Source organism: Nicotiana tabacum, chromosome 12, assembly GCF_000715075.1.
Source record: "Nicotiana tabacum cultivar K326 chromosome 12, ASM71507v2, whole genome shotgun sequence".
Lineage (NCBI taxonomy): Eukaryota > Viridiplantae > Streptophyta > Magnoliopsida > Solanales > Solanaceae > Nicotiana > Nicotiana tabacum.
This window is the reverse complement of record NC_134091.1, coordinates 4558370-4630458: the sequence shown is the minus strand read 5'-3', so window position 1 is coordinate 4630458 and position 72089 is coordinate 4558370. Positions and strand designations below refer to the sequence as shown.

General features: G+C 38.3%; 4 protein-coding genes across 4 annotated transcripts; 3 read left to right on the top strand and 1 right to left on the bottom strand.

Moving 5' to 3' along the window:
* Positions 1-20156: 20156 nt before the first annotated feature.
* On the bottom strand, positions 20157-23227 carry LOC107828700 (uncharacterized). Its single transcript, XM_016656065.2, has 3 exons — positions 22914-23227; positions 21039-21507; positions 20157-20947 (listed from the first exon to the last, which is right to left on the bottom strand). Exons 1-3 carry the CDS (start codon positions 22995-22997, stop codon positions 20424-20426), a joined length of 1077 nt encoding a protein of 358 aa, XP_016511551.2. The 5' UTR covers positions 22998-23227; the 3' UTR covers positions 20157-20423.
* A 1738-nt stretch (positions 23228-24965) lies between these two features.
* On the top strand, positions 24966-29882 carry LOC107828701 (uncharacterized). Its single transcript, XM_016656066.2, has 6 exons — positions 24966-25368; positions 26302-26436; positions 27695-27773; positions 27971-28065; positions 29059-29226; positions 29325-29882. The coding sequence occupies exons 1-6, from the start codon at positions 25056-25058 to the stop codon at positions 29483-29485; spliced, it is 951 nt and encodes a 316-aa protein (XP_016511552.1). The 5' UTR covers positions 24966-25055; the 3' UTR covers positions 29486-29882.
* Positions 29883-31011: 1129 nt separating this feature from the next.
* LOC107827556 (protein FREE1) lies at positions 31012-45133 on the top strand. The gene is made up of 10 exons (XM_075226053.1): positions 31012-31874; positions 32876-32962; positions 34409-34540; positions 38870-39001; positions 39765-39830; positions 43082-43192; positions 43517-43609; positions 43945-43978; positions 44664-44731; positions 44826-45133. The coding sequence occupies exons 1-10, from the start codon at positions 31116-31118 to the stop codon at positions 44901-44903; spliced, it is 1560 nt and encodes a 519-aa protein (XP_075082154.1). The 5' UTR covers positions 31012-31115; the 3' UTR covers positions 44904-45133.
* Positions 45134-52150: 7017 nt separating this feature from the next.
* Positions 52151-57120, top strand: LOC107795401 (GDSL esterase/lipase EXL3). Its single transcript, XM_016618034.2, has 5 exons — positions 52151-52566; positions 54607-54737; positions 54893-55123; positions 56209-56464; positions 56696-57120. Exons 1-5 carry the CDS (start codon positions 52329-52331, stop codon positions 56884-56886), a joined length of 1047 nt encoding a protein of 348 aa, XP_016473520.1. The 5' UTR covers positions 52151-52328; the 3' UTR covers positions 56887-57120.
* The last annotated feature ends 14969 nt before the right edge of the window (positions 57121-72089 follow it).

Here is a 72089-nt window from a genome sequence, read left to right as displayed (position 1 = left end):
TGCAAAGACAAAGGGTAGATACCCTACTCAAGGCTATCCAAGCAGCTGAATGCCTTGGGGACTATCAAGTGGAAGCTCGAAAGGATATGTCTCAGCCGCCTACCCGAGCGGGATTCAAAGGGGGGCAACCTAGCAATAGTGGCCCTAGCAGAAGTGGGGGAGATCGGAGTGCAATCAAATCTAAGGCTCCCTTCTCAGATAGCAATAGTGTTGCGTCAAACAACAATGACCAGGGGAGAAAGCCTCATTCAGGATGCCGTCATTGCAGCGGACCACATTGGAATAATGAGTGTCCACTTGCACAAATGAACGCCCATCAAGCCTTTGATGATGGGACAGATGACGACGAGGCAGACTAGACCGAACCAGTAGGTGCCTTAAATGCAATTGTTGGCTCCTTTTCTGAGGCCTTAGCGGGAACCAGTGCTGGCATCTGTAAGAAGAAGGACCCCTGCCCAAGCACCAAGAAAGGGAGAAAGAAGGCGGATAATAGAAATCCTCCTAAACAAGAGAGGACATTAATGTTCGTTGATATGAAGGTAAATGGCAAACCCATTTGGGCGATAATAGACACGGGTGCTACCCACAACTACTTAGCCTCGACTCAGGTGGAGCACCTTGGTCTAGTTGTAGAGAAGGGCAGAGGTAGTGTCAAGGCTATCAACTCACCTCCTCAGCCAGTGGGTGGGATAGCCAAAAAGGTACCAGTGAAGTTGGCCCTTACGAAGGAAAATTCAACCTGCGCGTGGTGATCATAAATGACTTCAAGTTGATAGTTGGATTGGAATTCTTGAGGCAAACCAACACCATGCCTGTACCGTATGCTGACATGTTACTGATTATGGGAGCAAATGGGACCAAGCCCTGCATTATCCCGTGCATGCCCATGAAGATGGCCATTAAGAACATCTCGGCCTTGCAGTTGAAGAAAGGGGTCAAAAGACATGAACCTACGTTCCTGGAAACCCTCTGTATTGAAGATGTAGAACGCTCTACGAGTCCCATTCCCGAGCCCGTGAAGGAGCTACTACTGGAGTTTGAAGATGTCATGCCACAAGACATGCCAAAGCGACTACCGCCTAGGCGCACTGTGGACCATGAAATTGAGCTGGTGCCAGGCGCGAAGCCACCCGCCCGGGTGCCTTACAGAATGTCACAACCCGAACTCACCGAGCTTCAGAGACAATTGACGAAAATGCTAGACACAGGGATCATCGTTCCCTCAAAATCCCCATACGGGTCCCCTATGCTATTCCAAAAGAAACATGATGGCAACCTGCAACTCTGTGTGGACAATCGGGCTCTAAACAAAATCACGATGAAGAACAAGTACCTTATTCCACTAATGGAAGACTTGTTCGATAGACTGGGTGGTGCGACGGTAGTAACCAAGATAGACCTGAAGACAGGTTATTGGAAAGTTTGGATTGCAGAGGGTGATGAACACAAGATGACTTATATGACAATATATGGGTCGTACGACTTCCTGGTTATGCCATTCGGCTTGACTAATGCCCCAGCTACATTTTGCACCTTGATGAACCAAGTCTTTCGAGAGTACATTGATGAATTTGTGGTGGTCTACTGTGATGACATTGTGGTATATAGCCAAACATCGGAGGAACACCTGAACCACTTGCGGAAAGTCCTAGCTCGATTGTGGGAGCATGAATTATATGCGAAGCTATCTAAGTGCTCCTTTGCTCAAAAGCAAATTGACTTCCTCGGACATGTCATCGAGGAAGGGCGGATCAAGATGGACCAACAGAAGATTCAGGCAATCACAGATTGGTCGTCGCCTAAGGATATCCACGCCTTGAGGGCGTTCCTTGGTCTATGCAATTTCTATCGGTGATTTCTGAAAAACTACTCCCTCATTACAATACCATTGACAGAACTCCTTAAGAAGGTCACGCCTTGGGAATGGGGACCCAGGCGAGCGGAGGCCTTCAACGCATTGAAAGCGACTATGTCTAGTAGCCCCGTCTTGGCCCTCCCTGAGCTGGCCAAGCCATTTGAAGTACAAACAGATGCATCCGACTATGCCCTCGGCGGAGTCTTGCTACAAGAAGGGCATCCTGTAGCGTACAAGAGTCGGAATATGAAGGATGCAGAGCGACGCTATGACGCCTATGAGAAAGAATTATTGGTTGTGGTCCACTGCTTACTCCTTTGGAGGCACTATCTGTTGGGGACCCCGTTCGTGGTCAAGACAGACAACATAGCTGTTAGCCATTTCATGACCCAGCCGAAGTTGAATGGTCGACAAGCTAGGTGGCAGGAACTCCTAGCTGAATTCCACTTCAACCTGGAGTACCGAAGTGGGAAGACCAATCATGTTGCTGATGCACTCAGTTGGATAGCTGATCTAGCATCGGTGTGCGTAGCCACCCTAAGGGTGAGCGAAGTAGCCACCTCCATCAAGGACCGGCTATAGGATCTACTCATCAAGGATCCTGCTGCATAGTATTTGGTTGATTTGGTAGGACAGGGAAAGACTCGCCAATTCTACATGGAAGATAGTTTCCTGAAAGTGAAAGGGAACCAACTTTATGTTCCTAAAGGAGGAGATATGTGAAGGACTCTTCTGGCGGAATGTCATGATACTCTATGGGTCGGCCATCCCGATGAGGAACGCACCATAGCGTTACTTCGCCGTGCATATTATTGGCCTGAAATGGCCGATGACGTCGCTCAGTATGTGAAGACTTGTCTAGTTTGCCAGAAGAATAAGTCGAACCGCTTGACACAAGCAGGACTCTTGGAACCACTAGTTGTCCCAAAGAGACCTTGGGAACGCGTTTCCTTGGATTTCATCACCGGATTGCCCAAGGTCGGAGATCTCACAACTATCTTGGTTGTGGTAGATCGGTTTTCCAAGTACGCTACCTTTATTTCTGCCCCACAATATATATTAGCAGAAGATACAACTCGACTCTTCTTCTCTCATGTCGTCAAATATTGGGGCATGCCCCAAGACATTGTTAGTGATCGCGACTCACGTTTCACTAGCAACTTTTGGACCCTACTCTTTAAGTGCCTTGGGTCAAAGCTGAGTCACAGCTCAAGTTTTCATCCGCAATCTGATGGCCAGATAGAGCGGTTCAATAGTATGTTGGAGGAATATCTCCGCCACTTTGTAACTGGATCGTAGAAAAATTGGGTGAAGCTTTTGGATGCTGCTCAACTGTGTTTCAATTCACAAAAGAGCTCTAGCACAAACAAAAGCGCTTTTGAAATTGTTACCGGACAACAACCGCTACTCCCACACACAATCAATGCACCAAATATGTCTAAATCTCCTCGAGTTGCTAGCTTCTCAAAAGAGTGGAAACGAAATTTGGAGATAGTGCGGAGCTATCTTGTCAAGGATCAAAAGTGGATGAAGAGGCATGCTGATCAGAATCGTCGCTTTATTGAATACCAAGTAGGAGACAAAGTGATGGTCAAAATTCCAAAGCGGTACTTATTTGCGGGGGTCCATGACCCTCGCCTATTGCAAAAATACATTGGACCCTTGTCCATTTAAAGGCGCATTGGGAAAGCTGCATACTGGGTGTATACCCCAGCTTGGTGGAAAATTTATCCTGTCTTCCATGTCAGTCTCCTGAAACCTTTTCGGGAAGACACGGAGGATCCTTAACGGAGCCAGCTCACAATACCCAGTATTCGAGGTCCCAATTCAATCGGAAAAAGGCGTGTTGAAGCTATCCTTGATAATAGAGTGATTCATGCCTCAAGGAAAGATCACCAAGAGTGCTTGGTGAAATGGCAGGGTTGTGATACAGAGGAGAACACTTGGGAGAGGGGAACAAACCTCAAAGCTTACAAGAGCCTAGTTGAAGATTATCTTGCAAGTAAGGCGCCGAGGACGTCACAAACTCAGGTGGGGGAGAATGTCATGGGCGGCTTTCCAGCCATGTGTCACGACCCAAACCGGAGGGCCATGACTAGCACCCGACCATACTTGCCGAGCACCAACGTACATTTCATCTAATCTTCTTTATTAGCTTTTAGGGCTGACGAGATCAATATAAATGGTAGACATGGATCATGGACAACCAACCATAAAATATGATGGCATGAACATACATAACATGGGATGACCAGACAATCAAGAAACTATATATATATATATATATGGTACGAGCTACCATGCTACCATGAAAGACTATACAACAAAAACCAGCCGACAAGGCATACTAAACTATACATGAGTCGACACCTATCTATGAGCCTCTAAAGGAAAATAAATGCTGCAATATAGCCGGAACAGGGCCCCGACATACCCATAATGTCTATAACAAAAAATGCATACCAAGACCGCGACAAGTCCGGAGAAGGGATCTTGCCAATCACCGCTGAACTGGACAACCTACTGTGGTGGGGGAGCTGCACCTGCCTGTCTATCAGGACCTGCAACACGACATGCAGCGTCCACAAACAAAAGAACGTCAGTACGAATAAAATACTGAGTATGTAAGGCAGGGAACCATAAATATGAACAGTAATGTAAGCAGGGATAGAGAATATACAACCTGGAACATCTGAGTACCTTTGAAGGCTACTGACATGCAATGCATGATACATATGTATGTATACATAAACTTTTAAAACATGCGCCTCTGTGGGCATCATCATCATATCGTACCCGGCCATAATAGGCTCGGTAAAAATGTACCCGGCCATTATAAGGCTCGGTAGAATCGTACCCGGCTCATGGAATCACATTCTAAACCTTTCAGAGTGACGTAAGGTCGGTATCCTCTGTACATGTTATTAGGACCAACTCTTCATTACGAACCTTATAAGAATAAGAAAGTACCAACAACATTGATAACATAAGAATAAGAGAAGCAACATTAATATCAATCGTTCCATAAGAGGGAAAGTAATGTAAGTACTGCTAGCTTCTAAGAGTAGAGTATCTTTGGAAGCTCGTTCATTACATTATGTACAATCGGAGTTGTGCAAAAGAAGAAAAGGGATATCCTCACATACCTTGTATATACTGCCCCAATCACAAGCTATGCAATTGTCACAACTCCTTAGTCTACAATAAGAGAAACGATACTATCGTTATCATTTAAACGTCAAAACTATTATGTATCGACCACAACCTATTTTACGTTGAAACAGACAGCACCTCCCCTATATATATGACTTCACACCATTCAAAACAATCACCAAACAGCCTAAACAACATCAATAATAAACATATTGAGCCTCTCAAAATAGTCCACGCACAACCTAATTACATCATACATTTAACGACCACCGTAGTCGTGTCAAACGGCCCGGAAATGTTACGAATAACTATCAGTCCACAACCCTACATATATATGGTGTTCCTCCACACCCTTCCGCCTCCAAAACTCCACAAAATAGTAGTAAAACACGCAGCCCAATAGCAACACAAAACAGTCCGCTACAAGTGAATAACTCAAACTCACGGCTTCCGATCACCGTCCTGTGAGTTCTTACATGTATAGAACGAATTACCATGAATTCATAGCAGAGAAAAATGTATGAAAGATGGCAGTAACTTACCTTACTTGTTGGATAACTCAGCCCTTCCCTTGGTTCTTCAAACTCTAGGTTTTACCTTCAAATAGAACTTGAAAGAGAGGGAAAATCGATTAGGGTTTGTGTGGGATTTTTGGGGAGGAGTTGCAGGGGTTAACTTTGGTTTTGAGGGTCTGAAATATGGATGAAATAACTAAGTTCATAACCCCTTAAAATTCCTCTCTTGGCCGACTTAGGTCTTTTAATTTTGTCCTATCATTTTGGCAAGTAGGTGATGCACCTACTTGTCATCTACCAATCTGCGCAGGCTTGCGAAAATATGAATATCTCTATACTCCGAGATCGTATTTACAAACGATTTAATGAGTTGGAAACTAGACTCATAGATATTTAATTTGTGGGTAGATCACCCCGTAATTCATTGTAAATTGGGAGAAAAGCTTAGAAACATTTGACCTACTGTTTAAGTAAAAGTATGAACCTAAGTTGCGACAACGTTTGTCGACTTTTGTTTCACAACTCGGTTGACTTCAAGACTTATAATACGGATATTATATGATTCAAATACCTTAATACATGACCTCTTGAGTGTATTAAGAACCTTTAGGTTTACTTGAAAATACGAGTTACAACATCCTTGATTCGTTTAACTTCTAATACTTGTTAATCACCCTTATACACCCTTGTATCACTTAAGACCAGTAGGATTAACTTCTTATCATCTCAAAGGTAATTCCTTATTGGATTTATGTTAACTAATATATGTCATGAACTAACGCATGTGGATATGGGTTGTAACACCCTTCCCCCCTTAGGAACATTCGTCCTCGAATGTAAGGGTTCATGGGGAGTTTAAATCATCGTGGATTCCGGTCAAGTTTCTCCCATAAATAGAGGACAAACTTGCAAGCGATTAACTAAATGTATGGCCTTACAAGAGTATGAAAAGCATTATGGACATGTACATTATCTGCATATCGCCATTTTGTATTAAGGAAGAGTATTGCTTACCTCATAGAGTCATTTTACCTTCCAATGTATCATGTGTTCCACTAGCATCTTTGTTATCTTCATTCTGGAATAGGTAAGGGTATTTAAACTTCATCTCCTCTTCTGCTTCCCATGTTATTTCTTCCATATCCTTGTTCCTCCACAATACTTTGACTGAAGCTACATATTTTGTTCTCAACTTGCGGACTTGTCGATCTAATATAGCCACTGGCACTTCTTCATATGATAGGTCCTCTGTAACCTATAGATCTTTGATAGGGATGACTCGAGAAGGGTCTCTAATACATTTCCTCAACATAGATACATGGAATATCGGGTGGACAAATTCCAATTCGGATGGCAATTCTAACTCATAAGCAACCTGTCTAATCCGTCGAAGAATTTTATACGGCCCAATATACCTTGGACTCAGCTTACCTTTCTTCCCAAAACGCATAATACCCTTCATTGGTGAGATCCTCAGGAAAACCCAATCACCAACCTCAAACTCCAGATCACGACGTCGGACATCGGAATAAGATTTTTGCCTTCTTTGTGCCGTCCTCAATCGCTCCTGTATCACTTTCACTTTCTCAATAGCTTGGTGAATCAAACCTGGCCCATATAATTCTGTTTTACCTATTTCGAACCATCCAACTGGTGATCTACATCTTCTCCCGTATAGTGCCTCGTATGGGGCCATTTTAATAATGGAATGGTAGCTATTATAATAGGCGAATTCTATGAGTGGAAGATGGTCATCCCAATTTCCCTTAAAATCTAGAACACATGCTCGTAGCATATCTTCCAGTGTCTGAATGGTACGTTCAGCCTGTCCGTCAGTCTGTAGATGAAATGCAGTGCTGAGATTCACTTGTGTGCCTAAACCCTTCTGAAAAGACCTCCAAAAGTTAGCTGTAAATTGAGCTCCTCAGTCTGATATAATATATACCGGCACACCATAAAGCCTAACAATCTCCTTGATATACAACTTCACATAATCTTCAGCCGTGTAAGTTGTCTTAACTGGTAGAAAATGGGCACATTTTGTAAGTCGATCAATTATCACCCAGATGGAGTCAAACTTATGATAAGTGCGAGGTAATCCAATAATGAAGTCCATATTAATCACCTCCCATTTCCAGGTCGGAATCTCTATATTCTGAAGCAATCCACCGAGTTTCTGATGTTCTATCTTTACTTGTTGACAATTGGGACACTGGGCTACAAATTCTGCAATAGACTTCTTCATGTTATTCCACCAATATTGCTCCTTTACATCATGATACATTTTTGTCGAGCCGGGATGGATGGAATATCGGGATTGATGAATCTCGTTCATAATCTTCTCTCGCAACCCTGCCACATTAGGCACACATAATCGGCCCTGGTATCTCAGTGCCCCATCTCTTCCGATCTCAAAAGCCATACTTTTACACTGCTGAATGCTCTCTCTTAATCGTACTAAGATAGGATCTTTATATTGCCGTGCTTTTACCTCAGCTACCAAAGATGATTCTGATATATTCTATACAGTAACACCTCCGTCATTAGAGTCTAACAATCTGATTCTTATATTGGCTAGCTGATGAAGCTCTTTAGTCAACCCCCTTCTACCTGCCTAAATATGTACTAAGCTTCCCATTGATTTACGGCTGAGAGCATCTGCCACAACATTGGTTTTACCGGGATGATACAATATCTCGATGTCGTAGTCTTTCAGTAATTCAAGCCATCTACACTGCCTCAAATTCAACTCTTTCTGCTTGAAGATGTATTGTAAACTCCTGGGATCTGTGTAGATGTCAACATGGATGCCGTATAAGTAGTGTCGCCATATCTTCAAAGCATATATTACTGCAGCCAATTCCAAATCATGGGTTGGATAATTCTTTTCATGCTTCTTCAATTGTCTTGATGCATAAGCAATCACCTTCCCATGCTGCATCAATACGCACCCCAAACCTATACCTGAGGCATCACAATATACCACATAACCTTCTGTTCCTTCAGTGAGAGTGAGCACTGGTGCGGATGTCAATCGATTCTTCAGCTCCTGAAAACTACGTTCACAAGTGTCAGACCACTAGAACTTGGTAGCTTTCTATGTTAACTTAGTCAATGGTGATGATATAGAGGAAAACCCTTTCACAAACCGCCTATAATATCCTGCTAGCCCTAGGAAGCTGCGGACTTCTGATGGTGTTGTAGGTCTCGGCCAATTCTTTACTGCATCGATCTTCTGAGTGTCGACACTAATACCCTCGTCAGATATCACATGGCCAAGGAACGCTACTGAGTTCAGCCAAAATTCACATTTGGAGAGCTTAGCATATAACTTACGATCCTGAAGTGTCTGTAATACTATCTACAAGTGGCCCGATGTTCCGTCTCCGAACAAGAATATACTAGAATGTCATCAATGAATACAATCACGAACACATCAAGATAGGGCCTAAATATAGTATTCATGAGATCTATAAAAGCTGCTGGGGCATTTGTTAGCCCGAACGACATCACCAAGAACTCAAAGTGCCCGTATCTTGTCCGGAAGGCCATCTTTGGAATATCCTTCTCCTTAACCCTCACCTGATGGTACCCTGAACGTAAATCAATCATGGAGAAATACTTGGTACCCTGGAGTTGGTCAAACAGGTCATCAATTCTTGGAAGTGGATACTTGTTCTTTATAGTAAACTTATTCAACTGTCGATAGTCGATACACATCTGTAACGACCCATCTTTCTTCCGCACGAATAGGACTGGTGCACCCCAAGGTGAAGTGCTAGGCCTAATGAAGCCCTTATCCAGTAAGTCCTTCAACTGCACCTTCAACTCTCGCAACTCTGCCGGGGCTATTCTGTATGGAGGGATAGAGATCGGTTGAGTGTCAGGCAACACATCAATGCTAAACTCAATCTCCCTTTCAGGAGGAAGGCCTGGGAGTTCATCTGGGAAAACATCTGGGAATTCGTTGACCATGGGGATTGATTGTAAAGTAGGCGGTTTTGCCTCCGCATCCCTAACGCGAACGAAATGATAAATGTAACCTTTTGAGATCATTTTCCTTGCCTTAAGATAGGAAATAAACCTACCTTTTGGTGTAGCAATATTCCCTTTCCATTCAATGATGGGTTCACCAGGAAATTGAAACCTAACCATCTTTGTACGACAGTCAACATTTGCATGGCATGAGGCCAACCAGTCCATTCCCATTATCACATCAAAATCAACCAGTTCTAACTCAAATAAATTTGCCGAGGTTTGACGACTACAAATCATCACAGTGCAACCTCTATATACCCTTCTAGCAATCACAAAATCTCCTATCGGAGTAGATACCGCAAGGGGTTTACTTATCAATTCAGGTTCAATGCCAAACTTATTAACCACAAAGGGTGTAACATATGATAATGTAGATCCCAGATCAATCAACGCATATACATCATAAGAAAACATAGATAATATACCTGTAACAACATCTGGAGATGACTCGAGATCCTGTTGACCTACTAGAGCATAGGTTCGATTTTGACCACCACTCGAACTCGGCACTACACCTCTACCTCTACCACGACCTGTTGACTGCTAAAAACCTCGTGTTGGAGGTCGAACTGATGAGGAAGAAGCAGACACAGATCCAGTCGGCTGAGCCATACCATCACCTCCCCTGTTAGGACAATCCCGCATCATATGGCCAAGCTGTCCGCAAGAATAACATGCATCAGAACCTCAACGGCACAGTCTAAAGTGGGACTTGCCGCACTGATCACAACGTGGTGTTGTGGGTCTCGTCTAACTAGTATCCCTGTGATGTTGCGAGCCTGATGCCTACGAACTCTGACCTGGATCAGAATGGGTAAATCGATCATATCGAGGCCTCTGAAACTGTGGGGGAGCACTAGCTACAGGTGGCGCCAAACTCCTCGAAGACTGGGGCCTGACGCTGCCTCTGAAATCATTAGAATACCTTGCAAATCTTGCCCTCTTATGCTGGCCCCTATCCTGCTCCCTATCTACCCTCTGTTGGCGCTTACGATCCTCTAGGGTCTGGGCATAAACCTGAATACGGGAAATATCCATGCCCTCCACCAAGGAGGCTGTCATGCACTCATTTATCAGATGTGGTCCCAATTCGTTCACGAACAAATGCACCCTATCACTCATCTCGGCCACCATATGGGGAACATACCTTGCTAAAGAATCAAACTGCATACTGTACTCTCGTACACTCATATTACCTTGTCTAAGGTTCAAGAACTTATCAACTCTAGCTCGTCGTATCTCAACTGGCAAGTAGTGACAAAGAAAGGCCTCAGAAAATTCCTTCCACACAGCTGGAGGAGCATTCGAACCACTGGATCTCTGCCAACTATCATACCAGAGAACCGCTAAATCCCGTAGCCGATAAGAAGCCAACTCTACTGCCTCTGTATCACTAACATGCATAACCCGCAGTGTACGATGAACCTGGTCAATAAAAGTCTAAGGGTCCTCCTTGGGGTCTGATCCGGTAAATACCGGAGGGTCTAAATTAATAAAATCACGAACTCTCGTACTAACTGGTTTATCAGTAGCACCTGTATTCTACCTCTGAGCCTGAGCAGCTACCAAGCTATTCAATAACTGCAAAGCACTCCACATATCCTGGTCTGTAGTTCCAGACGGAGGAACTGGAGGTGCTGGGTGCCTCCTAATATCCTCTGGAGGAGACGGGGTAGATGAGGTATAAGACGACATCTCACTCTGAGCCTCACTTTGGCCTGCTCTGGCTTGGGGCACCTGACTGGTACCCTCTCCCGCAGCTGTATCAAGCTGTCTACTAATTGTTTGCTTCCTAGTCGAAGGCATCGCTAAAAGAAAACAAGGTGAATATTAGAGACGAACACTTACGACTCAACTCTACGCACGATCTAGATTCAGGAAGAAGGTAACAACCCTAGATGTCATGTAGCCTCCTGATTATAAATTTGGCGCGCTACACATCCATAATCAAGACTCTACTAGACACGGATCATAGACAATCCCTAGGACAGACTTGCTCTGATACCAAATTTGTCACGACCCAAACTGAAGGGCCATGACTAGCACCCGACCATACTTGTCGAGCACCAACGTATATTTCAACTAACCTTCTTTATTATCTTTTAAGGCTGACGAGATCAATATAAATGATAGACATGGATCATGGACAACCAACCATAGAATATGATGGCATGAACGTACATAACATGGGATGACCAGACAATCAAGAAACTATATATATATGGTACGAGCTACCACGCTACCATGAAAGACTATACAACAAAAACCAGCCGACAAGGCATACTAAACTATACATGAGTCGACACCTGTCTATGAGCCTCTAAAGGAACATAAGTGCTGCAATATAGCCAGAACTGGGCCCCGACATACCCATAATATCTATAACAAAAAATGCATACCAAGACCGCGGCAAGTCCGGAGAAGGGATCTCGCCAATCACTGTTGAACTAGACAGCCTACTGTGGTGGGGGAGCTGCACCTGCCTGTCTATCAGGACCTGCAACACGACATGCAGCGCCCACAAACAAAAGGACGTCAGTACGAATAAAGTACTGAGTATGTAAGGCAGGGAACCATAAATATGAACATTAATGTAAGCAGGGATAGAGAATGTGCAACCTGGAACATCTGAGTACCTCTGAGGGCTACTGACATGCAATGCATGATACATATGTATGTATACATAAACTTTTAAAACATACGCCTCTGTGGGCATCATCATCATCATATCGTACCCGACCATAATAGGCTCGGTAAAAATGTACCCGGCCATTATAAGGCTCGGTAGAATCGTACCCGGCCATGTGGAGCTCGGTAAAACCCAACCGATCAGTGGTTGCACAATATGTGCCGTACCCGGCCGATTATAGCGCGGCTCGGTAGAGTAAAATAGATACATATACATAATGCATGCTCGACTCATGAAATCACATTCTAAACCTTTCGGAGTGACGTAAGGTCGGTATCCTCTGTACACGTTATTAGGACCAACTCTTCATTACGAACCTTATAAGAATCAGGAAGTACCAACAACATTGATAACATAAGAATAAGAGAAGCAACATTAACATCAATCGTTCCATAAGAGGGAAAGCAATGTAAGTACTGCTAGCTTCTAAGAGTAGAGTATCTTTGGAATCTCGTTCATTACATTATGAACAATCGGAGTCGTGCAAAAGAAGAAAAGGGATAGCCTCACATACCTTGTATATACTTCCCCAATCACAAGCTATGCAATTGTCACAACTCCTTAGTCTACAATAAGAGAAACGATACTATCGTTATCATTTAAGCGTCATAACTATTATGTATCGACCACAACCTATTTTACGTTGAAACGGACAGCACCTCCCCTATATATATGACTTCACACCATTCAAAACAATCACCAAACAGCCCAAACAACATCAATAATAATCATATTGAGCCTCCCAAAACAATCCATGCACAACCTAATTACATCATACATACGACGACCACCGTAGTCGTGTCAAACGACCCGGAAATGTTACGAATAACTATCAGCCCACAACCCTACATATATATAGTGTTCCTCCACACCCTTACACCTCCAAAACTCCATAAAATAGTAGTAAAACATGCAGCCCAATAGCAACACAAACAATCCACAAAACAGTCTGCTACAAGTGAATAACTCGAACTCACGGCTTCCGATCACCGTCCCGTGAGTTCTTACATGTATAGAACGAATTACCATGAATTCACAGTAGAGAAAAATGTATGAAAGATGGCAGTAACTTACCTTACTTGTTGGATAACTCATCCCTTCCCTTGGTTCTTCAAACTCTAGGTTTTACCTTCAAATAGAACTTGAAAGAGAAGGAAAATCGATTAGGGTTTGTATGGGATTTTTGGGGAGGAGTTGCAGGGGTTAACTTTGGTTTTGAGGGTCTGAAATATGGATGAAATAACTGAGTTCATAACCCCTTAAAATTCCTCTCTTGGCCGACTTAGGTCTTTTAATTTTGTCCTATCATTTTAGCAAGTAGGTGATGCACCTACTTGTCATCTACCAATCTGCGCAGGCTTGCGAAAATATGAATATCTCTATACTCCGAGATCGTATTGACAAACGGTTTAATGCGTTGGAAACTAAACTCATAGATCTTTAATTTTTTGGGTAGATCACCCGTAATTCCTTCTAAATTGGGAGAAAAGCTTAGAAATATTTGACCTAATGTTTAAGTAAAAGTATGAACCTAAGTTGCGACAACGTTTGTCGACTTTTGTTTCACAACTCGGTTGACTTCAAGACTTATAATACGGATATTATATGATTCAAATACCTTAATACGTAATCTCTTGGGTGTATTAAGAACCTCTAGGTTTACCTGAAAATACGAGTTACAACATCCTTGATTCGTTTAACTTCTAATACTTGTTAATCACCCTTATACACCATTGTATCACTTAAGACCAATAGGATTAACTTCTTATCATCTCAAAGGTAATTCCTTCTTGGATTTATGTTAACTAATATATAACATGAACTAACGCGTGTGGATATGGGTTGTAACACCCTTCCCCCCTGTCCCCCTGGGCGCGCCCCGTGGTGTCCTAGCAAGCCTCCCAATGCCTAGCACAACGGATCGCCCCATGTAAATTCAGGTCTTGTGCAAACTAATTTGAAACTTTAATCCATTTCATAGTTCCCAACTTGGATTAATTCTAGGTCCCTCCTTAGACCCTAGACCACATCCAACACACCTCCTATATTTACTATCATAATCATCTAAGTTATTATAATATAAAATCTCTTGTGGAAGGTAAAATCGAAATTAAGAGACCCACGATGACTTATAGGATATTTGAGCGATCTTACATACATGCTTGATAAAAGGGTGCTTAAGATCAACCCTAAGCACCCAATTATTAAGGAGCTTCGGCCGAGAGTAGCAAAGGATTCAAAGGCATATTTATAGGATGTCAATGCAAAGGAGATAGCAATGATTATGTACGGAATAGATTTACTAGAGAATGACTGGGAGCTTACTGACTTAGATAGCACTAATTCCCATCTGTACAACTTGGTTCAAAGTGTTATGTATATTAGAAAAATATGCAAGCAGCAAGAAGTTTCAAAAATAGGATTGAAAAACTGTCTCTAAAATTTTATTAATCATAGGGCTTTAAATAGCCAAATAAATAAAGTAGTAGACTCCCTCTACAACTAAATTACTAAACTCTTACTATAATTAAAATTCTGAATCTTCTAGCAGACTCCTCCTAAAACTAAACAACTAATTATTCTAGAAAAGAGTAGCAGTAACAGATGCAAAATCCAACACTCCTCCTTGCTTCTGTTGCTGCAGTCTAAAGAAGATCATCCTCAATTCCTTTTTCTGCTATTAGTGCTTGTACATGGGCATCTTTGAACTTGCACACTTTGTAACATGACCTTTTTGTTTGCAATTTTCACAAAATGCATCAAGTCTCCACCAATAAGGATAATCGACTTTTTCTTTTTGGTGTTTCGCATAAAAAATACCCTCAGTAACTTTGTCTTGTCTGAAAGGCCCTTCTTTGCTCTTGTGATTGAAGAGCACTTATTAATTCTTCAACAAAGATGGTAGAGAGATCTTTAGACTCTTTCAGAGAGGAAATTTTGGATTCAAATCTTTCGGGAATTGTCACAAGAATTTTTTTAACTACCTTGTCATCTTTGAAATCCTCGCCAAGTAACTTGATTCTATTGACAATTAAAGAAATTCGGTCAGAATACTTAGCGATGGTCCCATCATCTTGCATTCTAAAGATTCAAAATCTCTTTTCAAATTTAAAATCTGATTTTGTCTACCTCATTCACTTCCTTGATACTCAAGTTTGAGTGTTTCCTAAGCTTCTTTTGTTGTCCCACAAGCAATGATTTTAGAGAAGATTGAATCTGCAACTGAATTTTGAATTATAGTTTTGACTTTGTATTTTTTAGTTTTCTCATCTGAATGAGCTTTGATTTGGGCAAGGGTAGGATTTGCAGGAAGTGGTTGTATAAGTCTGTCTTCCATTACAACTTCCCACATATCATAAGCTTCAAGATAAAATTTCATCTTTACTGACCAAATCTGATAGTTTTCACCAGTGAAAGTTTGTGGGATATTCAAAGAGAGACCGTTGCTTGCCATTGTTAAAAATTTGGTTAAAAATCGGTATGAGTAAAAATGTGTATGGTTTAAAAGTGGTTGAAATTGGTTGTTTTTCAGCGAATTCAGAGATCCATCAAGATCAATGGAGGCTTTGATACCACTTTATAGATTTTAGAAAAATATGCAAGCAGTAAGAAGGTTGAAAAATATGATTGAAAAACTGTCTCTAAAATGTTATTAATCATAGGGCTTTAAATAGCCAAATAAATAAAATAGTAGACTCCTCTTACAACTAAATTACTAACTCTTACTATAATTAAAATTTTGAATCTTCTAGCAGACTACTCTTAAAACTAAACAATAATTATTCTAGAAAATAGTATCAGTAATAGATGCAAAATCCAACACAAAGTACTTTATAAAGTTACACTACAATAATAAAGGAAGAAGTAGAAGGTGGAAGAGTTGGAGATATTCTGCCTTGGAAGATTTCACATTTAAGCTTAACTTCAAACCAAAGATCAAAGAGTTAGAGCAGGTGTAAATATTACTCAAAATTGGATTAGTAGTTGGCTCATTCTGTTTTTAATTCTTGAGTTTTTTTTTCCCTTTTGGCTTTCTTTAGTATGAATTGTGATAAAGCATCCTGGTGACCTATATATGCTTGCTATCTTAGGGGATTTTACTTTACTATTATTTTCTTTTGGTTCTCGTTTTTTTGTAACATTTTAATCTTTTAATTTCTTCTAATTTTGAGTTTCATAAATTTCAAACTATGAGATAAATTTTGAGTTTGAAGATTGTTTGCAATTAACTTTCATGTAAATATACTTCTAAATATATAACTTTTATACAGAGTCGTAGGACATTTAAGTCACTTTAACAAAACAAGTAGTTATCAACACCATTTTACCAAACACATGCATCAATTGTTTATTATCAGCTTCTGCACATTTTTAAACAAGTAACTGCTTCAATTATAAATTCAGCTTTGACACCTTAAATTTAATCCAAATATATAACTAATTATTTATAAAATTATTTTTAACGCCTAAAGCTTTTCAGTACTTGAGACAACAACTACTTTTAATCAGCTAACAAAAAACACTTTTTTTTTGCGATTTGAGATCCCTTCCTACAATCTATGAAGGCTATAAACTCCAACCAAAATCTAGGACACTACGAAGAACTTCACATTCACCTATCCCATTTTTACCCAACAAGGAAGATATGATATTATGACCTTTGGTGAAAAAAGAACACCTTAGAATCCGTCCAACCCGCTCAGGGTTGGGCTGGTTATTGACCCGCTCATTTATTGAATTCAATCCATCTTGATCCAACCGATCTCAACCATTTAAAGTTGGATTGAGTTTTAACCCAACTTGATCCCATGAGTAACTTTGCCAAAATATCTTAGAAATAAATTTGTTTTGTTTGTTTGTTATGTTATATATGACCATAACAAAAGGAAAAAAAAGTCTTATTTAGTTCATAAGAAAACAACATATATTAATTAAAGATTGATAAGAGTTGGACGGGTTGGGCTATAATAAATTTTAGCGTATTTTGACTCAACCCATCTTAGCCCAAGAAACTTTTGGACTGGCCATTTGATCTGCCCAATTATTGACTCAACCCGTATTGGCCCGTCCAAAATCGGTCCAACCCGTCAATTTGACACCTCTACGTATGACTATATTGCAACTAAAAGAACTCCATGATCTTTGTTGCTCTAGAAAGCTATTTAAAATTAAAAGCACTTGAAGTTGCACAATGACAGTAGGATACATGATGCAAATGGACAAGGATATATATTAAATATTAAGTTAGAGCAAGCATTTCAGTGATGACCACAGCATGTGAAAATGGAACTTGTAAACTAGATAGAATCTTTTTCTTCAGAGGATGGCAACAAACATCCGTAGAAGAATTTTGCTATGCATCTACCTATGTTTAGGGATGGCAATGGGGCGGTACGGGTGCGGAGCGGTGCGGGTTTGAACCTAAGCGAGGCGAGGCGGGTTTGTGACAGTGCGGGTGCGGTGCGGGTTGAATTCTTTTATTAACAAAAACTTGCGGGTGCGGGTTGACGTGGGTATGACTGCGGGTTTGGCCAAGAAACATATACTGATTCAAAATTTTACACTGACGCTGCTTATAACAGTCTATTAGTATTGTACTATATGTTATTTTAGTTATTAGATTACATGGTTTCTCACCTTTATAAATAAAATGGACTCAGAGCTATTTGTACCTTCCGTTTCTTGATGATTTGGGGATTGAAGTTTGAACTTTCAAACGACTCATTGCAACAGGAAGTTAAAACAACCTAGCTTATAGCAATTGTAATTAAAAAAAAGACAAAAACTTAAACAGAAAACTCATTAATTTAGAAAAGTCTTCCTAAATTGTAGTGAAAAGAAAAAGATAAACCAAGACTTGATATGGTAACAACTGCAAGATACTGTCACTTTGATTTTGTTAGGGGTGCTTGTATAGGATTTGGGTTTAAATTAAATTAATACTATCTTATCAAAATTGAAAAAGAAGTTTATGAATCTTAATTTTTACTATCAAATTCATTCAAAAAAGAAAAAAAAAAATTAAGCGTTGGCGGGCGGGGTGGGGCAGGACGGGTTAAAATCTTCGCAGGTGTATGCGGGTTTGTCCCATGACCGCACCGCACCATACTGTTTGACATCTCTACCTATGTTGTTGAATTGGTCACAAGTTTTATCTGAATTAGTAACTCCATTATACCTATCTTATTGGTTCACACGTTTAGCCTGATTGACTAATTCTTCCGTTGTTCAATTGGTTGCAAGTTTAGTCTAAGCTTTGGATTTATCTTCATTCTATTTATTTTATTAAAGAATTAATACCCTAAAATTCTCTTAAACTATCATATTTTTATCGTTTTCCTACTTAAACTATTTGGTGTCCCCAAGACCTTCCTGAACTATATTGCCCTTCGTATTAAAATATCCTCATTGCTGACCTGGCATGACGTGTAAACTCGCTTAGGAGCACGTGACAGCTGAAAAAAGCCATCAAAAAGCCTCTAAAAATGCCGCGAGGGAGTTTTAATATGAAGGGCAATATAATTCAGGGGGATTTTTAGGACACCGAATAGTTTGAGTCGGAAACTGACAAAAACATGATAGTTTACGAGGATTTGGTATTAACTCTTTATTAAATTATTCACAACTTTAGTCTGCAAGGCTAATCTTACGATATTAGGACCAAATGCATAAACTTTTAGTTTTTGCAAACAAATTTATTCTCGTTCACAAGCTTAATCGATGGGTTAAACTTAGATTTACACATTCCTTTCAAATACTACCAACTTCAATTCATGAAGAGGAGGAGGAGAGCGGAGATGGACGCGGTGATGTTTAAAGAGTGTGGTCCATTACCTCTGAATCAATTTTATTTGAAGTGTATTCCATCGTCTAAGTTTCAACTTGAGATAGAGAATTTGGAGTTACATAACTAATACTATAAGGAAAATTTAATTGAAATAAAGTTCTCACGGGCAAAACTCCTACCTTTTCAAGTGAAATTTATGTCCAAATACAATTGACACATTCAGATAACTTCAAATACATTCTTTTTCTTTTCAATTTCAACCAAAAATTGTATGCCTACTTAAAACTGGAATAATTTCACTAACATTTGATGACCCGTATGCAACGTAAAAACATGCCCGTAAATGATACATGTTACTTTATTTAACTATAATTATTGGTATTTAACCATAGTTAACTACCACATTTTATACACATGATCGCAAATAATTAATATAAAATACTTAATATATTGGTATTTTCCTTCATGCTCTTAATAGTATCGACGGGTATTCTTTGGGTGCTTTCTTTGACACTAACCACAATATCACAATAGCCATCACTATTCACTGGCTATTATGGCATGACAATTTTCCCAATAGCCATCACTATTCGCTGCAGCTATCCCAGCAGTATCAATTTTTCCTTCTGCTGCAACCTACCAAGAAGAATTTGTTTTGATCCTTACCAGTTCTTCCTTTTGCTGTTATTTTTCTTTTTGTTGCCCCAAAAAGTCTCGTGGCTCAAACATTTTTTAGAAGGAAACTAGAACTACAGCTAGAGGAAGGCCACCAATTACTTAATGTAAATTATCTTAAGTTCCAGAATTACCCAGTGAATTTAATCAAAATAGATTAATGTTTTGCTAGTTCAACCACTTCGTAGTTTCGAAGCTACGCTTTGGGGAAATAAATGATTGAAGAAACAATGACGTATAATTTCGGAATAGAGCCAGAATTAGAAGACGCGAAATAGACCAGACAGATTTTTTAGAAAAATCCAAGTCATTGAAACTCAGAAGAAATTAAATAGTTTACTTTGATTGTAGCATTGACCGTTCACGTATAAGGTAATTTTCCACTTCGCTAGGTTCACTATAAATAAGCAGCGTTCCATACCAAGCACAAAATCGTCCTCACCATTAATAAATGTGTCCATATTTTCTTTTCTTTTTTTAACTTCATTTACAAATGCTCTGTAGTAAAAGCCAGTGAGTACATAAAATGAGACAACCAGCACAAAGAACTCTAAGAAAGTGATGTAACTCGCTGAAGAAAGTAAAAAGAATTAAAGTTGTTATGTGTGCCTAAATTCCAGGCTAAACCACAGCTGCTTCCCAGAGAAGAGCTACAAAATTCCCTGGGCAGTATATCGAGCTAAAACCTAACTATACACAGTTAGAAATGACTCAAAAGGGAACTGTGAAGGGCAATGCATACAACTCAGCATCATGAATGTATTGCGCCCGTGGCCATAATGCAGAGCTTCCACATGTTGAATCATTGCTGACTTCTTTGCTGACTGCACTTTTTTCTCCAACTCGAGTATGCTTAGGTTTTCTTTGAAACAGCCATGCTTCATCGTCAACGTCAAGATGCTCAGTTTGAAGACTTGGTGGAAGCCAGTTCTCTATCAAATTCCTGTACTGAAATTCTATGCTGTTCTCATGCGCTTTGGAGCATGATGCAGTTGCCGCCTTGTCTACAGCAACACAGTCTCTCCACCCAGACGTGGATGGACTTGGCTCTAAAACTGATGGGGACGGACAACCTTGATTGTTGGTTGCTTTCAGCAAAGGATTGGCTCTCTCTACACTTGTCCTGACTGTAACTTCTACATCTTTTTGGGCTGGTTTTCGCAACTGCTTCTCCTTGGCAGTTGATGTCTTACCTTGCCCATCCTTTTTAGACAACCGAATGCGGATAATGCTACCTATTGTCAAACAAAGAAACAAAAACATAAGCAACAGAAACAACAGAATACCAAACTAATAAGTATGGTAATAACATTAAAATATACTCACCGTGTGCCTGTATGTTGCCATGTGAAGGTGAGGCAGGCCTCTTCCTTTTATTGCTATTCTGGGTGCTGTCAGATGAGCAGCTGGAATTCTGTGAGCACACAGCCTGTCCATGTTCCTCAGTGAGATTGCTCCTCTCCAACTGTTCAGCTTCGTCTTCTAGACATTTAAACAAGTACATTCCTTTGGACTCATGAGTGGCTTTGTCAAATCCAGGATTACTTGACTCCTTCTTTGCCTTCTTCTCTTCTCTTCTCTTCTGTTTCTTTTCTTTCTTTTCCCTCTCCAACTGTTCAGCTTCGTCTTCTAGACATTTAAACAAGTACATTCCTTTGGACTCATGAGTGGCTTTGTCAAATCCAGGATTACTTGACTCCTTCTTTGCCTTCTTCTCTTCTCTTCTCTTTTCTTTCTTTTCCCTCTTCTTCTCCTTCTTCTTTTCTGCTTTAGCTATCTCCCTCTCCCTTTGGAGCTTTAGAGCACCAGAGGATAACAAGTTCAGAATAGAGGGAGAGAGAAGATGAATACAGCATGACCACGAGGATATTGCACAATTAAGATCTCACTGATCTTTTATTACATCAAAGAGGCATGTGTGGAGTAACAAACATGTGTTGGGTTCACAACATAGACTTGAATCAATATGACAGAATACAGTAACGCAGCACTCAGTCAGCTAGTTCAATTTATCACACAACCTGGCCTATGGCCTTGCATTGAGTTGCTTAAAAAGTTCTAAAGAAGTCCAATCATACAACACTCTAGCAAAGGGATAAGAGGGATGAGGCTAACCCCCACTCTGCTAAAAAGCACCAAAGCATGGAGAAATTAAAGAATAACATGTTCACGAACACCACATACACAAGCACTTAGCATTGTGGACTTAACTCAACAAAAGGGTACACTTTTATTGTGGACTTAGCATTTATCATTCCTATGATTGAAGGTGCTTAAACAATCATTTGAAATGTGCAGTTAAATGTAGACTAATGTGCAGTATTCATGCTTTATTAAGTGGTCATGTCAAAGTAATGAAAAATTACAGGGAATACCTAAAAACAACAACCAAGTAGCTCATGAGTTGTTTCATAGATGACAATCTCACTTAAACTTAATTTGATGGAAACAAATAGAAGTCTAAGCAGGAAAGAGGCCTAATAACACTTCTACGGGAGCTGGACCCAAATGGATATTTTTGAAATTTACAGTTAGGATAGTTGTTTTTTTAATTTGGTTGTGAAAATTTGTGCGCATTCCCCCAAAAAATGATTTTAAAAGAGTACCTCAAAAGTAGTTTTACCCAAAAATCTTCCCAAAGGATCTTCTGAAAATTCCATCAAAAAATCCCATTTTAAATTAGTTATAAAAACATATTGCAGCCCCCATTAGTATAATCTATAGTCACAGAAAATCTCCTATTTCACCACTCCATCAAATATCAAATCTGCAATAACCTGGTCTTATTACAGGATTACTCTAATTTCTCCCTCAAACAATGCACTAAACCCTAAAGTGTCCCTACACTTTTCCAACTTTCATCCTTGATCCATGGGCAGGAGATACACTATCAGCGGGCATCGAATTATCTGGATTTCCTATGATATATGTCGTAATATTAATCATATCCTTAAAACTAATCCAATTATAACCAGGTTAAACTGGGACATATACATTATTTACAACAATGAAACCCTAAATCGAAGTTCATAGATATGCACAACCCAATGAAACAACATTATTTCCTAGGAGATTCACATGGTATAGAATCAGATTTAAACAAGCCCTCATATGCTGGATTATTTCTAGCATCACGACGAAAAAATCAGCCAGGGACAAGAGCATAAACACATAAATCAAGTGCTCTTTGTTTCAACAAACCTTAATCGATTCGATCAAGGCTTCATTATTGGCTGCTGTATTCAGCGAATAGCCAGGTGGTGGGTATGGGAAGCACCGAGACATCCTCAATACACACAGAAGTACAACCCCTTTTCGATTTCAGATCTGAAATTCCCCCTCCTCTCTTTCACGAAAACACAAAAACAAATCGTAAAAATAGATGAGTAGCGTTTAGATCTTGGATCGATTTGGCGCGATACAATAGAAAAAATTGATTGAATCGCAAAAAAATCGAAGTTCTTCTGGAAACCCTAGAGCCGACACAGACGAAATTATCGAGAGAGGCGGAGATGAATAATAGGCCTAAGGTACCTCATAAGGGGGTATTTATAGGCAGATGAGTGGCCGACTTAAAGCGCGTTTTTATTTTACCTTATTGCCCTTTTTTTTTTTTTACGGTACTAATATCCTTTTCCTTAGCATAGACGGATGGCATCACTTAAGGCCCATTTCGTATTGGAAAGCAAGTATAGACCAATTAGAATTAGAAAAACAAGTTAGAAACAGTTTTAAATTGGTAATAATTTTATGTATTTTGTCCCTAAAATTACATGATATTTACAAATTTTTAAGCTAGAACTAAGAGACAAGAGGGGTTGCTCTGATGGTAATCAACCTCCACTTCCAACCGAGAGGTTGTGAGTTCGAGTCTCCCCAAGAGCAAGGTGAGAAGTTCTTGGAGGGAAGGATGCCGAGTTTCTATTTGGAAACAGCCTCTCTACCCCAGGGTAGGGGTAAGGTCTGCGTACACACTACCCTCCCCAGACCCCACTAAGTGGAATTACACTGGATTGTTGTTGTTGTTGTTGTTGTTGTTGTTGTTAAGCTAGAACTAAGAAAAATTTGGCTAGTGATTTGAATTTAATATGTTGTAAAATTTTAAATATTAATCCGTTCTAATGTCTTATTCATGATTCTTTATTATTACATGTTGTGTCATTCGTACATGTTACCTTAATGTATTGTTGTTACTATTGTTTGTTACTTGTTGCCTTATCTCCTCCGTGTCTTGAGTCGAGGGTCAATCGGAAACAGTCTCCCTATCTTTATAAGGCAAGGTTAAAGTCTGCATACACATTACCCTTCTCATATCCCATTTATAGGAATATACTGGGTTCGTTGTTGTTGTTGTTGTTGTTGTAATCAGTTCTAGTGTCTGGCTCTCGATATATCTATTTTTTAATACTCCCTCTGTTCCAATTTATGTGAACCTGTTTGACTAGACACGAAATTTAAGAAAAAATGAAGATTTTTGGAATTTGTGGTCCTAAACAAGTCTAAAAGGGTCCAGAGTATTTATGTGGTTATAAAAGCTTCTCATTAAGGGTATAATTGTAAGTTTAAGCTAAATTATTACCAAGTTTAGAAAGGAGTCATTCTTTTTGGAACAGACCAAAAAGGAAATAGGTTCACATAAACTGGAACAGAGAGAGTAGCACTTAAGTCGATTTTAAATCCAAACAAATAACATGTAAGTATATCTCCAATTTGGTATGTGTAATGAATAAAATATAGCAAAGCAAATATGTCTAATATTTTTTTACTCGAAGAACATATTAAATTGTTGCGAACAGAATGAAATGGATGCGCTTTGGAAGAAGGATTTATTATCTGTTATCGAGTCCTCCTATGGGAAATAACAAAAGCATCTCAATACTCAAAAATTTCATATTTGAAGTGAGTTTTAAAGAAATCGTTCGAATTTTAGCAAAAGCGGCTCATATATATGTAATTTGGTATATGCAAGGAATAAAATATAGCAACGCTCATTTGCTCTTGTGTACAAACAAATTAATTCATGTGGAAAATAATATTTTTCCAATAAACCAAACAAAAAGGAATTTTTTTTTCCCTTTTCCTTTCGATTCTTTTCCATTTTTCCAGCCAGTTTCCAAATTCCCATGGCTAGTTGGCTAGTTGCAAACAGTCAATTATGCAAAAAGGGTTAGTTGGGCCAACATTTTACCCGAACCGACTGCTCTGGAACCCAATTTTACCCGCTCACGTGGCAAAGGTTGAAACCCCTAGTAAACCCAAAATCGAGTTGTTTACAAGTTGCCACAAAGGCCCATAGAATAAAGTTACATTTTCCATAGATTTTCCGAATTTCAGATCGCCGGAATGAGGAGGATTAGTGGAATCGCCGCCATATGCCGGGCCATGGACGGTGCTGCTGCCGTGTCAGTTCCGCAGTACAGGACGTCTACTGTGGCTCGGTACAGCGCGAGCAGCAGCAAATACTCTGTCAGGTCTAATTGGTATCAACCTACTAGAACCGCCGCTCACGCTGTCGCCGGATCAGTGCTTTTCTCGGTGGCGGCTACCACCTTGACCGAGGAAGTCCACGCTAAAGAAGCAGTGCCTCCGGAATTACGCCCTAAGGATATTGTTCTTTATCAGTATGAAGCTTGTCCATTTTGCAACAAGGTTAAAGGTATTCACTTTTTTCGCTATTTCTGTCTTATCGATGTTTATTTTATGTTTAATACTTATTTTTGCTGATGCGCCTCAGTAAGAAAGAAAAAGCCATTTTTGTAAGAAAATCAAGTCTAGTGTAGGTAGCCTATTATATTCATCTGTGGTCTGTTAATTAGAGGATAGCTTGGAGATAGTTCATTGAGGATTAGATAATTATTCTATAGGATACTAGATTCTTAAAGTCTTCATAAACAATATACTCTCTCTGTTTCAATTTAACTTGCCACGTAGTTTAACAAAGAAAGGAAGGCTTTTGAAATTTGTTGTCTTAAAGATTCAATAACATTTGTGTGATTATAAAATCTTCTCATTAAGGGCAAGTTGAAAAGTTCAAAGTTAAATATGTCAATTTTTTTTTTGGAATGGATTAATAAGAAAATATTGTTATATAAACTGGAATGCAGAATATAGAAATATGTCAATTTTTTGGAATGGACTAATAAGAAAATATTGTCATGTAAACTGGAATGGAAGGAGTATCAAGTATCTTTTATTTCCACTAACATGGTGCTGTTGCCAAAGCATGCTTCACCTCATTAAACTATTTGATGTATTCTTGTACTTTTGTACAATTGCTAACAACTTCTGATAACAAAGAAATCCCCAAGGTCAATGGCGCATGGTTCGAAACTCGGTGGATTATGGGTAGTGAGCCTGCAAATCTAATCTACCCTTCTCCACTTAAGAGGCTTCTGTGTGCGGCATTGTATCAAATGTTTTCTTAAGGTTTATTTATTCGTTTTGACAATGTATATCTCTGAATAGTCGTAATGCATGCTGGTTAACGTTTATGATTCCATCACTGCTTTCTTCATCCCCCCATTAATTATCAATTTATCATTATCTGGTACGCGCCATAGTCCTTCACCCTGGAACTTTTCTTTTTCAGCATTCCTTGACTACTATGACATCGCGTACAAGATCATTGAGGTCAACCCCATCAGCAAAAAAGAAATCAAGTGGTCTGATTACCAGAAAGTCCCTATTGTGATAGTTGATGGTGAAACTCTGCTGGACTCATCAGGTATCTGATGTCCTAGAATAAATACACTTTTTTAAAGTAAATACATTCTCCCTGTGTGATGGCTGTAAATTATTTATGATAATTATGTTATGGTTTAGTTTCTAAACACTGGAAGGGAGCCTTGGAGCAAATGATAAAGTTGTCTCCGTGTGACCTATAGGTCACGGGTTCGAGGCAGGGAAGCAGCCACTAATGCTTGCATTAGGGTAGACTATCTATGTGACACCCTTTGGATGTGGCCCTTTCCTGGACCCTGCGTGAACGTGAGATATTTTGTGCACCAGACTGCCCTTTTTAGTTTCTATACACTGTTGATTGTAAAATGCATCTCAACCTATCCAACGTCTAAGCTCAATTGTGAAGTAAGCATTCGGAGTGACTATAAGATAACTATATATATGGATGACAATTTTGCATCGAAGATGGATTGAAATGGATTCTAGGACACCTCGGGGGTGTAAGAGTGTGCCACCTGGACTTAAGGGCAAGTTCTACGGAGTGGTGGTTAGACCGGCTATGTTGTATGGGGTTGAGTGTTGGCCCGTCAAGAAGTCTCATGTCCAGAAGATGGAAGTAGCTGAGATGAGGATGTTGAGATGGATGTGTGGACTGTGGTCATACTAGGAAGGACAAGATCAGGAATGAAGTTATTAGGGACAAGGTAGGAGTGGCATCTGTGGAGGACAAGTTGCGGGAGTCGAGGCTGAGATGGTTCAGGCATGTGAAGAGGAGAGACATAGATGCTCCGGTTAGGAGGTGTGAGAGGTTGTCCATTGCGGGTTTGAGGAAGGGTAGGGGCAGGCCTAAGAAGTATTGGGGAGAGGTAGTTAGGCAGGACATGTCATTGCTCCAGCTTACCGCGGATGTGACTCACGATAGAAAGACGTGGAGGTCGAGGATTAGGGTTGAAGGTTTACAATTAGTAGTGTGTTCCTCCTAGGCTTACCAGTAGTACTAGGACTATTTTTGTGTTATCTTATTCATGATTCTTTACTATTACATATTGTGTCATTCGTGCACGTTACCTTAATGTATTGTTGTTACTATTATTTACTACTTGTTGCCTTATCTCCATTGTGCCTTGAGCCGAGGGTCCATCGGAAACAGCCTCCATATCTTTATAAGGTAGGGGTAAGGTCTGCGTACACACTACCCTCCCTAGACCCCATTTATGGGATTACATTGGGTTCGTTGTTATTGTTTTTTTTTTTATGGTTATGTCTAAACATATTTCTTTTGCCCTTTTGGTGGATTATAGATATTATTGATAAATTATTCGAGAAGGTTCGTCCTGTTGATTCTACCTCGGATGCTGATGAAGAAAGCAAATGGCGCAAGTATGCACTTCTCTTTCTATTTATGATAGTTTTATGACTGTGTCGTAGCATTTTCCTGTTGAGATAAGTGATATTTGGTAATAAGATTATCGAGTCTGTAAGTGACATAGGAAATTAGCCGTTGTTTCCTGATTAAGCTTTTGCTTTTTGTTACGTAAGAGGGTCTTATCCACTAATCGTTATTCTTGCAAATGTAGGTGGGTGGATAATCACTTGGTGCATGTCTTAGCACCCAACATATATCGAACTACCTCAGAAGCTCTAGAATCATTCGAGTACATCACTAGTCATGGTAAGATTTGATTGCGGTGACCACATGTCAAGATGTTTCGGGAAGAAATTTTTACTTTTTGGTGCTTTTCCTTCTTTCATACTAGTAGCTTTAACTCAAGATGTCGTGTTTTACTTAATTCTATACATTTGGCAGTAAAACTATGATGCATGCGAGTATTTAATTAGTGTTGAAAAATTCTTGTTTCTCTTTTGGTGTTTTACCCATCTTAAAAGATTTCAGTTAGTTAAGTTTGGGATAGAGAATTAAAGTTGATGTCGGTAATACTTTGCTTCTTATTAGCTAGTCTTGATGTTGTCCCGTGGCTCGCCTTTGAGCATCTGTTCTTCTGTTACAACTGGAACAGTGATTACATATGTTGTATTACTTCGTGCACTGCAAACTTGGTCTGAAGAATTAAAGATGGAAATCTGTGAAATAGAATGCTGCTGTTTCAAGATATGTATACGAAGTCACGTCCTCTATAAATATGACCAAAGCAAAACACTCCCCAGTTTGTATTTGAAAGTAAAAATATGTGATGAAGCAAATGTATACTGCTCAGTGCTCGGTGTGTTACTAGTCGTGGCTGTTCTCTGTAGTTGAATTTGTCTTGCTCATAGTTTTCTCCCTTGCTCCCTGTGTTTTATTGATTCTTATGTATTTAAGCTAGGCTTGATATTGTATCAGAACCTGAATCGTAATGGAGATGAGAAAGAGTGGAATTTATTAGCGGTGCTTATACTGAGAGTTTAACAGTTCTTTGCTTGATACCCAAGGGAGGTTCAATTCTCAACTCCTCATAAATAATATTTCAGCTTGTACACACTAGCTAATAATAAATGGTGGAGTTTTTGTAGGCTGCATTTTGATCTCTGTTTAGCATAGTCCGGTTGCAGGTCTTATTCTATGTTGTGTACCTTTATGCGAGTTGAAGCCGTGGGTGTCTTTTAGAGCAATTTTTCCCGTGGTTTACCTGTTGCACCAGTCTAATCTTATTTATGCTATGGACAGGTAATTTCGGCTTTACGGAAAGATTTACCGTCAAGTATGGTGGTGCTGCATCCATGTATTTTGTTTCAAAGAGATTGAAGAAGAAGTATAATATTACCGATGAGCGTGCAGCCCTGTATGAAGCTGCAGAAACATGGGTTGATGCTCTGAAGGGCCGAGATTTTCTTGGTCTGTTTTAACTTCTACATCAGAATCTATTTGATTGATAATTTTTGCACCAAATCCTTGTCATATGTGTGAGCCTTGACTCATTTTCGATCTAACAGGTGGCTCTAAACCAAACTTGGCTGATCTTGCTGTATATGGCGTTTTGAGACCCATCCGCTACCTGAAATCTGGTAGAGACATGGTGGAGAACACACATATCGGTGATTGGTACTCTCGAATGGAAAGTGCAGTAGGTGTGTCTGCTAGAATTCAAGCTTGAGTGGCAATTAATTGGAAAACCACAAGCAAAGACAATTTTTGAGAGGTGTTGATTACAGTTCTGAGAAAGAATATTACTTTCAAGCTAATATAAAAAGGAGATGCACTTAACCAATTTTTGGTAGTTAAGGATACCAAATAAATTTGATTGCGCGCTTGTTTACATTCTATGTTGACTTATTCTTCTGGATGAAAGTTGTATTTGAGGTGTGCTGAGACAATCTTTCTTGCAGTTTACCACTATTTTGTCGCCAATGGTGCGAACTGTAAAGTTGTCACTTGCATGTGTCAATTTTACTACTGTTTTGTCCTTCTAGTAGCCAGTTTACCTTTTCTCTTAATAATGTATTCGATTTTTCAGCTGGATGCTGGAATTGATGTTCACCCCTTCTCTTCCCTATCCTTTTTCTCTGATATGGTTGAAGTTGAGCTAGAATTTAGAATATTGCATAGTTTGGATCATTCATCATTGTCTCATTTTGGAACCTGGAGCCAGATCCCTGTCCGAGGATTAGTTTGGTCGAAGTTTGTCCTTAACCTCCGACATTAATTTTGTCGCGTTTAAAAATAAAATTTCAGATTTAAATTAGAAAAGTCCTACCATGAATACTTAATCGTATTATACAAAATTAAGGAAGTCTTTTATAGTTTAAACTTGTCTAACAGCAAGAAATTGACGCGAAAACTAGAAGCCATTTTATTGCACACAAGTCTAGTCGAAGTCATTTTGCAAGTTACTTGGCAATACTAGGAAGTATGTACTTGGACCATTGTCATTTTCTCTTTGCCTAATTTAGAATGTTCTCACTGTTTAACACCAGAATAGATCTATTCTTAGAGGCGTAACATGAAAATAAATTTAATGACCTTAAAAATTGATGGTCTTGATTTGTTGACACCCACTTGTCTCATGGGTAAATCCTTGAGGTCAAAAGCTGGTTACCCATAGGCCAAGTAAAGAGTAACACTTGTTAAACTTGAAAAGAGGGCCACTCAAAATGTCCTATTTGTGCAAATCGCCCGAAATCATGACTCAAACTTAAGATTAAGGGCCCATATACTTGTGAAAGGCCCAAAGACTGAAAATAGCATGGGCTAATTAATTTTCGGACTGAGAATTAAAAATAGTTCGAGTTTGTAAAGTCATTGAAAAATAGTCGCTATTTTGCTGAAACACGAGAAGTTCCAACATAATATGCGTGATTATAGAGTTCCTGCATATAAACTTCCAACATATTATATTGGAACTCCAGCACACAGAAAGTTCCAGCATAATATGATGGATTATGAAACATATAAATTTCCCGCATATTATATTGGAACTCTAGAACTCATATGTAAAAAATTCGAACTTCAGCATATTATGCTAAAAAAAGTTTCATATTTTTAAGTGTATTTTTATTTAGATTTTATCTTTACGTAAAAAGTGACTAAATTTCTATTACTTTGAAACAGTTATTTTTCAATTAGCAATTCTATTTGGCTATTTTTTTATTTTTTTTCCACCTAAAAACAGCACTAAAATACCCGGCAAGCTCTACTGCTTCTCTGTCTTCAATCATTTTGCACAAAAAACGAAGCAGAGATCACTGATCGGAAACTCAAAAACTGTGCTTTGAGCTCTCTCTAAAATGCAACAAGGCGATTACACCAGTTCCAATCCCTATTACCACTATCCTCAGAACCCTAATTTGGGCCATAATTCAGCTCCGATCCCAAACCCCATCCCATCACCACCGTCATACGCCTCTGCTCCGCCGTTCACCGCCACTTACATTCCCTCTTCAGATTACTCTTCTTATCCCTCTTCTTACCCTCCCCCTTATCCCGATTTACTTTCCGCTGCTCCAGCACCTCCCTTACAATCCTACAACCCTCCACCACCACCACCGGCGCCGGCACTGCAACAGCCTCAGCCATCCTCTCCATTTCCTTCATTTGAATCTCATGCTCATTCGCAGCCTCAACAGCCTTATTATCCTTCAGCTAATTCTCCGTATCCTTCAAATTACCCAACTCAATATGATCAGAGTGGGCCCTACTTTGAGGAATCTGGGGATAAATATGTAAATTATGGTTCGGGCAGAGGAGGTGAATTTGGGCAAGATATTTATGGTGATGGAGTATTTGCTTATAAAGGTAGTAAATTAGAGCCATATGGGGCACGAGGGACTGCTCCAAAGTCATCAACTTGGTCAAGTTTTGATGATTTTGGAAGGCCAATTGGGTATAATTCTTCTCCAAAGGGCAAATTATCAGCTCCAGCCGCGAAGATCGTGAAGGCAGTACCCAAGGTGGATACACAGCAGGATGTGAAAAGTGGAGTGCAGAAGTTTAGAGTAAAGTTATTAGCCGAAAGTGGACAGAGTACCCAGGATGTTCTTTGCCAGGTAAATATTGATATGGAGAAAACTATATGTTTTACTTAATTTTCGGTTTTATTTTATTTGGTATAATAATGATATGAATTGAGCTTAAATGAAAAAGTGAGGATTGATGTAGCCGACTTCCAACTTGTTTGGGGACCGAGGCGTAGTAGTTGTTGTTGTTGGTATGAAGAAAAATGCTTTTATCGAAAATGTTTTCTTAGAGGAAATCATTTTTCAGTGTGTTTGGTTTCTTTGAATTATGGAATGATGAACAACATTTTCCACCAAAATGGAAAATAACTTGACAGAAGTCAGCTTCCTTTACAAACATCTCCAGCTCTTAGTCCATATCTCCTGTTTCAATCAACATTTAGAATATTTGAAAACCTTATTTCACCAAAAAAACTCCCTTTATTATAAGCAAATTGACCCAGAACTTGTTTTCATAAATGAAGCATTTTATAACGGCTTCCCTCCTTACAAAAGGCATCTGCATTTTCCAGTTTCATGCCTTATGGAATACTCTCTTGACCAATTTCAGTGCTTGATTTCGCATTAAGGCATTTAGCATTCTTGCTAAGAAATTGCCAAGTCATCTTGGTCTCTTGTATCTCTGAGATTGTAACACCTTTATTTTGGATCATGCCATTATTTAATATCTTGGGCCTTGGGGTCTCGATTGTAGATTTTCGTTTCTCTCATCTTTGGTGTGTATCTTGTCATGATCCAAAAGTGGTGCAAACTTCTCTACTGAGTGCAGGGTCCTCTCAAGCATGATGAAGTTGTTTTATCCTGTGCGTAGTCTTGAGCCGCTAAGATAAACAGTTGATAAATGTATATCTTTTTGTTAAAATCTTCTAGCTATGTTTTGTGCTTCAACGAGGAAGATGCTTCCCTTTTTGGTCTGTGCCTGTATGCTCTAAATGGGCTTCTTGTCTTGGTGCATTATGTGTCTCTATCTCTTAAGTGGTCAAGCAAAAAGCAGTATTCTAACTTGGAATCCTTCTTGTGGTGCATTTCAGATTGGCTTGGATGGAATCCGCATGTTGGACCCAAGCACTAGCCGGACGTTAAGAATATATCCTCTTGACACGATAACTAGATGTGACGTAAGTGCTTCTTGTTCTTTCTCTCCATGTCCAACCATGTGTGACAACACAATTTTATTATCTTTACCTTCCTGATATGACGTTGAAAGAGTTTTCTCTTTTTTCTGAAATGACTTTATGGACTGAAACTTGAACATTGATATTGTTGGCAGGGCAGCCCAATGAGTTTTGTGGCCCAAAGCAAAACTTTACGAGGGGCCTTAACTTTTTTTTTTTTAACAAAAAATTATTTATTTATTTGAAGTTTATTTTTCTAGCTTTTCTTAGATACAAAGTTATTAATAATTTTTTATAATCAATAACTCCTAATAAGTCTTTCTTAATTGACAATATAGCTAATCCATTTAACCTTTCTTGAAACGTTATTAATCTTAGGTAAGATTCTATCAATTTTAATTTTAAAAATATTTCCGCTGAAGCAACTGTAACAAGAGTTATTAACATAATTCCATAAGCAATAAAGGCATTTGACAAAGAATCAAATCTTTTTATTTGACTGAGTGTATCAATTAAGTCGTTATCTTCTAATTGTAGTATTTTCCTTCATATCTTAAAGGAACATTCAAGATTAAGGCAATATTTTTTCATTATCTAGTGATCTTAATTTTTATCGCTAAATAGAAAATCAAAAATATTTTCATATGCTTTGAATTGTTCAAATCTATTTTTGAAGTGAAAAAATAGCCTTGTCTACTATGTTTAAAAGTAATCAACTCCAAAGGACTTTTTGAAAGATTTTGAGATTTTATTATCAACATTCTTATTAAATTGTTACTTCCTATATATCATTACGTTTCTTACAGAATTCGGGTTTAATATTCATTAAGTGCAGTTTTTCTTGGCAGAAATCATAGCAATTGCAAATTCTTCTTCTCTATATTTATTAAAGAAATGAATCAAACATTTTCACTTTACGGAATCTTTTTTTAAACTTATACTTAGCCTATTAAGTGTAACAAAAAATGGGGCCTCTACAAATGTGGGGCCTAAAGCAGTTGCTTTACTTGCTTTATGGAAGGGCCGCCCCTGATTGTTGGTTTGCAACATTGGCTGCTGGTAATGGCATGAGGAAGATTTGCTATTATGTTATATGGTGGAGAAAGAGATGAGTATGGAGTTGAGGGCATAAATTGTTTACCGATTTGCGACTGGAATCTTGTTTTAGAAGTATTTCTAGGTTTTTCAGATACGGCGTTCATTTAACAGAATGCATAAATATGTCGGGGGCATGATATTTTTGTGCATATGAACATGATAGTTTTGTATTTGAGATTACTAGACGGATTCCAATTCAAGATTCTAGCTGCACATCGAGTACCTGAACAATATTTGCCCTCAACTTCATTAAAGCACATTAGATTTGTCTTTTCCTCCAAGATTCTAGATTTTCCACCTCTTTGAATCTTTGCTGAATATTGCTGAAGTGGTTCCTGTTTTGTTCTTTAGGTAACTGATTCATCTACCTTTGCCTTCTGGTCAAAGAGTGTGGTGGATATAGAACCAAGGCGTATCAGACTGCAGTCAAACAGTTACACAACCAGTACTCTTTTAGATACAGTCACGGCAGCAACTGTACAGGTTCAAATCTGTCTTTCCGTTTTTAATATTTGGGATCCCAGTTTGTTTTATCTTTTAACTGTTGTGATTGATGTTTACTGCTCAAAAAAGAATCCATTATTCATGTTATCAGATTGCTTGATTTTCTTGTCCTGTGTGTATCTATAATTTGGTAGCTTCAAGTATCAAAGGATATGAATTTGTAGGTTAATTTATCAAAATAATGAACTTGTAGCTTATAGTAAGTTAGCCAACTGATGTGTTGGCTTTCTTGGTTATCGCTTAGCTCAGTGTACCACTTTGTCTTTCTTGGTTATGGTTTTACTTAAACCTCCTCATTTCATAGTTCTTGGTTATCGATGTGCTCAGAGTACCAGTTTGTCTTTCTTGGTTATGGTTTTACTTAAACCTCCTCATTTCAATAGTTCTGTCCCATATTATTTATCTAACAATGTTTTTTTGGAGGAAAGTGCAATAGATTGGAGTCTGGACCAGATGGAATGAATCAAATTTTTTATTTTCATTTTCTTTTAGGGCATCATTGACGAATTTACAAACAGGGAAATTGTAAATTCCTGAATATTCATTCTTATATGGACCAATTTTTACCTTCTTTTATGTCAAATGTCTTTAAATGACTTCACACCAAGGTTGCGTTGATATACTAGTTCCATCAAGTGTGCAACATCCGTTAGGGCTTCACTAAAATCTAGCCATCCATCTATATAAAATGGTTTCTTTTTTGATGAACAAAAACACAAATGAATAGCGAGAATCTTGACTCTAGACAATGGGTTTTCAACTTATTCAAAAGTCATACTACTCCTTTCTCTTCATATTAACTAAAAAAGTCAAAAAAGGACTATATCTTTTTTATTTAATAACCGTGGAGTCCGGGTCAGCATGCACGCACGTTGACTAATTTCACAGGATAACTGCTACCTCCTCACCAGCAACAGCTACCGGGTAACTCTATCCACCAAGGCTTGGACAGATGGGAAGAATCACCCAATGTTTTTTTGCCTCCGCTGGGACTTGAAACTGAGACCTCATGGTTCTAACCCACTTCATTGACCACTAGGCCATACCCTTGGCTGCTATATATCTTTTTCATGCTACTTTCTTTCTAGCATCCAGATTGCTTGTCTACCATATTGCTAGTGGTTCTGTCACTGTTCTGTGCAGGACTCACTTTATGTTAAATATGGAGTATTTGACGGACCGTAGTTTCAATGCGAATATAAATGTAGTAGACGATGGTCCTCATCCTACCCATGTTTTTTGATGAAGTAAGTAGAATATATCATAAAATGCATCAGGAAGATGCAAAAGTTACAAAAGAAGTGAGTTTGACAGCTCATTTACAGTTGAGTGCTACAAAACTAAAGAGCTGACAAAGTCCAAAAAAACATCAGAGTTGTTTACGGTAGTAAGGTTAGCCCAGTGAAACAAATTAACCAAACATCTAGCCTTTAAGCAACCTATTGAAGTTGATAATCCATCAAAACATCTACTATTCCTTTCGACCCAGATACACCAAAATAATGCTTGCAGGTACCATATTCCAGACTTTCTTGATGGTTCTGTCAACTTCCCTTGAGCTCCAGCTCACATATGCCTCTCTGGCATTGAATGGCATAGTCCAGTGTAGACCAAAAATACTAAGAAACATGTTCCATATGTTTGTGGCTACTGAACAATGTAGGAGAAGATGGTTAACAGATTCTGAGTTCACTTGACACATGTAACACCTGTTGGCCAGTGGAAAATTTCTTCTGTTGAGGTTGTCTTGGGTGAGGCATGCATCCTTTAAGGCCAACCAGCTGAAGCAGCAGACTTTGGGTGGCAGTTTTGTCTTCCATACTAGTTTCCAAGGCCATAGATCAATCATCATACTGTTGGAGCATATTTTAGCATACCCTGACTTGACAGTAAGTTCCATCCTTTGAGTTTCCCCATTTCAGTTTGTCCTTCAGCTGAGTGTTTATAGTGCGATTCTCCAATAACTTTAGCAGGTCTATGTAAGCCTCCACCTCCCAATCTTGCAGGTTTCTTCTGAGGATCGGGTTCCATGTGTTGCCTTCTCTGGTATGAGCAACAAGGGATTCTGTATTTCCTGCAATAAGAAAGAGATTTGGAAAAGCTTCCTTTAGTGTTGAGTCCCCTATCCATTTTTCAGTCCAGAATTTTGTAGTGGCCCCGTCGCCAATCTGAAAATGAATGTTATTAGAGAAAGCTCCCCATAAATTGTGTATGCTCTTCCATAATCCTGTGCCATAAGGAGTTCTAATTCTGTTGGTACACCAATGGTTGAGTCTACCATATTTTGCTATGATAACTTCCTTCCATAAGCCAGCATCATCTTGATTAAACCTCCGGTGCCATTTCATCAACATACTTTTGTTATGTAAGGCTAGGTCCTTAACTCCAAGTCCACCAAGTGCTTTCGGAAGTGTGACTTTGGTCCATTTCACCAGGTGAATCTTGTGACTGATGTTATTCCCTTCCCATAGAAAGTTCCTTCTTATTCTGTCCAATTGCTTTTGAACCTTTGCTGGGATAGGAAAGAGTGCCATGAAATAGGTGGGTATGCTATCTAATACACTATTGATAAGGGTAAGCCTGCCACCAAGAGATATGTATTGCCTCTGCCATGTAGCCAATTTCTTCTCAAATTTTTCAACTACTGCATTCCATATCTCAGTAGACTTGTATTTGGCACCTAAAGGAAGACCCAAATATGTGGTAGGGAAGGAGCCTGTATTACAACCCATAATGTCTGCTAGTTCTAGCAAATTTGGTACCGAGTTCACTGGGTAGATAACACTTTTGAGCATATTAATGTGCAGGCCAGACATAGCTTCAAATAACATAAGAGTATTACAACTTCATCCTACCCATGCTTTTTACACAAACAACAGCAACTGACTATCCTCCTTGTACTTCTAAAATATTTTGCCATCAAGATAGTAATCCATGCTACCCCGTGATAGAGCCACCTTTTGGATGCCTCGAATTTCTATAATGTCTTCTATATGGTCCTTGGGAAGGTAACGTAAATTTTATGGACTCCTATAAATGTTTTCTCTAATGACTTGGACCGCCTTCATTTTATAAATGATGTAGTAACTTAATAGTTCGTGGATGACACTGTCCAGACAGCTTGGTCGCGCCCCATACTTTTTATAATTGCACATATTTTGTATGAATTTGCTCCTTATCCTGTTCTCAGTCCTTCATGCCATCTTTTCTAAGAAGTGAGCTACTGTGGCTTTCTGTAAGAGTTGAAGGAAGTTCTTCCTTCTGGGATATATCCTGACATCATGCATCAAACCAAAGCGGTACCCGGTTACCATTTTCAACCATACAAAATCTTCCTTTTCATAATGCTATTCCATTGAGTCTTCCTATATAAGGTGGTAACGTCATTGGAGAACCACCTATATTGAGCATATCGCCATATCCATATTTTGCACTAATCATTCCTCTCCAGCTTCCTCCTCAAATGTGAAGCTCCATAATAAATTTCTCAGAATAGCTCAGTTGAATTTGTTGAGTCTAATGGAAATATGAGGATACTTGAAATAGTTGAGAGTCAAATGACGATTTTGCAATCCGAAGCTAGTTGCTAGAGGAAGTAGCACGACAAAGAGCAAAGTGGAGCATTCACAGAAATGGTGTAAGCAGAATGAAAGGCGCAACAGTTAGCGACTGCCCAAACCATCCGAGAAGGCAAATAGACCCGTTCACCAGCAATTGTTGCAATTCCCTCTAACTGCGCCAACTGCTCCACTTTTCCTTTCCCCTCTTGCTTCAACACTGTTGATTTCAATGTATGTTGTAAAGGAAGCAAGAATCTGTATGGTGAATTAAATCATTCTCTGAGATTTAACATTGGAGTTTAAAAGAGGGATCGACATCGATATTTATTGAAGCATTACTGTAAAAATACTACTTTAGCTTTTCAAATGGACCATTTTTTCCCCATTTCCACCCTCTCTTCAAAATGTGCTAGGTGCATTCTTCTCTTTCCTCTCCCTTTCTAAAATCTGCTTAGGTGCATTCTTTCCTTCTCAAGATATGCATTATTATTTCCTTTATTTTTTTCACCCATCTTGAAGGCTGATTTTGATCTGATATGATAATGGATAAAATTTCTTTACCTTATCAAAAATGAATTAAATTTTTTTACTGTGTAACTTTCCTTCCCATGCGCGTATTGAAGGAATGTGAGTGTGCACACAAACACATACATATACTGCTTGAAGAAAAAAGAAGGATTGAACGTCAAGCAGTATGTGCATCTGCACACAAAGATCTTGAAACTAACATTTCTTTTTCTTCGAGCAGTTCAAGGAGATAGGTGGAAGAATTAGGCCTTCTGAGTCTCCAAAGTTGTCTGAACAGCCTACTGAGAAGAAGAAAGGTTTAGTTGATTGGATTAATATAGTGAAGCCGGTCAATGAGGAGAAAGATCACTGGGTAACATGTTTTACTTTATTTGTTTTTCTAATTTGGATATAGATTTGTTTTGCATGCCTCATTTTTACATGATTAGATGTTAAGAGTAGAAGTCCATGAATATATTGATCAACTATGACTCTACTTTCTCGTTCAACAAAAAGCAAAAAAAGTGTGATTCTTTTCTTGCCAGATTTTTCTCATCTATTTTCTTTTCTGTTTTCTCCGCATGTATTTACTGTATTGCTTCAATGTACTTTTGGCTAATCTTCAAGTCTCTTCACCTGGTTATTCAGTTGAGATGTACTTCCTCTCTCAAATATTTTTGGCTTTCCTATCTGGTTTCCTTAGTTTACAGTCACATGCTTCATCAATCTAAGATATCTTCAGTTTGAATACATTATAGATGTAGAATCAGGTGTACAGTAATTGGAATTCATGTCTGGACAAATATGCCTGAAGTTTGCTTTTGGTAATTGTAATTTTTTAAAATTCATTCTTTTAAAAGAAAACCTGTTAAAAAATGCTCATAAGTTGCCAAAAGAAAAGGTTTTACTTCTGTGTTTGGAAAGAACCAAATGATTGGTATTGTTTACTCCATAAAAAACATTTTATGCTAATATCTTGCCTATCCAGTATTTTTATGACCAGCTGAATCGAGGTTTAATGAGACGTGCTGCCACACATATGTCTCTTAAGTAATCTACCTTAGCGTCAGTGAGGTGCTGGAAGTTCCATTATGCTAGAACAATTAATTTTCATTAACTCATCACCATTTTGTCAGGTTCCTGATGAAGCAGTTTCCAAGTGCACAGCTTGTGGATCAGCGTTTAATGCTTTTGTGCGCAAGGCATGTCTTGTGCTTACATATTAATTATTCTTGCTTGCACTATCTTTTACTTAAAGAATGGGTGAGAACAAAAAGAGAAAGGGGTGAGTTGATTTACTTCCACTAATAGATGATAGGTGCTACCAATTAGTTGAGAATTTATTTTAGGCATGTTAATACGTTTACTTTTAGGTGCCTGCCAGTAGGAAAATATAGAGAACTTCTAGTATTTTCCCTTTTTATTTTGCAAAATAACTGTCCTGAGATGAATTTAAATTGGGAACACGGTCAATGAAGATTCAAATAGTCGACACCAACTTGTTTGGTACTAAGGCATAGTAGTAGTTGTTGTTGTAATGAGAGTTAATTGTTCTTGTTTGTCTGCTAAAATTTTTAAGAGAAGTAAAAGAAATATTTCTTATGCTTCTCCATAAAGATGTTATTTCCTACTTTCGCCAACTTCACTAGGGTTGAAATTGCAGATTTGGAGGAATGGCTCTTACCCTTCTTCTTTTGATTTTCAGACAGGATAATAATGCCTTCCCTCTTGCTACTCTTTCCTCTTTTCACCACAATCAAATATTAGTTATCCCGATATCTGGTTCCTTAATCTCTCTCCCCAACTACCTATGTGGACGGAAAAAAAGAAAAGCTCTTCAAATCATCCTCCTAACAACAACAACATCCTAGTATAATCTCACAAGTGGGGTCTGGGGAGGGTAATATGTACGCAGACCTTACCCCTACCCCGAGGAGCAGAGAGGTTGTTTCCAGGAGACCCTCGGCTCAAGAGAGTAACAAGAGACGATATATTAGTACTATCAATAGACTCATAAAATACATAACATAAAATAACAAAATAACAGCAATATAAGAAATATAGGAAATACGAAAAGGATGGAAAGTATACTAATATCCAACAGATAAAGCCCTGCATCAGTAGTTGATCAGTAGCATCCTAAGACTAACTCCTAACTGGCTAGTCTCACTCTAGTGCGCTGTAGAAATATTCACAACTTCCCCCTAACCTACAACCTTAATGCTCGACCTCCACAATTCCCTGTCAAGGGCCATGTCCTCAGTAATCCTAAGTCGTGTCATGTCCTGCTTGATCACCTCTCTCCAATACTTCTTAGGTCTCCCTCTACCTCTCCTCGTGCCCACCACAGCTAGTCGCTCACACCTCCTCACTGGTGCATCAGTGCTCCTCCTCTGAATGTGCCCGAACCATCTGAGTCTTGCTTCCCGCATCTTGTCCTCTATGGGGGCCACGCCCACCTTCTCTCTAATATCTTCATTCCTAATCATATCCATCCTTGTATGCCCGTACATCCATTTCAGCATCCTCATCTCTGCTACTTTCATCTTCTGGATGTGTGAGTCCTTAACCGGCCAACACTCGGTCCTATATAACATAGCAGGCCTAACCAGCTCTATAAAACTTACCTTTTAGTAACGGTGGCACTTTCTTGTCACAGAAGACTCCTGTCGCTCCACTTCATCCACCCCACCCCTATACGGTGTGTGACATCCTCGTCGATCTCCCCGATCCCCTGAATAACTGACCCAAGGTACTTGAAACTACCCCTCTTAGGGATGACCTGAGAGTCAAGCCTCACTTCCATTCCTTCTTCCGTCGGCTCGGCCCCAAATTTGCACTCGAGGTATTCCATCTTCGTCCTACTCAACCTGAAACCTTTAGACTCAAGGGCATGTCTCCAAACCTCTAGCCTCTCGTTGACGCCGCGTCGTGTCTCGTCAATTAGGACTATGTCATCAGCAAATAGCATGCACCATGACCCTCCCCTTGAATATGATGCGTTATGGCATCCATCACCAGGGCAAATAGGAAAGGGCTGAACGCAGACCCTTGGTGCAACCATGTAACAACGCAGACCCCTTTAACCTCTAGGCATCTCCATAAGACCTCCCTAGGAACCCTGTCGTACGCTTTCTCTAGATCGATAAACACCATGTGGAGATCCTTCTTCTTATCCCTGTATTGTTCCACCATTCTCCTAATAAGGTGGATGGCTTCTGTGGTAGATCGCCCCGGCATGAACCCGAACTGGTTATCTGAAATAGACATCGTCCTTCGCACTCTCATTTCTACCACTCTCTTCCATACTTTCATGGTATGACTCAGTAATTTGATACTCCTATAGTTGTTACAGCTCTGGATATCGCCTTTGTTTTTATACAGCGGAACCATTGTACTTCACCTCCACTCTTCAGGCATCCTATTAGTCTTGAATATAACATTGAACAACCCAGTAAGCTATTCCAAGCCTGGTCTACCCACACACCTCCAAAGCTCAACCGGAATTTCGTCTGGCCCGGTAGCTCTGCCCCTCCTCATCTTACGCATTGTCTCCATGACCTCATCGACCTCAATGTCCCCACAATAACTTAATTCATGGGGGCTGTCGGCATTCCTCAATTCACCTAGCACAATATCCTGATCCCCTTCCTCATTCAGAAGTTTATAAAAGTAAGTCTGCCATCTCCTCTTAATCTGGTCATCCCCCATCAAAACTTTGTCGTCATCATCTTTTATGCACCTCACTTGGTCCAGATCCCGAGTCGTCCTCTCTCTCACCTTAGCGAGTCGGAATAACTTCTTCTCCCCTCCTTTGTTCCCTAGTTCCTCATACAGACGAGCAAAAGCTGTCGTCTTAGCCTCCATTACTGCCATCTTCGCCTCCTTCCTAACTACCTTATATCTCTCACTATTCGCTCTCTTCTCCTCCTCTCCAGTGCTCCCTACGAACCGCAGGTACGCCGCCTTCTTCGCTTCCACTTTACCTTGGACAACTGCATTCCACCACCAGTCTCCTTTGTGGCCACCGGTGCGGCCCAAAGATATTCCTAACAGCTCTCTCGCTGCGTTCCTTATACAGTCAGCCATCGTCGACCACATAGTGTTTGCATCCCCACTACTTCTCCAAGCTCCCATTGCCAATAACCTTCCTTCCAACTCCTTAGCTTTATCCTTAGTCAAGGCGCCCCACCTAATCATCGGACGGCCTCGTACTGACCTCTTCTTCCTCCTTATCCTAATAGCAATGTCCATCACCAAAAGCCTATGTTGCGTTGCTAGGGTCTCACCTGGGATAACTTTGCAAATCATCCTCCTAAAAATTTGGAAAAAAGGAAAAAGAAAAAATGGAAGCAGAAGTTGTTTATGCATTGTTGTTTATTAATAGAAATTAACTGGTCCAAAAAATTGTTTATAAGAGACAAGGGCAATGACATTTAGATTTTGTTTTCAGCATCATTGTCGGAATTGTGGAGATATTTTCTGTGACAAATGCACTCAGGGACGAACTGCACTTACAGCTGATGAGAATACACCAGCTGTCAGAGTTTGTGACCGATGTATGGTATGCATTAACTAACACTTTGCTCCTATTATCACTGCTTATTGTTCATTCTCAATTGTGTTTTTGCTCTGGCCTTCTTGTCAAAGAAATTATCCTTTGAGGTTAAAAAAGAAATGTCATAAACCTTAGTCCTACTTCCTTTTTGATAACTTTTTTGATCAGTCACTTCCTTTGGAAAGAATAACCATGACTTTTTCTTTCTCATGATAAATGCACAGATCATGTGGAACTCACTTTGTAACTCATAAGTGCACTAACAAGTTGTATTTTGCCAATTAGATCCTGCTTTCATTTTGTTAACTACATCTTATGGCTTTCCTTCAGGCTGAGGTTTCTCGTAGGTTGAGCAGTGCAAAGGAAGCTGCAAATCGATCAACTGGACTGCAAAGTCATGAAGACCTTGCCAAGAAGCTTCAGGTGGTTTATTATTGAATTTTCATCAACTCATGCTTTAGCTTACCTGCAGAAGCAGACCCCACACATGTGTTCAACCCATTCTTGCACAAGTATTCATCTAAATCTTGCACATATATGATTGCTCTTTGTAATTTAAAAACCAAAAATGAATATAAAAGCAAAACCAAAAACACTGTAACCTTCTGCAGCTTTGTTATGCTAAAGAGATTTATATGAATTCCTCTGGCTACCTTTCTATGTGAAGAGCAACCAGAGGACACAATGAATGTAGGAAAGATTGATCATCTTTAATGTTTGACCCTAATTTGATGTTTAAATCCTCTTGTTATTCTCAGGAGGAGATGGAGAGAAACCGCAGAGAATCATCCGGTAAGTTATATCTGCTGAAATACCTATGCTCATATTTAGTCAAAGTGTCTTTGGGAGGTTCTGTATTCTTGTCAATCCATCTATGCTCATATTTAGTCAAAGTGTCTTTGGGAGGTTCTGTATTCTTGTCAATGCATCTGAAGAAGTGGCTTGAGCCACTTGGACTTGTGATGCAAAGCTTTATTGGTTGCTGATCTCTTGCACAATTAGGTTCTCAGTCTCTTGTTTCCTATTTTGTATGTTTGTCTCCACTACTAAACATCAGGCAAGAAACATCATCCTGGCATATCTACTTGCATCAGTTATAATGAAGAAGGGTTCGAATTGAAGAAAAATTATTGGGATAAACTTTGAATTGCTACGCATTACTGTGGGGGATGTCTTTAGAAAGACATTTCTCGATTTTTTTTTTATCCGTAAATAGAATGGGAAACATTACAACTTTTATGCATCGTAGCTTATGTTGCTCAATCACTAGGTGTTTTCTTCCTACGGTACCGTGCTAGTGAGAGGTAGCAGGTACCAGGTGGATAGTTGAGGTGCGCCCAGGCTAGCCCAAATACCACTGTTATTCAAATAAAATATTTTTTTGGCTTATATTCATCAGGGAATAGTTCTAGATGATTATGTGCTAATTCTTTTATAGAGTTAGGTCTCCTAGCTCATAAAGATTTTCCGGTTTCAGGCTCAAGGTCAGATCATTCGGGGAGGATGAAAGAGGTTGCTTGCCCTACTTGTACAGTGCACTTGCAGGTTATTGATCTTAGCCTATCTATTTGAATATTGATGAGCTTAAAACCTTGGTTTGCATTTTGTATAATTGCTAATTCTAAAACGGAAGCTGCAGGTTCAAGTTCCCAGCTCGGGTTCAGAAACTATAGAGTGTGGGGTTTGCCAGCATCCATTCCTCGTCAGCTCGCACTGATTTCTGATGTTTTGTCTATGGCTGGATTGCAAATTCTTTTCTGGTTTTGTTTGTTCTTACGTCGTGCATGCATCTGTTAATAGTTGGATTTTTGTGACATCTTTGGTTGATCACTTGATCCGTTTGTTCCAACCAGGCAATTTGCTTGTTGATCTGTACTAGCACGAAGAAATCTAACACACGTTTTTTTGATGAAGAAAATTTAAAGTAATTTGATTCCTTTAACTAAATGTATTGGCTGAGTAATTTAGGTTAGTGCAGCTGTTCTGACGATTGAATTTACGGAAACTTTTAACTACAAGATCAATGTATTTTATTGGAGCGTAGAGATTTCTAACGGATCCAGAATTTTAAGTTTTTGGACTTTTTCGTACATATACGAGATTTTAAACTTATTTACCCGGTTTTGTTTAAGTTTTGCTATTTACACAAAGTAACTAAAGTTTTTTACAAAATGTATACAAATTCGGGCAAAATCTTCAATATATCTACAATGTAAGGACAATTAATTTTGTATAGAATCCGGTTAAAAATTATAATTTACACACAATTTATATAAAATATTGTTAGTTGTATATATTTTGTATGCCGTTTCTACACGCGACATACAAAATATATATAAGTTTTTGAGGTTTTCTTTTTTGGATTTTAATATGAAATTCCAACCAAAATTACCTCGAATTGTAACTAAATTTTCTCAAAATTGAGATATAAACTCTAAAGGATATTACCAATCATTTGTAACAACACCTAACCCAAATAAATAACAATTTCACAAATTTTAGTTTTTGAATTTAAAGTTGCGAAACTTTTTAATGGCTATTAATGAAGTTTTTAATGAATTAACATGATTTTCAATACAATCTACTCACTTCTCATTAATACTATTTAGTTTATCGATTTCAAAAAGCTAAAAGAAATCTACTTAGAGAGGTTAAGCTAACGTCCTAAAATTAAACCAACAAATCCGTAGAGTACAATACACTGAATGTTACAATTTAAAAACAGAAAGTCGTTGGAACTGAATATTGCAATGTTCTAACTTCTCTGTTTATATAGTACAATTAATTTTGGTTATTTAGCATTTGGATAAAAAAAGTTTGATCTTTGTTTTGCTTCGAGGATAGTTACTTTGATTTGAGCTGGAATAAGCGTATGGTACTTTTTAATGACGAGAGAAGTTTGCAGTCCGCAGGGAAGAAGACGAGGATGAAGATACCTTTCTAATGGTACTTTACAAAATTTTATATATAAATGGTAAATTGTATATGCTAATGTAATTAATTAAGTAATAACCTCTCTAAGAGGGATAAATAAGTTTATAATGGGTATAAATAAGTAAAAATCCCTTAAGTTTATGGGTTCCGGATGACAACCATTTTACTTATTGGGTTCTCCATAGATTATTGGGATCTTTACACAAATAGCGTTCATATTTATTTATTTTTTCTAGCCATATACATAGTTTATACATTGATTATATATAATTATACATATATAATACATAAATTATGCATATATTATACCTCAACCGGCTATTTTTAGTTTAAATGGTTGGGTGAATGGCTTCTTAAGCCGAGTGTCTATTGGAAACAGTCTCTACATATTACCCTCCCCAGATTCCAACTGTGGGATTGCACTGAGTTTGTTGTTGTTGTTGTTGTTGGTTGGTTGGGTAAACAACTATTTGGATTAATTTGTGTAGATTATTTATGTATATTAAGTAATCAGCATTGAGATGCGGTCCTTTTTCAAACTCTGTGTGAATCTATGTACCGAGCTGCCCTTTTAAGTAATTAGCTTATGGAGAATCACTTCCCTTTTGCATGAAGAAAGAGATTGATATGCTTTCCCTCCTATCTTAATCTTTATTTCTTTCTTTTTTCCCTTTCTCCTCTTTTTGGATAAAAAATCTTCAAATCAGATCTTGATTTGATTTGATTCAATAATTAATCTACACTGATATTGGCAACTCATATCTCAATCTTCATCGTTAAACTTCTTTAGTTATCCCAATTAATGAAGATGTTTCAACAAATAGCTAATTTGATTTAGACATTTTTCTCACCAATGCGATGAAGACATTATTTAATACTCTTAAAAATGACTATTTTATCTAAAGACAGCTGCCACAAAATGTGCCGTGACACTTGAAGCCTACATTATTGGCTTATTATTAATTGCACAATAGTGTTAATCTGAGAACAAATACAGTCAAACCTTTCTTTAATAGCCACGTCTATTCCGAATATTTTTGGATGTTATAGCGAATTGTTGTTATAGAAAACATATATTATAATAAAACATGAGATTTGATTCCGGAAAAAATTAGCTTTTATAGAGAAGTATTGTTATATAAGGATGCTGTTATATAGAGTTCTGACTATAACATTTTTCATGAGTGGGTAGAAATAATCGTCTCTTCATATGACCAATTTAATGAATTTTTATCCTTCTATTTTTCCTTTTATCTTTGTTTATACAATTACAACTAACTTTCTAAAGCAAGCATGAGTTGATTACTTACAAAACATATGGTGACATTTTACAGCAGGTAAAACTTACTCTTGGTATAAATTTTTTTTATACTTTCAATGCATATAGGCTATAGCTATAAATTCTTTCTATTAATAGAAAAGAAAGATATATAAGATATATAAACCAATATTTTAAAAGAGAACAGAATACATCAAAATTAAGTGGGAGTTTCCTCCAACTAATTTTCAGATTCTGGTAAACGTTCATTTATTTCATTTTGCTTGAAGTGCTTATAGTGTTTTTTTGTTTTCTATCCGATGTTCAGTATTCGTACTCTACTGTTAATTAGTATTTGATATTAATAGCTTATATTGTGAATACTATACCAACTAACTCCAGCTACCATATTATTGTATGATTGAAAAGGTGTGGTGTAATGTTTGGACGAAATTCCATATTACTACTAAAGTTTGTTTTTCTTAAAAGAGAAAAGGAAGAGAAGTATAGAGATTTAAAATGGTGATTGGTGAATTGTTGATAGCAACAAGACTGCTTTCATTAATTCCTAATAAATATATATATAATGTGACTGATATATTTTAGAAATAAGGAAGTGAAAATTGCGTGTTGGTAAACTGATAACTTCTGGTTCTGCAACAATTAATCAAGAGATTTAGCAAACTCGTCTTTTGGACCAAATACAGTCAAACCTCTTTATAATAACTTTATTTATTTCGGATTTTTTTGGTTGATATAGTGAAGTGCTATTGTAGAAAATATATTTTATAACATAACAGAAAAATTAGTTCCAAAGAAAACTTAGACCGTTATAGTAAAATGTTATGTTATAGAGGATTTAAATTTGTTCCTAACCTATATTTTAGTGTACTTGCGGGATGAGTTTGAAATTTTTTGGGTCAATTGATTAATAAAGCAAATTTATTGAGAATAAGATTTAAGGATTTTTTTTGTTATAAATAATAGGCAAGTAATTGCATTCTCATTTTAGCATATAATTGTTAAAATTAAATTACGGGCTTTTCACTTTAGCCTACAACATAAACTATTTACATTTGGTAGCTGAAAAGTGTATACAATATGTATATTTTCGTATATAACATATAAAATGTAATATATGTTTCGGCTATTATTTTGAATGCGATTATATATATATATATAGTGTCATTTTCCCAATTAAGTAAGTTCGTTCGTATGTCTTAATCAGACTTGATTAAGGAAAAAAATTGACTCTCAGAACTTTCTCGTTAGCATTGTTTAACCTTTTCTTTTCCATAATAGGAATCGGAGAAAATCCCCAAAATTTGTGTTGTTTTGACTCATCATATTTTCTACACACCCAATTAATTAGCTGGTGGATCATTCCAGATTTGTCAAGTTTTCGTGCTTAATTAATCAAAGTTTCTGTTTGTCTAAGAAAAAATAATCTTGATTATCTGTTACTGGTTATTTGCCGGACAAGCTAATTAAGTATCTCAAGTTTTGCATTTACGTCTTCAAAACAAGACTTTACCAACTCATATATTTCTAGCTATTAACCAGGATTTTAGTAACGAAAGTCAAAATATGAATTATACTGTTGCGACCAAAAACACTCACGCAAGTGCACGTGATCGTCAAGTAATAGAGTAGTGAGTAGAGTGTCGTTCTCACGAAGACTTATGATTAACTGTTGACTGATTCAAACCCAATTTCTTTATCTACCCAAGAGATTGTTCACAAAAGAGAGATGTAACTATTTTACTACTTAAACTATAAAGAATTAATCTAACTAAAGCAAGTAACCAAACGAATAACAATTTCGAGTAACAAACAGTAGGAGAGGATATTCCAGAGTCACGAGCATAGTTAATAATCGTGTTGTGTTCTTGGCTTAAAATGACTAATCAATTTATCTGGGTTATTGATTGACATGGTTGATATTACTCATAAGAATCTGTCGAGTTCTTACTCGCCTATTCAACTCAACTCAATGCTTATATGTCTATGGAATTAAGATTAACAAGAACGCATTTACAATTCATGTATATCAATCAAGCAAGGCAATTGGGTATATGTTTATCCCAATTGTGAATCCGTTCCCCGAGGCCCGGGTTCAAGAACTTGCTCTATTTAATTCTATATGCAATCTAAAGTTCCCACTTTCGAGTTCAACTAAAGATTCGTAGATAGTATTTCACTGTTAGCAACTCAGCAAAATAATTAAGAACAGAATTAATAAACAACCCAATATGATAAATCGACTTTGTCGAATTAAACTTCAAACAACAACATTCATGTTTTACCCATGACCCTAGAACAATGGGTCTTACCCACTCATACTAGTGTTCATCACAAATAAGTTCAATTTCATCAAATAGCAAAAACAAGAGAAGAAAAGAAGAACTTGATGGTCAAAACTCCTCCTTGCCTCTTGCCTCTTGCCTCTCTATTTCTTGCACTAAACTATGAAAACCTTCCCCCTTTAACCTTGGGCGAGCTTGACTTTATATAGGTTAAGGGGGTTTCTCTCAAGATTTTCAATTTTACCCCTAAATAACATTTTTTCGAACCGGACACACGCGAGCTCGCGCGTTTCTTCGCGCCTGATTCTGCCTCGGCCTTTCTTACGCGCGAACTCCTGCGCGGCTTCGCGCGTTTCTTCGCACACCTGTAGCTTGATTTCGTCCATTTTTTCATCTCGTCCTTGCGCGCACTCAACTCCGAGGGGTTGTTCTTGCTCATAAATCATTCCAATATCCTCTTGAGAGCATCATATAGGCTCCTCATCCTGCAATGTATACATATCACAATTAGAGCCTATTTTTCATCAATTAACCATAATATGTCATTGGAATATAATCAAGCGGAAGCATAAACAATAGCTAAATCACCTAGATTTCGCCTATTATCATATACACAATATTATTTTCCAGCAAAGAGGTATCAATACAACACATTCGGGAATCGGTAGGCTGTGCTGAGTCAGGTTGACAGAAGGCCGAATCCCCTTTGCTAGAAACTTACATTATTTATACAAGGTTAAAATTATTTTTTATTGAATTCCCTTGACTTCTTTGTGTGTACTTCTTCAAATTTTAAATTCCTTTTGTAAAAATTCTAGTTCCGCCCCCCTAGTAGGACCCACAAATGGGCCCCACAAATGGGCTCGTTGGTTCGACAAAACCTAATGCTTCGAAATCGAGTGCTAGTATATGCATGTATAGTGTGCAAAAGCAAAATATAAAATTCAAAATTCGCTCAACTCAGAATTTACTGTGTCTAAATTCTAGATTTACACTGTTGGCGATTATTAAAAGGAATTCTGTAATTTCAAAAGAAAATTTGGAGAGTTAATTTTCATTATTTTAGTTGAGAAAAGTAAAATAATGAGAGTTAATGAGAAAAGATAATAATGAAAATTAACGTGTTGCTAAAAGTGGCCTCAACAACTAAACGTGCTAATTAAAGTAGCCCCAACATAATTTTGGGCTACAATCGACATTAATTTATCCTGCTGATATTAGACCTCTCTCCTTCCTTATTTTTTTTTTTTTATTCTTTTTTGTGCGCAATAAACAGCCTCATTTTTATGGTATAAGAATATTTCGATCAATTCGTAGAGTTACTCAAGGCTTTAAGCTGAGTACATTTATAAAAGAAAAAAATGCAATATTGAAATGCCATGGATGATATAATATTTTTTCCACCTAAATTTACTAAAACTAAATAAAATACGTTTAATTAAAATGTGAAAGGTATTAAACCATCAATATTGCGTGCAGGGGCGGAGTAGATAGTCGAGCGTGGGTTTGGCCGAACCCGGTAGCTTTGGTTCGAAACATATATTTGTCTTAAAAAATTCATTGAATATGTATGAATTATTAGTTTAGAACCTATTAACTTAAAACAATTAAAAACTCGAACCCATAAGCTTGAAATTTTGGCTCCGCCTCTGATTGCGTGGTCTCGGATAAAATGAAAGTTAGATATACGAGAAACATACGGACTAATGCCTAATTCCCATGTATTGTTAACTAGTAATATGAGAGGCTCAAAAAGGAAACGTGTAGTGCACTATTGGTTTATTTATGAATACATATAGTCCTGGCAAAAACAATGTCGGTGTGCATTATTGGTTTATTTATGTTTGCTATATTTAGTTTGAAACATTCAAAATGATAGAGTATAATTTTAAGGATTGTATTTGATTCTTAGAATATTTTTGTATAATAGGATCATTCTGCATAATGCTTTTATTTTATTAAAAGATTATATATAATTTGTTATACATATATATAAATAACTGTATTAGAAATGCAAACCATTCTGTTTACTTTCTCTACATCTTTCTACACAAAATACATATGAAGTAGCAAAATTACAAAAGGTAAACCTTTTCATGTTGTAAAACTTTTTCGATCTGTCTAATCACGACTAAGCAATACTCCTTCCGGTCCAAAATAAGTGATTTTTTGATTGTTTTCACACATATTAAGAAATTCATCTTTTAACATTAATTAGCAATGAAATTGATCATATTAACTTTCACTATCTCTTCACATAAGCACTCCTAACACATACTCCAACATTAATTACTCCAAGGGCAATGTAGGAAAAAAATAATTAATTCACTCTTGAAATCTGGAAAAATCACTTATTTTGGACCACGAGAAAAAAGCCAAAAAAACACTTATTTTGGACAGGAAGGAGTAATTGACAAGGACATTTATTTCTTTTATAGTACTACTATTATTTAGCTAAATCTTATCACTCACCATTCATCATTAGCTTACTCTAGCTCTCCATATATAGTAGTAAAATATGTTGTCCTAGTCTCTATAAATAAACAAAAACTTGATTACTAGCTACACAAATCCGACATTTCAAACCTCGAACTTCTTTTTGTTTGTATTCTTGAAAAGGAAGTGTCTGAATTTCTGCAACATAATGTTGGTTATATTCTTTGTTTTATTTAGTATAAGCTCATGTGAAGGGAAAGTGCAGTTGCCGAAGAACGTAGTTGTAAAAGCAGTATTTGCATTTGGAGATTCAATTGTAGATCAAGGAAATAATAACGATATAATAACACTAGCAAAGTGTAATTTTCCACCTTATGGTAAGGACTTCAATGGTGGAATACCCACCGGAAGATTCTGCAACGGCAAGACGCCGCCAGACATCTTAGGTAACTTTTAATTCTCTTTTTTTTTTATGAAATTTGATCATTTCCTCTCACTCTTTTTCCCCTTTTTTTTTGGTTTATTTGTTTGTTTGTTTGTTTTTGTATTAAGAAGAAAATATAAGTTTTATACACTGATTGTATATATTTTTATGTCTATCAAATGAAGTTGACCTACAACAACAGTAGATAACAGTTCATTACAAGTCTGATATGGTAACTTGAAGAATAAAACTATAACCTTTTATATAGTGCGAAGTCAGGAAATTCAATAAGAATGTTTAAATTTTAACATCCTTCGTCGGTGGATTATGAAGGGTGTTCAAAGTCTATTTTTTCTTATCAAAATATAATAAGTAATATTTTACTCTATATATATCAGTGGCGGATCCAAGATTTTATGCAAGAGAATTAAATATTGTAAAGAAGTGAACCGTAAAAAGTTTCTGCGAATGGGTTTATTGAAACTTTTTGAATCTAAATGTAATGTCAAACGGGTACATCAAAAAAATTCAAATCTAAATGAGATTTAAACTATCGTCGAAACTCATGCTAATGATATGTTGAATTAAAACTTATACATTGATTTGTTTTGAAGTAATCTTTTTTGCACATCAAAAGAAGTGAAATTGTAGTAAAAAAGGGCATTCTAAGGAAGAAAAGCCAAAAAAAATTATCATGTATAATAAATAAAATAAAAAATGAGCAAAAGATAATTGCAAAAACAACTATTTTAATAATTCAATAAGACAAAGAAGTTCACAGTTGAAGGCCAACAATAGAATCATATTTGCCTCACCTTTTCAAAGGTGTAGAAAGAAAAAAAGAAAAAAGAAAAAAGAAAAAAGAAAAAAGAAAAAAAAAGTTACAATGGGTGGGAAGCAGGGATCAAACCTAGGCACTTAAATAAGTTTGAACCCTCTTGACCACTAAGCTAAGTTTTAGTATTGTTTCAAGGAAATGCAACATTTTATAAATATAATATATATATATCAATAAAAATCAAATTTAATCCTATATGCACAATTTTCCGGCAAGGGAATTCAGATGAACCCCTTCCACCACTCTAAATCCGTCACTCTTATATACGGTATAATTTTTTCGGCAAATGGTGTTCAGTTGATTACCTTGGCCCCACATCGCTTCGCTCCTGCTGCTATATCTAAGTTAATTGCATTTGCCCTGTAATTAGTCGATTTGCTAATTTGGAAAAGTTTCCGTCCGTGTAATGAAGTTAAATTGAAAAAACAAGTCCATAAAAGGATGAATTTGCATGGCTCGTAGCGTCACTTCAGCATCTTTCCTGCTGGAGTTTACTGGGGTAAGAATAGTTTTCTTTTACCTTTTAAGGTTATTATTATTACTCAAAAGAGTTTAAATGGAAAATGCATGGTCAGCCTATGGTTAATTCTCGTAGATTAGTGAATTTGAATAGCGAAACGATCGACTTGTTTTCACTTTTTATTGGACGTGAGGAATTTTGCAAAAACATGAGTTGGTTAAGAAATTGTTTAATTTTAATAATAGTAAATGGAGATCCCTGATCATTGGCCCATTAGCAGAAGTAGGATTTTCATCGAGAGAATTCAAAAAATAAAATAAAAAAAACACACGAAGAAAAAAATAATAATCTTATATACACAGTGTAATTTTTAGCGACGAGAATTTGGCTGAACCCCTTCCGCTCACGTAGCTCCACCCCTGAATTCATCCTATCAAAGAAAACAACATTCAACTGCATTATGCAACTTTCCCTGAGTCATTCTCTAGTAGTTAGGTTGGAGTTTTCAAGCATTTATTGAAAAATAGAAGAGTTGGCTAATTCATGGCCATAAGTGTAATTGGAAAAGTCAACTTGTGACAAACAATCTCCTAATTTCCTAAAGATGTTATTCAAAATAATTTCCTCTTTGTTGTGATCACATTGTCAAGTGAATTTCATTATTAATATATACAATTAAAGTTCTTTAATATTTAGTAAATATAAAACGGAAATATGATAGTAATTAGAAGAGTTTGACATAACTCCATGTTTGTCAATTTCAGTGGAAGAACTAGGGGTAGCAGAGCTGGTACCAGCTTACCTTGATCCAAATTTGAAAACTGAAGATCTAAAAACTGGAGTAAGCTTTGCATCAGGAGGTTGTGGATTTGACCCTTTAACAACTACCCTCGCGGTAATTTTTTACTCATTATTATTCGATAGGTTAAAACTAACAATTACTGATTACTGCTCCTTTCGTTTTCCATGTGATCATGTTTGACTGAACACAAGGAAAAAATAAACACTAACACTTGGTCCTATTTTTTATTTTAATTTTATTATAATCAGGCGGCCATACCCCTGTCAACACAATTAAATCAATTCGAAGAATATATTGAGAAGCTGAAAGCGTTAGTCGGGGAAGAAGAAACCAACTATATTTTGGAAAATAGCCTATTCCTGGTGGTTGCTGGCAGTGATGATATTGCCAATACTTACTTCTCCGCTGGAATTCGCCTGAAGCAGGATATTAACTCATATACTAATTTTATGGTGGCCAAAGCTTCTGAATTTCTCCAAGTTAGTATATACATACCTTAGTCATTGCTCAAATGGTCAATTAACTATCCAAAATTACCTACTAAAGTCATCCTTTTTAGTTTGTAACTGCAGAGTCACTTAATTATGTCTATAGCACTCAAAATGTCACTCAACTAGATTTCTCAAACTTTTGATTGCCAAATACCTATTTTACCCTCTAAATTATCAATTTTTGTCTTCTTTTTATTTATTTATTTATTTTAATATTTTAATATTATGATTCTTTTTTTGTTTAATTTATATTATGGACTTAGCTATAGAATAAATAATTTTTGTTTATAAATTAAAAAAATAAAAATAGTATTTAAGCATATATAATGTTGGAATAATAAAATATTGAGCATAATAAAAAAAAATTAACTAGAATCATTTGTTCGTAATAATAATTTTGATAATAACAACAAAATCTCAAAAAATTATTTATACAATTAAGAATGAAAGAAATTAAAAGTTTTATAATATATATTCCATGCACGTAATATAAATAAATTATTTAAAATAAAGGTATTTTTATCATATACATTATATATTCTAGAATATTATGCTCAATTATATTATTATTCCGAGTTTCCGACATTATATATGCTAGAAAATTAAGTTTTTATTTTTATTATATAAATAAAATCTATTTGTCTTATAAGTAAGTCCATAATGTAGATTAAAAAGAGGAAAATATCATAATATTTTAAAAGTAAAAAAAAAAGGAAGAAGAAAAAGTTGATAATTTAGAAGGTAAAATAGGTATTTGATAATTAAAAGTTTGAGAAACCTGGTTAAGTAACCTTAATTATGAGTGCTATAAGCATAGTTAAGTGACTTTTTTGTTACAAACAAAAGAAAAATGACTTTACTAGATAAATTCGGATAGTTGAGTAATTATTTAAATAATAAACTCTAGCTTTATATAACACGAGCCGATGGGTTCTAAAATTTGGACGATCAGAAAAAGGAAAGAATTCTCTATATATAAAGAGAATGGATAGTTGTTTATTACTAATTATTAAAAAGACTGATTTTTCAGTAAGTATGTATTGACTCAATTGTTTTTTTCTCCTTTGTCGAAGGAATTGTACAAGTTAGGAGCAAGAAAAATTGGATTTTTCGGAATTCCACCACTAGGATGTTTGCCATCGCAGAGAACACTAGCTGGAGGGTTCAACAGAGTATGTGTTCAAGAATACAATCAAGCAGCGCAATTGGCCAACACCAAACTCTCTGCTGCACTTAATTCATTATCCAAAAACTTACCTCAATCCAAGCTCGTCTTCATCGATATATATAATCCTATACTCGATCTTATTGTCAACCCCCAAAAATATGGTACGATACACATAACCCTTCTATATATTCACGAGTTTCTTACAAAAAATTATACTATCAGATCACCTTTAACTTGTCGTAGCAGACAACTTGTTATATTTTCAACAATAGATAATTTTAGGATGATTTGATAGTGCAAAATAATTTCTTCACACGTGCTTCTAATTAATTTTTGTCTTTATTTTCTTGTATTATGCTTTTATGAATTTTGTTATTATGGATTGGTTGTAGGATTAGAAGAAGTAGAGAAAGGGTGTTGTGGCACAGGAAAAATAGAGGTGACAATACTATGCAACAAATTCAGTGGAACATGTGAAGATGATACAAAGTATTTATTTTGGGATAGTTATCATCCCACTGAGAAAGCTTACAGGATTCTTGTTAATCAGATTCTTAAAAAATATATCAACAACTTCTTGTAAATGCATGAATTTGATCAAGATCAAGATATGCATCACCTAATTTGTAACTTTGTTGGATCAAAGGTCCAAAAAAAGGGGGGTTCAAATCCGTCCTTCCTCATCTTATTTCTTGATTCCATTGATAAAGCTTTACTTAATAAAATTTATATGTCATTGATGTTCATTTATGTATACCCGTGGTGTTTATGTTGGAATATTGAAATTGAATAAAAAATAAATTTGTGTATAATAAAATAGTATTACGATCAAACCTCTCTATAACGACATCGTTTGTTTCGATATTTTTGGCTTTTATAGTAAATGGTTGTTATACACCTATAACAACATTTGACGTTTAAATATATTTTGGCTGTTATAGACAAAAATTATCCAAAATTAAATTTTCTTTTTAAATATTATACATAAAAGATAAGAAAATTATTAAATTTAAAATCTCAAAAGATATGCATATTTCACTAGTTAAATATTAAATAAAGCTAATGCATTATTTAATAAATGCATAATAAAAAGTATAAAAATTTAAACTCTAAAGCTACCTAAATAATAATTTTTTCAAGATTGATGAAAGAACTTTGTAATTGTACCTTGTTTCTTAGATTTCATTCTCTTACTAGCGATATAACGCTTGAATTGGCGAAGATTTGTGTCCAAATTTTCAGAAAAAAGTTATCCAATAGTTTTTCCTTGAAGACAATCTAAGAGCTTAACAATTAAATTTTTTATCTAAATATTTTTTGAAATTTGTCCAATGAAAAAGATATCATGTGCAAATCTTCAAATCTTATATCTTATGCAAGATAGAAACTTTATTTAATGGAAAAGATTGTGTGGATATTTTTTGAATTATTAGTAATCTTAAAGATTCTATATGGCTATTATATAGGGGTAATTTTACAAAGAGCGTTCTCTTATAAATATGGTTGTTGCTATTATAGGTAAAAAAAAATGTTATGTAGAGGTAAAATATAACTTAAAAAATTGATTTGAGGAAAACTTGACTTTTATAGTGAATGACTGTTATATAGGGATATTGTTATAGAAAGATTTGATTGTAGTATTTAATGGTCCTTAACTACTAGAAGACCTTTTTGCATGCTTATTTATTTCGTCTTTATTTTATTATTTATGAGCATTTGGGGTTGAGTACCTATGTCCAGCTAGCTTCATGTTCATGGTCCCGAATAGGCTGGCTTATCATTTTTGATGTGTTGGTTTGTCTCGACCCGAAGTTCCAACCCTCGGGAGTCATGATGTCGCCTACTCGTAGATGCTAGGCAAGCCACAAACTTAGAAATCTTTAACTCTTCAATGTTAATCCTTTTTACAATTCATTTTAACAAGTGATAAACACCTACATGACAGCGGAATATGAGATTTAAGCGGAAGTCTTAAATAAATATAAAACCAGAATGTTTCGAAAGTCAATACATGCCTCTATCTAGAAACTGATGTCACAATATCCACAGACTACTAGGAGTACTACATACAACAGTCTAAAGGAAAAATAACATTGTTTGTCTCAGATACATGAGATAACAGAACATAAGAAAAGATAGAGGAGACACCGGGCCTGCGGACGCCTGCAAGGCTACCTCGGTGTCTCGGTGGATTGAAGGCTGGCTCCCCTACTGCTGCTGATCAAGTGCCACTCCGGTATCTGCACATAGTGTAGAGTGTAGTATCAGCACAACCGACCCCATATGCTGGTAAGTGTCTGGCCTAACCCCGGCGAGGTAGTGACGAGGCTAGGACCAGACTCCAGATAAACCTGTGCAGTTATATAATATACAACGAAAATATAAATAGGTAATAACAGTTTAAAAGGGAGGGGGAATTATGCTTCGGAGAAACATATCAATTCTATCAGAAGCTTAATAAAGTATGAAAGAACACTCGATGTCTACAATCAATACAATGACAATACTGTTACGGCGCTCAACCCGATCCCTTATCATTTAACATTGTTGCCGCGTGCAACCCGATCCACATATGTAACTGTTGCGGCGTGCAACCCGATCCAATATAATATCTGTTGTGGCGTGCAACCCGAACCACATATATAACTATTGCGGCGTGCAACCCGATCCAATATAATATCTAATAATGTTGTGGCGCGCAGCCCGTTCCAAATATACAATCAACAATAATCATAATTAACTGTCCTGGCAAGGGATCAACAATTGACTACACTATCCCGGCAAGGGAACTCAATAGTACAAGTATATACGTCCCGACAAGGGAGAAACAACCATAACCAAACTTGTTCCAACATCTAACTATCTCAACTATAACTCAACTAGTTTCAACATCTAACTACCTCACCTATAACTAAACTTGTTACAACACTTAACTACCCAGCTATAACCAAACTTGTTACAACACCTAACACGAAGAATGATCAACCTAAGCGTCCGTAATATCAATTACGAACACAATGCAAGGGAACCTCAACTCACCAATAGCCCGGCAAGGGGGCAACATAATGATCTCTTCTCTTTCTCACTTTTACTTCACAATTCACTTCACAACTCGAGCCAATGCTCTAGAGTTTCGATTATCACTTATACTTTCACAATTCGTTATACAACTGGAGTCGACGCTCCTCAATGTTCATAGGTCACAACTCTTTCCACAACTTTACACAACAAATAGAAATCTTCACCAAGGCATGAATAATACAACGAGATCATGAAAATCACAAGATAAGACTCACGGTCATGCTTGACACCAACGCATAGATACTCGTCACCATGCCTATACGTCATACTCAACAAAAAACAAGTAGCAAATAGGACACAACTCCTAATCCCTCAAGCTATGGTTAGACCAAACACTTACCTCGATGCCTCGAACACAACCCAAGCTTCAATTATAGCTTTACCCCTTGTTTCCAGCGCCAATTCGCTCGTATCTAGTCATAAATTACTTAACTACATCAATAAACGCTAAATGAATCAACTCCAATGCATGAAAATGAGTTTTCCAAAGTTTTACCCAAAAAGTCAAAAATCGCCCCCGGGCCCACATGGTCAAACCTGAGATTCAAACCAAAACCCGATTACCCATTCCCCCACGAACCCAAATATATGATTTTTTTTAAATCAGACCTCAAATCAAGGTCCAAATCCCCAATTTTTGAAAAACCTAGGTTCTACCTAAAACACCCAATTTCCCCGATGAAAATCTTTGATTTGAAGTTGAAATCATGTTAAAAGATGTTAATGATTGATGAAAACTAGTTAAAAACGACTTATAATTGATTTGGGGAAGAAAGGTTGTTTGAAAAATCGCCTCTTATGTTTTTGGGGTTTTGAAAAATGAAAAATGACTGAAAATCCCGTCTATTTATACCCCTCTCAAACCCCCTGTGCGGACCGCATAAAATGGACTGCGGTCGCACAAGCCTTCCTGAAGTGTTGCGGTCCAGTACCCTATACGGACCGCACGAAATGGACCGTGGCCGCAAACGTATCCACCGCGCTCCGCACGAAACCAACGGCGGACCGTACTGCAGCGCCCTGTGCGGACCGCACAAAGCCGACCGCGGCCGCACAACCTTCACCGCGCACCGCACAAGGTCGATCGCGGACCGCACTGGTGGGGTTCAGAGACTTGCAATTTTTTTCTAGTTTTAAGCCTAAAACATCCCGAAGCCTACCCGAAACTCACCCGAGCCCTCGGAACTCCAAACCAAGTGCACACAAAACCTCAAGAACATCCTACGGAGTTATTCGTGTAATCAAATCATCAAAATAACATCATGAACATCAAATCAAATCTCAAGATCAATGAAATCTTCTCAAAACTTCTTTAAACATCAACTTTGCAATTTAAGTCCAAATCACATCATATGACATCCGTTTTTCACCAAATTCCACAAAATGTCTTAAATCATATATAATACCTGTACCGGGCGCCGAAACCTAAATACGGGACCGATACCATCATGTTATAATCAATTTTATTTCAAATTTCTTTAAACAATTTCAGAAAATAATTTTCCTTGAAAATTCATTTCTCGGGCTCGGGATCTCAGAATTTGATTCCCGGCATACGCCCAAGTCCCATATTTTCCTACGGACCCTCCGGGACCGTCAAATCACGGGTCCGGGTCCGTTTACCCAAAACGTTGACCGAAGTTAAATTAGCTCATTCTGTGATCAAAACTTATCGTTTTTCACAGATAATCATATTTAAGCTTTCCGACTATGTGCCCGAACTGTGCACGCAAATCGAGGTGACTCTAAATGAGATTTTCAAGGCCTCAGAAGTCATCACATTCTCTGCCTTTAAAACAATTGTTCGTCCTCGAACGGATAGAAGAAGGAAGTACCTGAGTCAAGGAAAAGATGGGGATAACGGCTCCGCATATCGGACTCGGACTCCCAGGTCGATGCCTCAGGAGGCTGACCTATCCACTGAACACGAACAGAAGAAAAACTCTTCGACCTCAACTGACAAACCTGCCGGTCTAGAATAGCTACCGGCTCCTCCTCATAAGACAAGTCCTTGTCCAACTGGACAGTGCTGAAATCTAACACGTGTGATGGATCGCCGTGATATTTCTGAAGCATGGACCCATGAAACACTGGATGCATGGCTGATAAGCTCGACGGCAATGCAAGTCTATACACCACCCCAAATCTCATCACGCCCTTCATAGGCAACACTCGGAGCAATACCCGCTCTCCAACCATAAAAGCCACATCTCGAACCTTGCGGTCTGCATAACTCTTTTGCCTGGACTGAGCTGTGCAAAGCCTATCCTGAATAATCCTGACCTTGTCCAAAGCCTCCTAAACCAGATCCGTACCCAACAATCGAGCCTCTCCCGGCTCAAACCATCGAACCGGAGATTGACACCGCCTACCATATAAAGCCTCATAAGGAGCCATCTGGATACTCGACTGGTAACTGTTGTTGTAGGCAAACTCTGCTAAAGGCAAAAACTGATCCCACGAGCCTCCAAAGTCAATGACACAAGCTCGGAGCATATCCTCCAAAATCTGAATAGTCCGCTCGGACTGCCCGTCCGTCTGAGGATGAAATGTTGTACTCAACTCAACCTAGGTGCCCAACTCTCGCTGAACTTCTCTCCAGAAATGCGAGGTAAACTGCTGTATCTCGGTCCGAAGTGATAGATGCAGGCACACCATGAAGGCGAACAATCTCCCGAATATAGATCTCAGCTAACCTCTCGGATAAATAGGAGACTGCCAAAGGAATGAAATGCGCTGACTTGGTCAGCCTATCAACAATGACCCATACTGCGTTGAACTTCCTCCGAGTCTGCGGGAGTCCAACAACGAAATCCATAGTGATCCGCTCCCACTTCCACCCGGGAACATCTATCCTCTGAAATAAACCACCAGGCCTCTGATGCACGTACTTAACCTGCTGATAATTCAAACACCAAGCTACATATGCAACGATATCCTTCTTCATTCTCTGCACCAATAATGCTGCCGCAAATCCTGATACATCTTCGCGGCGCCCGGATGAATAGAGTACCGGGAGCTATGGGCCTCCTCTAAAATCAACTCTCGGAGCCCATCCACATTAGGCACACAAACTCGACCCTGCAATCTCAAAACTCCATCATTATCTAAGGTAACCTCCTTGGCACCTCCGCGCTGCACCATGTCTCTAAGGACACACAAATGGGGATCATCATACTGCCGATCATGGATACGCTCCAATAAAGAAGAACGAGCGACCGTGCAGACCAATACACGATTAGGCTCAGAAATATCCAACCTCACAAACTGATTGGCCAAAGCCTGAACGTCCAAAGCAAGCGGTCTCTCACCGACCGGAATATAAGCAAGACTGCCCATACTGGCTGACTTCCTACTCAAGGCATCGGCCACCACATTGGCCTTTCCTGGGTGATATAAGTTAGTGATATCATAATCCTTCAACAACTCCAACCACCTCCTCTGCCTCAAATTCAGCTCCTTTTGCTTGAACAAATACTGAAAACTCTTGTGATCCGTGAACACCTTACATGCCATGCCATACAGATAATGCCTCCAAGTCTTCAATGCATGAACTATGGCTGCCAGCTCTAAATCATGAACTGGATAATTCTTCTCATGAATCTTTAACTGCCGCGAAGCATAGGCAATGACCTTGCCATCCTACATCAACACTGTACCAAGCCCAATACGGGATGCATCACAATAAATTGAATAAGGCCCTAAACCTGTGGGCAGAACCAACACCGGTGTCGTAGTCAGAGTTGTCCTGATCTTCTGGAAGCTCGCCTCACACTCGTCTGACCATCTAAACTGGGCACAATTCTGGGTCAACCTGGTCATCGGGGCTGCGATAAATGAGAACCCCTCCATGAACCGACGGTAGTAGCCTGTCAATCCCAAGAAACTCTGAATCTCTATAGTTGATGCTGGTCTAGGTCAGTTCTTGACTGCCTCAATCTTCTTCAGATCAACCTGAATACCCTCTACCGGTACAACATGACCCATAAATGCAACTGAACTCAACCAGAACTCACACTTCGAGAACATAGCATATAACTGACTATCCCTTAAGGTCTGAAGAACTATTCTAAGATGCTGCTCATGCTCCTCCCAACTGCGGGAATATATCAAAATATCATCAATGAAGACTATCACGAACGAGTCCAAATAAGGCCTGAACACTCGGTTCATCAAATCCATAAAAGCTGATGGGGCATTGGTCAACCCAAATGACATGACCAGGAACTCATAATGCCCGTACCGAGCACGAAAAGCTGTCTTAGGGACATCGGATGCCCTAATCCTCAACTGATGGTAGCCAGATCTCAAATCAATCTTTGAAAACACCTTGGCACCCTGAAGCTGATCAAATAAATCATCGATCCTCGGCAATGGATACTTATTCTTGATTGTAACCTTGTTCAACTGCCGATAATCAATACACATTCTCATCGATACATCCTTCTTCTTAACAAACAACACCGGCGCACCCCAAGGCGAAACACTTGGCCAAATGAAACCCTTCTCAAGCAAGTCTTGCAAATGCTCCTTCAACTCTTTCAACTCAGGCGGGGCCATACGATACGGCGGGATAGAAATGGGCTAAGTGCCCGGAGCCAAATCAATGCAAAAATCAATATCCCTGTCGGGTGGCATACCCGGCAAGTCTGAAGGGAAAACATCAGGAAACTTTCAAACAACAGGCACAGAATTAATAGAGGGAACATCGGCACTAGAATCACGAACATATGCCAAATAGGCCAAAGACCCCTTCTCGACCATACGCCGAGCCTTCACATAGGAGATAACACTATGAGTAGAATTACCAGGAGTCCCTCTCCACTTTAAACGAGGCATACCCGGTAAAGCTAAGGTCACAGTCTTGGCATAACAGTCCAAGATAGTGTGGTAAGGTGATAACCAGTCCATCCCCAATATAACATCGAAATCGACCATGTCTAAATGCAACAAATCCACACGAGTCTCAAGACCCTAAATCACCACAATACAAGAATGATGGACTTGATCAACTACAATAGAATCACCCACCGGTGTAGATACATAAACATGAATACTCAATGAGTCACTAGGTATGACCAGATATGGTGAAAATTAAGATGACACATACGAGTAGGTAGACCCTGGATCAAATAACACTAAAGTATCTCTATCACAAACCAGAATAGTACCTGTAATGACTGCACCTGAAGCCTCAGCCTCGGGCCTGGCTAGAAGGGCGTAACATCGGGGCTGGGCCCCACCACCATGAACCACATCTCTGGGATGGCCTGTAGCTGGTTGGCCTCCACCTCTGGCGGTCTGAGCTCCACCTCTAGTACCTCTACCTCCACCTCTAGCACCTCTACCCCCACCTCTAGCTAGTTGGGCAGTCTGTGGAACACCTGGTACCTGGACCATAGCATGGGAACCCTCTGCTGCGACTGAGTACCCTCCAACCTCGGACAAGTCCTCCTGATATGACCATACTCACCACACTCAAAACATCCACCTGAGTGTTGTGGCTGAGGAAACTGAGACTGACCCTGGCGACCAGAATGACTACCCCGAAAACTCTGGAGTGGCGGTGCACTGATAGGAGTTGGTTGTGCACTATAGGACTGCTGATCGGAATACCACATCTACGGACCATGGCTACCTGAAGCACCGTGAGAGCCCTGAAGAGCTGACTGAAAGGGCCTAGGAGGATGGCCTCTACATATGAATCCCTACCTCCATACGAGGCACCACTGAATCTACCTGAATGATGGGGCCTCTTATCCGGCCCATGACCACCTCCCTGCGATGGGACCATCTCCACTCTACAGGCCACATTGGCCGCCTTCTGAAAAGTGATCTCACTCCCAGCCTTCCTAACTATTTGAAGGCGAATCGGCTGAATAAGACCATCAATAAACCTCATCACCCTCTCTCTCAGTCGAAAGTATGACAAGAGCATGGTGAGATAAGTCGATGTACCTGGTCTTATACTGGGTAACTATCATGGAACCCTGCTGGAGGCGCTCAAACTGCCTCCGATAGGCCTATCTCTAAGTAACGGGGAGAAACTTCTCTAGGAATAACACTATAAACTACTCCCAAGTCAAGGCTGGCGATCCAGATGGTCTCGCTAAGCAATGATCCCTCCACCAAGTCTTGGCAGATCCAAACAAGCGAAATATAGCAAAATCAACCCCATTGGTCTCAACAATACCCATGTTCCTGAGAACCTCGTGGCAGCTGTCTAGATAATCCTGGGGATCCTCAATAGATGCACTATTGAAAGTGGAAGTGAAGAGCTTGGTGAACCTATCCAGCCTCCACAAAGCATCGGCAGATATAGTCGCTCCATCACCGGTCTGAGCTACCACACCCGACTGAACTGCTCCAACTAGCTGAACCGTTGGAGTCTGAATTTGAGGAGCTACCTGCTCCAGAGTGCGAGTAGCAGGAATTTAGACCCCTCCTCCAGCCTGAGAGACGGCTGGTGCTACAGGAAGCAAGCCGGCTCGGGTGACACTCACCATGAGGCCCACTAATTGGACAAGAGCGTCCTGAAGGACCGGGGTGGCAATAAACCCCTCTAAGACCTGAGCTGGGCCTATCGGAGCTGCTGGAGCCGGAACCTCGTCATCAAAGTCAACCTGAGGCTCTGCTACTGGGGCTGCTACTCGGGGTTGAGCTCTACCCCTACCTAGGCCTCTGGCATGGCCTCGGCCTCGCCCTCTGCCCCTCGTGGGAGCTACTGCTGGGGGCTCAGGCTACTCAGCGGTAGATGAGGAAGCGCGTGTTCTTTCCATCTGCGAAAGAACAGAGTATAAGTTTAATTAGCATTGAAAAACAAAACCGCACGATGAGAAAGAACAAATATGAAATTTTTCCTAACTCTGCAGCCTCTAGGGGATAAATACAGACATCTCTGTACCGATCCCTCAGACTCTATTGAGCTTGTCCGTGAATTATGAGACCTATATAACCTAGAGCTCTGATACCAACTTGTCACAACCCGGAATTCCCACCCTCAGGAGTTGTGATGACGCCTACTCGTAGAAGCTAGGCAAGCCACGAACTTAGAAATCTTTAACTCTTCAATGTTAATCCTTTTTACAATTCATTTTAACAAGTGATAAACACCTACATGATAGCGAAATATGAGATTTAAGCGGAAGTCTTAAATAAATATAAAACCAGAATGTTTCGAAAGTCAATACATGCCTTTATCCAGAAACTGATGTCACAATATCCACGGACTACTAGGAGTACTACATACAACAGTCTGAAGGAAAAATAACATTGTTTGTCTCGGATACATGAGATAACAGAACATAATAAAATATAGAGGAGACGTCGGGCCTGAAAACACCTGCAAGGCTACCTCGGTGTCTTGGTGGACTGAAGGTTGGCTCCCCTACTGCTTGTCGATGCCCCTTTTCCTCTAACCGTGGGGTCAGAAATCGGGTATACGACATTGGAAGGACAACTCTATTCCCTTTCGAGAATTGGGTTTGGAAGTTGAAGAGTCGCCACCTAATGATTATAGTGCATTAGGACACTTTAAGAAGGGTTTGAGATGAAGAGACCAGGGATTAGGGTAAGGGCTAGAAATTATCCCGAAGGGAAGGTGTTAGGCACCCCTCAAGATTCACTAGTGTGGTTCCCGACCATGTTGCAATTGTGACTTTACAAGTAAACAATCAAGGCTGAAATAAGGATTCGCGCATAAGATTGCGACCAAGTTGAAAATTTTCAAAGATAAGTAGAGAAGGCAGAAATTCATGAAAAAGAGATTTGAACAGTTTTACAAGAAGAGATGAAAGCAAATAAAGGGAGAGGAGTCCTAAGTTTATAATTAATATGGATCACTTCAATACAATACCCAGCGATCACTCTTCAGAAGAGGGGTCGCACGTGATATTAGCGCATCGGTCACCATATCCATATCTACCCTTCCCACCCTGTTAAGCTTTTTAAATGCGATCAGTCTTGTTTACTTATTGCATGCTAGTCCCCGTCCCAACCTATCAGTCCCGGGGTATCAGGACTTCTAATCCTAAAGGGGAAGGAAAGGGATATAGGTATATATGGGGTTCAAAGGTTAAAATTCTAATTGCGACATACAAAACAAGTAACAAATATAAGGATGAACAAAACAAATAGGTAAGGCTCAAGTAAACCCCTTAACCAAACAAACACTTAGTTTAGCATGTCTTAACATATACTGATTTGGTCTTAATTTAAAGATTAAGCTGCGAGCGGACTAGTTCAACACATACATTTAGACAGAGAGTCTACATTAGGCAACTCGGATCGGATTGTCAGAGATTAAGGTATTTCAAGCGAGTGATTTAAAAGGTACTGGTTTCAGGAAAAAGTAGTCCAATGCAGAGGAGTTTTGAAAAGAAAGTATGGACTGTAGTAAAAATAAAACACAAAAATGGTTGTGAAAGAGTTTCAGAGATAGAAATATCTAAGGAAAGGTAAGTTGCAACTGTTTTAAAAGACAATTTCAGGTTCTGAGTAAAACATTTAGACAAAATGTTTAGAAAAAAACTGTTTCAGAAAAAGATGCCGATTTGAGGGATTTAAAAGCATACTGAGTCAAGAGAGTTTTTGTCAAAGAATTAAGATTTCTGAAATCGTTGCTGTATTAAGACGTTAAGGACCAGTTAATAGACTATTATTACTTAAACGAATCATACAGGTTTGAGACGAAACCCTATAGGCATGGTATCTATACTTGATTTTAAGGCCTGTTAAAGAGTTGATAAATAGATGAATGTTTAATTACCCTATAGTTTGCCTAACGCATATGCATTTCCAATAGGCATGGTTTCTATATGAAATTGATTACATGAATGTTAGAATCCTATAGGCAGGATCTCTAGTGATTTGCAATATGATTAAACGTTAAACCCTATAGGCATGGTATCTAGGTGACTGAATTAGGAACATTAAACAAACCTATAGGCAAGATTTCTAGTAAAATTTAAAGCACAAAAGACCTATAGGCATGATCTCTACCCTTTGATTTATGTAGGCAACATAAACCCCTCCCACACCCTTTACTAATATTTTCCCCGAGTTTCTTTTACAAAGTTATTACAGAACTGGAAGGAAAAGACTAAAAATAAATACATCAAAACTACAGATAGATCCGAGGAAGCCCAATGCAACCTTAATGTCCAACACATGTGTTTCACCAAATCCAGATTCCAGTTCCAAGGCCTTCTCCTTACTCAGAATGTTTTCAAAGTTCCAAGGAGTCTTAAGAACTCCAGACAATTCTTAACACTCTGAGTAATTATAATAGCAACAGAATAGTGCAGTGTGGAAATGCCAGCCCTCAGGCATCCAAGTTCAGAGGAAGCTCAAGGGTCCCAAAGCATGGCTTACCAAAGGGGGGCAGAACTTAAAGAACTAGGAGTAAGTGTAAAGTGAGGGGAGTTGAGGGAATCAGAGCAAAGGGTGGTCATACCCAGCCATGAGTATAGGCTGGCACATCCCTGACCCTTTACTTGATCCAAACAAATAAAGAGTAGACTTTTTAAAGTCAAACTTGAGCCTGGATGGTGATTAGGACACTACCAGACTCTAGTCAAGGCTCAGCACATAAAGGGGGAAGAAGGGAATGGGACTGATTTGAGTAAGGTGCAAGAGAACCTGGTCCCAGGTCATGGATAGCAATGGGATGCTACCCTAACCTAGAACAGTACTCACACATAAGGGGTCAAAGGGAAAGGGTTCACATGGAAAGCATGTATAGAAAAACATCAAGGAAGGACAAGGAAGCATAACAGAACTTAAAGGTGCAGAAACATGAAGAAAGAACATAACAGACTAAAGTATAGCTACAGAATGCAGGAAAGCACAATACAAATATATAGTGAGGGACATGTGAAAGGGAGAAGTAAACACATAGTTTTGGAGAATGTTATTTAACTTATGGAGACATACCAATTGCAACTTTCAAACAGCAGAACAAACAAAGCAAGAAAATAGCCAGAGAGTCCACTCAAGCCTCAGCAAACACTTGAGAAAAGCAAGTAAGATTCTATAGTCTAGCCTTGGCTTTCAGCCGAGTAGACACAGCAGTAGTACTAATAGTGGTAAAGAGAAGAGAGCTTTTAGTGTGTGTGTATTTTTGGACTCTATTGTTTGTGTGTTTAAAGAAAAAAGAGCAGGGTATTTATAGTTTAAAACCAGGCAAGTAAGCAAGGCAAAGAATAATTCAGTATCAATTCGAATCAATCAGGAGAAGGGGATTCCTTTAATTAAGGAGTCCAAATTTGAACGGTAAAAGGGCAGTTTAAGGAAAGAAAATCAAGTAACATATTGGGCAATGAAGGGTAAATACATAAGGGAAGTTTAAAAATACACGGTTAGGTAAATAAGGTAAGAAGTAAATCAACTAGTACATAGTAAATCAAGGAATCAAGGATTCGAAATCAATAATGAACCAAGTCAGAAAAAGGTTCAAATTAGACAAAGAAAGAATCAAACAAGCTCGCATAATGGTAGTCTGAAATCAATCCCCAAAATTAGGGTTATTTCGAGAGGGAAAGGTCTGACTATAAAGAGTGCATAGCTTTAAACATGCGAGGTTGGAATTAAACAAACAGAGTGGTCATGCAATCAAGAGTAGAAGAACATAGCTAGAAGAGAGTGTCAGATAGCATGAGAGAAATCAGAAGGTCTTGCAAAGCTTAGCAAGAATCAGAGAACATGAGACGAACTTAGAAATTAGGGTTTTTGAAATCAAACTAGTTTAGGCACAGGAAGTAAAACAATCGCACACAAGTGTTTTGAAAACCCCCAAAATCTAGGGTTTCCTCCATAGATTAAATGTAAAGACGAAAGCGTAGAAAATCAGGCAAAGTAAACTCAGAAAATCCAAGGAACATAAACATTTCATGGAATCATAATGAAAGAAAACACAGTAAAGGAAATCACTAGCAAACCCTAGGAGGAAATACAGTAAAAGAAAAATACATAGAAACCATAGTGAAAACACTTAGGAGTTACAGCAAAGCAAAATATGGTAAGAAATCACAGTAGAACAAGTAAAAATCAAGGAAACCCTAGGTTTGAGAAGACGAACAGTTTTGAAAGCAAAAACTTGAAATGATGTAAGAAATACTTTAAAAACCTCAGAAATAGCACGGATCTAAAGTAGATCTAGAGAGAAACAAGAAAACCTTGAAATGGCATAGGGTTTCAGAGAAACCCTAGAAAATGAGAAAGTCCTGGAAAAAGGGATGGTCCGAGTCGAGATGGACTCATAAGGCTAAGACACGCCGGAGATGAGCCGGAGATGGTCGGAGAAGGTGAAGGGAGCTCATCGGAGAGGCGAAGAGGTGGAAGGTTCCAGAGAGAGTGAGAGATAGAGAGATAGAGACGAGTGGGTGAATGAGAGGGGATTGGGGGGTCGTTAGGTTAAAAAAGGAAAGGGCAAACGGGGGTCGTTGATTAAAACAATCAACGACCACGATTTTAAAATGGGATCCGGGCGGGATCGTTTAATTGGGTATGGGTCGGGTAGAAATGAAATTGGGGGGGTTAGAATTAGGCTGTAATTGAAATCAAAAAGAGGCTAAAATTGAAATAGCCATTTTTCCCTTTTGAATTTATAAAAATATTAAAAGATGTTAAAAATCAAATTTAAAATACTGGGTTGATAAACAATATGTAGGTATTAATTTAAAAATATTAGGATTAATTTTGTAATAAAAATTGCTATTAAATCTAGAAGTAGGCTAAAATTGCAATTTCATGCAATTTTAGTTTAAAAATACCAAATGGACTTGTAAAATTATGCAAAATCATGTAAATTATACTTTGATGTAAATGTGAGAGTGAAATAAATTATTTACCAAAATAAAAAGTTTTGAGAATAATTAATGGATTTTATAGTGCACAATAGGCCATAAATTGGTCTTAAAAATTATTAAAAATGCCAAAATCTTTTGGGGTGCTCATATATGCACACATATGCTATTTTGAAAATATATAGGAAAAAATTGGGCATCAACACTGTTGCTGATCAAGTGCCGCTCTGGTATCTGCATAGAGTACAGAGTGTAGTATCAGCACAACCGACCTTATGTGCTAGTAAGTGTCTGGCTTAACCTCGGCGAAGTAGTGATGAGGCTAGGACCAGACTCCAGATAAACCTGTGCAGTTATATAATATACAGCGAAAATATAAACAGGTAATAACAGTTTAAAAGGGAGGGGAAACATGCTTCGGGGAAACATATCAATTCTATCAAAAACTTAATAAAGTATGAAAGAACACTCGATGTCTACAATCAATACAATGACAATACTATTACGGAGTGCAACCCGATCCCTTATCATTTAACATGATTGCAGGGTGCAACCCGATCTACATATGTAACTGTTGCGACATGCAACCCGATCCAATATAATATTTATTGCGGAGTGCAATCCGATCCAATATAATATATGTTGCGGCGTGCAACCCGATCCAATATAATATCTGTTGCGGCGTGCAACCCGATCCACATATATAACTATTGCGGCGTGTAACCCGATCCAATATAATATCTAATAATGTTGCGGCGCGCAACCCGTTCCAAATATACAATCAACAATAATCATAATTAACTGTCCTGGCAAGGGATCAACAATAGACTACACTATCCCGGCAAGGAAACTCAACAGTACAAGTATATACGTCTCGGCAAGGGAGAAACAACCATAACCA

Coding starts and splice junctions, on each gene's coding strand:
- LOC107828700 (XM_016656065.2), bottom strand. CDS start 22,997: ATGTCTCGGTGCTTCCCATACCCACCACCTGGCTATTCGCTGAATACA. Junction 21,508..22,913: donor CCTTGATCGAATCGATTAAG/GTTTGTTGAAAC, acceptor GGTGCTCTAAAG/CTCCAAAGGGAGAGGGAGAT. Junction 20,948..21,038: donor TGGCAACATACAGGCACACG/GTGAGTATATTT, acceptor GTTTGACAATAG/GTAGCATTATCCGCATTCGG.
- LOC107828701 (XM_016656066.2), top strand. CDS start 25,056: ATGAGGAGGATTAGTGGAATCGCCGCCATATGCCGGGCCATGGACGGT. Junction 25,369..26,301: donor ATTTTGCAACAAGGTTAAAG/GTATTCACTTTT, acceptor TTTCTTTTTCAG/CATTCCTTGACTACTATGAC. Junction 29,227..29,324: donor GAAGGGCCGAGATTTTCTTG/GTCTGTTTTAAC, acceptor TCGATCTAACAG/GTGGCTCTAAACCAAACTTG.
- LOC107827556 (XM_075226053.1), top strand. CDS start 31,116: ATGCAACAAGGCGATTACACCAGTTCCAATCCCTATTACCACTATCCT. Junction 43,979..44,663: donor AAACCGCAGAGAATCATCCG/GTAAGTTATATC, acceptor TTCCGGTTTCAG/GCTCAAGGTCAGATCATTCG. Junction 44,732..44,825: donor CTTGTACAGTGCACTTGCAG/GTTATTGATCTT, acceptor CGGAAGCTGCAG/GTTCAAGTTCCCAGCTCGGG.
- LOC107795401 (XM_016618034.2), top strand. CDS start 52,329: ATGTTGGTTATATTCTTTGTTTTATTTAGTATAAGCTCATGTGAAGGG. Junction 52,567..54,606: donor GACGCCGCCAGACATCTTAG/GTAACTTTTAAT, acceptor TGTCAATTTCAG/TGGAAGAACTAGGGGTAGCA. Junction 54,738..54,892: donor CTTTAACAACTACCCTCGCG/GTAATTTTTTAC, acceptor TATTATAATCAG/GCGGCCATACCCCTGTCAAC.